At 37.1% G+C, this 72,089-nt stretch overlaps 1 protein-coding gene across 1 annotated transcript; it reads right to left on the bottom strand.

Annotated features, from left to right (window-relative positions):
- Window positions 1-35,609: 35,609 nt before the first annotated feature.
- On the bottom strand, window positions 35,610-71,203 carry TRAT1 (T cell receptor associated transmembrane adaptor 1). The gene is made up of 6 exons (XM_045185949.3): window positions 70,995-71,203; window positions 58,608-58,718; window positions 49,898-49,934; window positions 45,793-45,857; window positions 43,643-43,731; window positions 35,610-38,993 (listed from the first exon to the last, which is right to left on the bottom strand). Exons 1-6 carry the CDS (start codon window positions 70,999-71,001, stop codon window positions 38,736-38,738), a joined length of 567 nt encoding a protein of 188 aa, XP_045041884.2. The 5' UTR covers window positions 71,002-71,203; the 3' UTR covers window positions 35,610-38,735.
- Between the last annotated feature and the right edge of the window lie 886 nt (window positions 71,204-72,089).

Genomic DNA, 72,089 nt, shown 5'->3' with positions numbered 1-72,089 from the left:
ACACCAATTAATGGGGGAAAAGACAGAATGTTCTTTAAAAAAGGCTACAATAACAAACTCTGCTCTTGTTTATATTTTCTATCTAAAGTGTAACACATTTTCACATTACATGTTATTACAAATCCTTTAACTTACAACATCTCTTCAGATGTAGCCCACTGGACTACATAAAACATTACTGAAATATATCTTTATTTTTCATGGAAATCAGATACATTAATTTAATGATCTAAGGCAGGTTTAAACAAATTGTTGAATAAATTGTCATGATTGGTGATGTTTACTCAGTATAATTTCATTTCAACAACACATTTAGAAATGCTACCAAGAGCTAATATTCAGGGAATGTTTATTCTGACCAGTTGCCTCTTTAGAAAGGTATTAGTAGACATTCTGTTGGTACAATTTTAAATAACAATCTTATTATATTGCTAACAAAACAAAACAAAAAACTTTAAGCCTAAAAAATGATGGCAATTTGAATATCAACAGTTTGCTATCTAACCAATCCGAATGTCATTTTCTGCAGATATAATTCCAGCTGGTAAAGCTAAGGAGTAATAGGCACATTTATAGGATAATAACTTAAAGTAAAAAAAATGAGGCAGATGTTTCATTTATTATGCATTTTGTTTATAATAACATAATCTATATTACCAAAAATCCATATACAAATACCAATATAGAAAATTATTGGCGGAGAACCAAGATGGCGGCATAGGTAGACACACTACGCCTCCTGGCACAACCAGAACTGACAGAAAATCTAATGGCAAGGGGGTCCGACACCAAGGAAATACAAAATAAACATTCATCCAGACCGGTAAGAGGGGCGGAAATGGGCACCGGGGTGGAGAGGACTCACGTTGCCGTGGCGGGACTGAAACTGGCGGGAGTGTGGGACCAACGGGGCAGGCAGTCCAAGCACTAGCAGACTCTGCAACCCTACATTTGTGCAGATAAACCGAGAGGGCGGGACTCAGAGTGGCGGAGAGCTGGGCAGGCAGAGCAGTGGGTAGCACCCCGCAGCCCCACATTGGCACACAGATAAACTGGGCGAACGGCTGGGAGCGAAGCAGACTGCGCAACCCAGGGCTCCAGCTCGGGGAAATAAAGCCTCAAACCTCTGATTGAAAGCGCCCGTGGGGGTTGGGGCAGCAGCAAGAGAGACTCCCAGCCTCACGGGAGAGGTAGTGGAGAGACCCACAGGGGCCTGGAGTGTGCACAAGCCCACCCAATGGGGAACCAGCACCAAAGGGGCCCAGTTTGATTGTGGGTATCGGAATGAAAGACTGAAATCCGGAGGAGAGTGAGGCAGGCGCCTTTGCTCCCTCTCGGCCCCTCCCCCACGTACAGCATCACAGCGACCAGTGTTACCCCGCCCCGGTGAACAGCTAAGGCTCCGCCCCTTAAAGTAACAGACGCACCAAGACAAAAAAAAAAAAAAAAAAAAATGGCCCAAATGACAGAACACTTCAAAGCTCCAGAAAAAATACAACTAAGCGACGAAGAGATAGCCAACCTATCGAATGCACAGTTCAAAGCACTGGTTATCAAGATGCTCACAGAATTGGTTGAATCTGTTCGAAAAGTAGATGAAAAAATGAGGCCTATGCTAAGAGAAACAAAGGAAAATGTACAGGGAACAAATAGTGATGCGAAAGGAAACTGGGACTCAAATCAACAGTGTGGACCAGAAGGAAGGAAGAAACATATAACCAGAAAAGAATGAAGAAACAAGAACTTGGAAAAATGAGGAGAGGCATAGGAACCTCCAGGACATCTCGAAACATTCCAACATCCGAATTATAGGGGTGTCAGAAGGAGAAGAGGAAGAACAAAAAATTGAAAACTTATTGGAACAAATAATGAAGGAGAACTTCCCTAATATGGCAAAGGAAATAGAATTCTGGGAAGTCCAGGAAGCTCAGAGAGTCCCAAAGAAGCTGGACCCAAGGAGGAACACACCAAGGCACATCATAATTACATTACCCAAGATTAAACGCAAGGACCTACATCCAAGATTACTGTATCCAGCAAAGCTATCATTTAGAATGGAAGGGAAGATCAAGTGCTTCTCAGATAAGGTCAAGTTAAAGAAGTTCATCATCACCAAGCCCTTATTATATGAAATGTTAAAGGGAGTTACCTAAGAAAAAGAAGATCAAAAATAGGAACAGTAAAAATGACAGCAAACTCACAGTTATTAACGACCACACCTAAAACAAAAACAAGAGCAAACTAGGCAAACAACTAGAACAGGAACAGAACCATAGAGATGGAGATCACATGGAGGGGTGTCAATAGGGGAGTGGGAGGGGGAGAGGGGGGGAAAGGTACAGAGAATAAGTAGCATAGATGATAGGTGGAAAATAGACAGGGGGAGGGTAAAAATAGTGTAGGAAATGTAGAAGCCAAAGAACTTATAAGTATGACCCATGGACATGAACTATAGGGGGGAATGTGGGAGGGAGGGGGTGGGCAGGATGGAGTGGATTGGGGGGGGAAATGGGACAACTGTAATAGCATAATCAATAAATATATTAAAAAAAAGAAAATTATTGGCAAATAATCTAATTACACAAAATAGAATTAAAAAGGTATAAAATCACCATCTGAACAATTGGTCACTTTAATCATTTTTCAATACTTGTTTCTTTGGAGAAAGGTTATTTTGGTGGTTTATATTTTCATTAAGCAAAAATCATATGAAACATATAATGAAGATATGGCGATTTATTTGGTGATAATTAAGAAGGAACTGTTGAAAGCAGAGCAGTTTGACTTTGAAATGTTATTTCTGGTTTTTGAGTTTTTCCTCAAGTAATTTGCAAAGGTAGTTTGTGATTCAGCCATGAATTTTGAGGGTCTAAATGTTCACATCCTTTAAAAAATATATATCCTCCAATTTATTATGAGGTGGGTTAGGATAGGTGATCCAGTTTCAAGGTTAAGACCAGAAATAGGAGAAGGGTTTTTGTAGGCATGAGGCAGTGGGAAGGTTAGAGCAGACACTGATAATCAAGGTAATTGTGTAAGAAATGCAATTCTCATACAAAAATACTAAATTGCCTAAATTGCTGTTATTTCCCCCTGTTGTTTTCTCCCAGATTCCCTGTCTGTTTTGGAAAAAAAAGTAAAATCTGTGCATTAACAGTGAATGCCCAATATAATTAACATATTACAGATAGTTCAATGACCTCTGTGTAAAATAACTGGTGTCTATACAAATGAAAATAAGTAGCTCTCTACACTGCCCCTCATTCTGGTTAAAGTTAGGGAATGTATTATGTCTTCTACATAGGGCAAGACTGTCCATTAAAATGCACATACACTCTGCTTGTTCTGTATTTTGAAAATGATTTAGTATTTTCAATTCCATTCTTTTAGGCAGAAATGCATTTCAACAAAGCTAGTGTGGTCACAGCTAATATGCCTTATGTACTGACTGAAGAGCAGTTTAAAATGCTAAGGTCATGTCAAGTAAGAAAAACCGAATGTGTGACTTATTTTGGATCATAAAACATTAAAATGCAAGTACTATAGTAGAAAATCAATTATTTTCTCTGTGACATGTTAGGCTAACCTTTTGAATGAAGAAGTCATAAGAAGTAAACAGACTAATGGCCTTGTAGCTCAAAGAAAAGGAAGTTCCTAACCAAAACTAAATTATAGGAACTGGAGTACAGTTATTTTGCACAATTGCATTATTTCCAACTGAGTGGATACCAAGTTTTTAAATTTTGTTCCATTTTTTTAACCACTCCTAACAGGAACAGGAGGCAGTAGCAGCAACCACCATCCCAGGTAGAGCTGGATACCCCTTAAATTTATGAACTGAAATGAAGGGGAAAATCTACATCTATACCTATCTAAGCATAGCTCCCTCGAGTCTACTGCCCTATGAAATATCAAGGTGGAAAGCTAAGTCCCGCAGGCCCTGTGCTGCTGGGGTAGTGGAATGGAAGTGGGCAGAAGAAGTCATTCATTAATTTATAAAATGTCTTGTGATCCTAATATTGGCCAGACTCTATAAGATAGACACAAGGAGACACAGTAAATAAAATCAGGCATGGACCATGCCCTCTTGGAGTTTACAGGCCAGTAGGAGTTATTAACCAAATAAATCACATTATGAGTATAAAATTACAAATCTTGACGTGCTGTGAAAGAAAGCAAGACCAATTCAGTTTAGAATTTTACAAACAGTGATAATTCAATTACTACTTCAGTGGCCATGAAGGACATTGGCAAATTTGAGAATAAATTTAGAGATCTTGGGAAGGGCATATGCATTACCTTTACTTACTTTTTAAAAAAATATATTTTATTGATTATGCTATTATAGTTGTCCCATTCCCCCACTCATCCCCCTCCTCCCTGCACTCCCCCACCTGCAGTCCCTCCCCCTTTAGTTCATGTCCATGGGTGGTACATATAAGCTCTTTGGCTTCTACATTTCTTACACTATTCTTAACCTCCCCCTAACTTCTACCTACACTTTATGCTACTTAACCCCTGTACCTTTCCCCCCATTCTCCTCCTTCACCTTCCCAGCTTATAACCTCCATGTGATCTCTATTTCTGTGATTCTGTTCCTGTTCTAGTTGTTTGCTTAGTTTGTTTTGTTTTTGTTTTTTTTCAAGTTTAGTTGTTGATAGTCGTGAGTTTGTTGTCATTTTACTGTTCATATTTTTTACCTTCTTATCTTAGATAAGTCCCTTTAACATTTCATATAGTAATGGCTTGGTGATGATGAACTCCTGTAACTTGATCTTATCTGGGAAGCACTTTATCTGCCCTTCCAGTCTAAATGAGAGCTTTGCTGGATAGAGTAATCTTGGATTTAGGTCCTTGCCTTTCATGACTTCTTTTACTCCTTTCCAGCCCCTTCTTGCCTGTAAGGTTTCTTTTGAGAAATCAGCTGATGGTGTTATGGGCACTCCTTTGTAGGTAACTCTTTCCTTTTCTCTTGCTGCTTTTAAGATTCTCTCCTTCTATTTAATCTTAGGTAATGTAATTATGATGTGTCTTGGTGTGTGCTTCTTTGGGTTCAACTTCTTTGGGACTCTCTGAGCTTCCTGGACTTCCTGAAAGTCTATTTCCTTTGCCAGATTGGGGAAGTTCTCCTTCATTATGTTTTCAAATAAATTTTTAGTTTCTTGTTCTTCCTCTTCTCTTTCTGGTACCCTATGATTCAGATGTTGTAATGTTTAAAGTTGTCCTAGAGGTTCCTCAGCCTCTCCTCACTTTTTTTGAATTCTTGTTTCTTCATTCTGTTCTGGTTGAATGTTTCTTTCTTCCTTCTGGTCCAAACCATTGATTTGAGTGAGCATCATGATTACCAGTGTTTTGAATTCTGCATCTGATAGGTTGGCTATCTCTTCATTGCTGAGTTGTATTTTTTATGGAGCTTTGATCTGTTCTTTCATTTGTGCCTTTTTTTTTTTTTGGTCTCAGCAAGCCTGTTATGTAGTAAGGGTCGGAGCCTTAGGTATTGGCCACAGGGGGACAACCCACAATGGGTTGATGCTTTGTGGCACTGTATGTGGGGGAGGGGTCTGAGAGAGAACAATGTCAAGGCTCTAGGCCAGCTTTCAGTCACTTCCTCTGCTACACACAAGCAAATTGCGCCTTTCTGGTGCTGATTCCCAGGTGGGTGGGTTTGTGTACATTCTAGGACCCTGTGGGTCTGTCCTGTGAGGCCTGGAGTTTCTCCTGCCACCACAACCCCCAAAGATTTTTTCAATCAGAGGTTTTGAGGCTTTATTTCCCTGCACTGGAACCCAGGGTTGTGAGGTCTATCTTGATCCTCGGTTGTTCCTCTCGGTTTATGTGCACACAAATGTGGGACCACCTGGTCCACCAGTGGCTGCCTTGCCATGTGTCCTCTGCACCCCACCTGCCTGTCTCTGCCTCTCCTATCAGTCTGGATGAATGTTTCTTTAACTCTTTGGTTGTTGGAATTCCATACAGTTCACTTTTCTAGCTGTTCTGATTGGTTTTTGTTTTTAAATTTGTTATTGTCCTTCTTTTGGTTGTACAAGGAGGCACAGTGTATCTGCCTATGCCTCCATCTTGGCCAGAAGTCTCTATCTTTACTTTTGAGAAGACTGTGTGGTTGAATTGCTGCAAAAGCAGAAGGAGTTAGAATTATGTGGATTTGCTATTATCTGGAAGAAAATAAGATTTTAAAAAAATATTGTAATCTATTTTAATTAATTACAATTACTTACTAATGTTTGGCACAGCACAATTTCTCAAACATTGGAATCAGATTGGGTACTAGCCCTTAATTTCGTTTTCCATGTTGATTTTCACATAGTACTTGCTTTTTGTTAATTTTTTTTTTATTTTGGGATAATTGTAAATTCCCATGAAGTTGTAGAAAAATACAGAGAGATTCTGTTTCCTTTACCCAGTTTCCCCAGTGGTGACATCTTTCAAAACTATAGTACAATATCACAACCAGACATTGCTGTTGATACACAGTCAAGCTGCAGAATATTTTCACCACCTCAGGATCCTTCATGTTGTGTTTTGACAGCCCCCTCCCCCTGCACCCCTCTCCCCCTACTTAACCTCTGGCTACTGTTAACCTATTCTCCATTTCTAAAAATTTTGCCACTTCAAGAATATTGTATGAATAGAACCATATAATATGTAACCTTTTGAACTGACTTTTAAAACTCTGCACAATTCTCTAGAGATTCACCCAGGTCATTGTACCAATAGTTGGTTCCTTTTTATCACTAGGTATTCCTTGCATGGATGTACCACAGTTTGCTTATCCATTCATCCACTGATGGACAAGTGAATTGTTAATGGTTTTTGGTAATTATGAATAAGCTTCTAGCTCTAAATGTTCATTCACAGGTCTGGGATAAATGCCCAGAAGCAATTGCTGAGTTACATAGTAATTGCACGTTTAATTTTTAAAGGAATTGCTGTTTACAGAGTAGCAGTAACATTTACATCCCACCAACAATGTGTGAGCGATCCAGGTTTTCCCACATCCTCAGCAGCATTTGGTGTTGCTATTATTATTTTTTATTTTGGCCATTTTGATATGTATATAGTGATATTTTAATTTGCATTTCTGTAATAGCTTATGACTGAACATCTTTTCATGTACTTTTTTGCCATCTGCACATCCTGGTTAGTGAAATATCTGTAGCCCATTTTCCAACTGGATTTTTTTAAACAGTTGCAATTTGAGGATTATTTATAGATTCTTGGTGCTAGCCTTTTGTCAGGCATGTGTTTTGAAAATACTTTCTATCTTCCAATAGCTTAATTTTTCATTTTTTAACAGGGTCTTTCACAAAGTTTTTAATCAATTGAAATCTAGTTGATCAATTTTTTCTTCTATGAACAGTGATTTTGGTGTCATCGGAGAATTCTTTGACTAACTCTAGATTCCAAGACTTTCTCCTATGTTTTTTTCTAAGTGTTTTATAATTTTACATTTTAATTTGTCTATGATTTATTTTGAATTAATTTTTATATAAGATACAAGACTTAGGTCAAGTTTGTTTGTTTGTTTGTTTTTGAAAAACCTTTAGTTGAAAAGGTTTTCTTTTATTGAGGTGTTTTTGCAACTTTGCCAAAGGACTTTTGGGCATATTTGTGAATCTATTTTGGACTTCCCTGTTCTGTTCCATCGATATATATTCATCTTTCTTCTAATATCACACAGTCTTTTTTTCCCTTTACCTTTATTGTTGGCACTATTACAGATGTCCCCATTTCCCCCTCCTTTGCCACTTCCACCTGGACCCTGCCCCGCTTCCTTCTGGCCATCACCACACCATTGTCCATGTCCATGGGCTATGCATATATGTTCTTTGACTAATCCCTTCCTCTTCTTTCATTCAGTCCCCTGCCTCACATACTCCTCTGACAGCCGCTTGTCTGCTCCTTGTATCCATGCCCTTGTTAACTACCATCGCTGTATACATCTTGATATTGGGTAAAATGATCACACTCAGTTTATTCACTGTTTTTAAATTGTTTCAGCTATATCTAGTTACTTTTTTCTCCACATAAATTTTAGGATAAACTTGTCTATACCTAAAAAAATAATATTGCAGGACTCTTAATTTCCCTCCTGAATTTTGATGTAAAAACTGCAGTAAAATATTAGCAAATAAAAGTCAGCAATATATTAAAAGAATTGTAAGCCATGATCAAGTGTGGTTTATTCTAGTTTAGTCCAATATCCAAAGAATCAGTCAGTGTAACTCACTATATTAACAGACTAAAGAATAAAAAATTACATAATTAGATTAATAAATTCAGAGAAGATATTTGACAAAATTTAATACTCATTTATGGCATGAACATCTTTGGGTTTATCCTGTTTGGGTTTTAGTCAGATTCTTGAATATATAGGTTTCTGTCTTTGCCAAATTTAGAAAGTTTCTAGCCATTATTTTTTGTAGTACTTTTTCAGCTCTGGGCTTTCCCTGCTCTTCTTTGGATATTAATTACATTAATGTTGAATTTTTTGATGTTATGCTACAGATCCTCAACGCCCTGTTAATATTTTCAGTTTATTTTCTTTCTTTTTTTAAAATGTTACTGGATGATTTCTATTGTTCAATCTTCCTGTTTTCTCTCCTGTCCCCTTCCTCCTATCCTCTCCATTCTGCTATTGAGCTAATTTATCCACTGAAGTGTCATTTTAAAGTTTGTATTTTTCAGTTCTAACATTTCTTTTTGGTTTTTCTTTTATCATTTTATTGAATTTATTGGTTAATAATATATATCAGTTTCAGGTATACAGTTCTCTAACACATCATTTGTATATTGTGCTGTGTGTTCACCACCCCAGGTCAAATCTCCTTCCATCACCATTTATCTCCCCTTTACCTTCTTGAACCTCTCCCACCCCCTGCTCTGGGAATCACCATACCATTGTCTGTGTCTGTGAGTCTTTCTTTCCTTTGCTTCTGTTTCCTTGCTGAAACCTTCTGTTTTTGTTTTAAGTATATTTGTAATTGCTCATTGACACTTTTATCATGGCTCCTTCAAAATCTTTCTCAGACCATTATAACACCTCTGTCATCTCAGTGTTGGCATCTGTAGATGGTCTTGTTTCATTCACTCAAGATTGTCTTCATATGATGGTGGTTTGTGTGTTTTTTTAAAAAACCTGGATCTTTTGGTATCATGCTATGAGACTCTGGATCTTATTTCAATCTTCTGTCTTCACTAGTTTTCTCTCTCATTGTTCTAGTAATGGGGGATGGGGTGGGCATTGCCTGGTTATTACCAGGTGCAGGTAGGAATCTAAGTTTTTTACTCAGTCTCCATTGACATGTGCAGGTGGTTGGAGAGTCCTTGTTACTACTTGGTTGGGTGCGTTTTGGCTTCCCAAAGGGTCACTGCTGACACTAGGGTGAGAGTGGTCTCACTGTTGCTGTACCATGCTGAGTGTCCTGACTCTCTGCCAGGCCCCCTCTGACACTGCCTGTCCTGAGGGGAAGGTGTGCCTCATTGTGACTAGCTGAGAGGTGGAAGTTCCAGTTCCCAGTGTGATCTCCACTGATACTGTGGGATGGAGGGGAGGACATTATTACCATTTGGGGTGGTAGGGAAATAAAAATCCTGGTTACCTATTTGGTCTGGCGGGGGGGTTATGGTGCTTCCTACAGCCTCATGAATGTGGAAGTCTAGTCTCCTCACTCAGCCTGTGCTTGCATGTGTGGAAGTGGGGCCACCGTATTTTGACTGGAGTTGAGCAGTTATTGTCCAAAAGTTTTCTATCTCATTAGGCTATCCCTTTCCTGGTTCTTTGGCTAGAGAGCACTGGCTTTTTTTTTTTTTTGGTTTTTTGGGGGTTTTTTTTTGTCTGCACTTTTCGGCATTTTGGGTTGCTGTCTTCTTAAAGTATGAGACATACGTGGTAATAAGAAAACCCAAGAACTCTGTTGTGTCTTGGGACTCTAGGTTCCTAGCTGGTCTGTTTCTTCTCTCCACCTTTCAAGTATTTGCATGTTTGTCTTATATATAATTGCACTTAGTAGAGGAACAGGTAAAAGTATGTCTACTCCATTTCCCTAGAAGCAGAGCCAGTCAATAAAAATTTTTGATTACTTTTATTCAACAAATGCTCTCTTCTTGAGTTCAGTAAATGAGTCTAAATAACTTAGAAAGAAACATGGACCCACTCAAAATATACATCTAGATTGCAAACACTTTTCACCTTCATCACTGCTACCACTGTGGTCCAAACTACCGCTATCTCCCATTTGAATTATTGCAACAATGTCATGATCGCTTCCCGCTTTGGTCCCTATCTGTATTCAGTACAGCAGCCAGAGAGACTCTAGTAAGAAATTAGTCTGATTTTTTACTAAATATCTTTCAAGGGCCTCTCATCACCAAAGCCAAAATTCTACAAAGGCCTACAAGGCCCTACACATCTTGCACCCCTCTTACCTTTTGACCTCATTTTCCCCATTCTCCCCTCACTTGCTCTGATGCAGCCATATTGGCCTCCATGCTGTTCTTCTTGCATTGGGCATATTCCCACTTGCTCCTTCCTTTGTTCAGAACGTTTTTGACCCAGATATCCTCATGGTTAGCTCTCACCTCCTGCAGATCTTTCCTCTAATGTTACCTTTTCAGGCCTTCCATGACTACTATATTTAAAACTGCAACTCTCTATTGCCCCCTCCCATCACAGTCTCCCTTCTTGCTTTATTTTCCCCATAGCAATTTCCATTCCCTCTTCATACACAATTTGATAATTTGTTTTGTTTATTTTCTACCTCTCCCCGTTAAACTATAAGCATCATGATGGACGTGGTATCTTGTCTGCTATCTCACTGTTGTGTTATCAACATGAAAAACAGTGTCTGGCATATACTAAATGCTCAGTAAATATCTGTTAAATGCAAAAATGACTTACATATCCAGGTTTCATTGAGACACGTATCTTCATGATACAGTAATAGCTCTGGTTGTCTGATAGATAGCAGCTCTGTTGTCACAGATGAACTTTAGTAGATGTTCTTTCAGGGACACTTATACATGGATTCCTGTTCTAGTGTTATGCTACTGTATTTCTTACAAATGCTTTCTCCCTCTGCTTCTTTCTGCCTTTCCCATTCTAGACCCACTGCCAAATGCATATTTCTCTCAATAATCTCTAACCTAAAAAAAATAACAAGATCAGTCCAGTGAACTGTCATCATGCCTTGGCTTGGCAAAAATCCTACAACAGATCTATCATATGACAGGCCAACTGACATGAAGTACCATTGGGTCAGCCATAGGTCAGGTGGTACAGTGTATGACCACCAGTGCTAGACAAATTGCCTAGGGCACTGTTCTCACAAGCAGCAAGTAGACCAGGCGGAGGTCCAGAGAGGAGTAGATTCTTCTCTAATATAATAGGCAGCTCTGTAGATTTGTGAGAATGTTCATAGATTTAAAAATAAAATCTTCAAATCTTACTTTTGACTGTTCATTCTGTAAACAAGATACTCTGTCCACATTTTAGAAAAATGGAAACAAAATCACGACTCAGTTTTTATTCAGTTTTATTTAAAGGGATCCCTGACCTTTTTGACATTCTGCCCAGTAGAAGACTTAGCATTTTGAAGACATTAAGAATCTATGCGATAAATTGCAAAAATTGGATTTATCTCAAACTTTATTTTGAAATGAAGTGAAATTTCAGTACAGAACAGGCAGAAAGACTTTCTTCAGTATATATATTGTCAGGAAAGTGACAAACTCCTTTGCTTTACAGCTTATTCTGGAAGGGCCTTGTAAAACCCTTGAGAGTTCCTGAGCGGGGGAGGGGTCCGGTGTCTCTTATGTGGTGCATCTTGTGGCTCCACTGCAGTGCTTTTCTGAGCTCTCTTGGACGTGTTCAAAAACGAACGAGAAACGTCAGAACCAACTGCTTCATAGCATGACAGGTAGAGACAGCAGTTTAGAGTTAATGTAAATTTGGGTTTTGGGTTTTTGGTAGGGGTTTTTCTGAGGGAACCTTACTCAGGGAAAAACTGTTTCTCATACACAGGGCATAATTAGGCTTATTGCATAATCTCTCACTTTGAATGTAACATGATAAATACATTATAAAACAACAAAAAAGGGAGAAAAATAATATTAAGCATATTTTCTTCCAGAGGAAATGTCTGTCACATCTAACAACTAACTCTTCGGTATTATATTGTTTGGTGAGCTTCCCCTGCCCCTATGCCCAGAAATAAAATGATAAAGCTATTATCAATAAATCATGATAAAATTTTCAAAGCTCATAGGACCAGCAGAATGATTTAATATGAATATATTTAATTATGGAGAAATTGAACCAATTTTAAATTTCCACAGAGCCTTTGTTTTCCCTTTTTCTCAGAATTATTTCCTTTTCCTTATTGAACACAAATTATTGTTTATTAAGCAAACATTTATTTACTTTTCATTGAATACCTCCAGAAGTAGAGCCAGAGTTTGCCCTTTGTTGGTGACACAGAAGCAGGTGCTATTAAGCAAAACTTACACATAGATGGTTCCGCTTTTCTTCTGTTCTCCCACCTTGTGACATTTTCCTTTATAACCAAGTAAGTTTTTGATTCCCCTGATTAGAATGCGACACTATCCAAATTGAAAGGAGGTAGATTAAATAGTAGCATGTCTGAGCTCGATGAATTTTCTGCTGATGAGCAAAGAATGACAAGTGATTACCATCTTTTTTCATCTATAATTTGCACAATTATCCTTACTTGTTTAATTATCCTCAATAGAACATGAGGCCAATAAAATTGTCAAGGCAAAATGAACTTTGTATCATTTTAGTACAGCTTCTATTGATAAACAGCAGCTAAATAAAATGATCAGGACACCACATTGTCAACATTGAAAAAGTCCCTTTTATTATATTGCTTTGTTCAATGGTTAGTGCACTAACTGCCAGAGGCATGTGCTGAGGCAAAGGCAATCTGGGGCAACCCTTAAACATATGCTTGAAAGAAGCCATGCTCCATAGTTTTGCCTTTCCCCCTTCCCTCTTGCTCTAACAACACTGCAAGGCTATAAATTCCTGAAAAATGAAACACCAAGTTGCCCAGCAGACAGAATGAAAGACTACAGTTCTGCCAATTTCTGCTACTGAAGGACTCCAGGCTTCTTAGATGTAGATGGTATTCAGCTGCATCCAGAGCTTCTGGAGGGTAGAGAATGTGTGATTAGTCCCTCATAACTGTGCCTACCATATTGTAGGTAAACAAATTTTGGCAAAAGCACATACACGTATGAATGAATTCTAGTTCTCAATTTACATTATATACTCAGTCTTTTCTTCTGACATTTTTCCTCCATTAAAGAAAGGCTTTATATCAATTCTCTAGTATAAAATAGAAGTTCCAGAAAATAGGACATTGGTAAGAAAGTGTATGAGAAGTGTTTCACATTTGGGTTGATGTTTCTGAGTAGATCAGGTGATCTAAATATGGGTATTTGTAGGCAGCAACTGCTAACAACTACATGACCCTGAATAAAATATGAACCTCTCTCAATCTTAAGTTTCTTATTGCATGCTCCAAAGGAGGGATGGTTTTTAAATAAGATCATATAAAATCAATATAGTATAGAAGGTGTGCAATAGATTCACAACATTCCGAGACAAAGAAATGGTACATTGCTTTGTGAGTAAATCAAATTAATTCTGGCTTCATATCTTCACTGGTCAACGTTGTCTGAATTTCAATATGAGTGCTTTGGGGGCCCCTCTACCTCCTCAGAAAGAGTCAGTTATATTCATACAAATATATATATCTTATTGTTCCTCCACCTCTGATTTTCTTCTGTTCTCCCACCTTGTGACATTTTCAAAATTGTGTAACAGTGTGACATTTATGTGACAAAAAGTCACATAAATTACACACTGTTACACATAGTGTCTTTAAAAAGATTTTAACCTAGATATTAAGACTATTATAAGAAGGATAGAAATAAACTATAGTATAAATTCTAGTGACTTAATATGACCCAGCAATTCCACTGCTGGGATTATACTCTAAGAATCCTGAAACACCAATTCAAAAGAACCTATGCACCCTTATGTTCATAGCAGCACAATTTACAATAACCAAGTGCTAGAAGCAACCTAAGTGCCCATCAGTATATGAGTGGACCAAAAAACTGTACATTTACATGATGGAATACTACACAGCAGAAAGAAGGAGCCCCTACCCTTCACAACAGCATGGATGGAACTGGAGAGCATTATGCTAAGTGAAATAAGCCAGGCAGTGAAAGACAAATACCATATGATCTCATCTTTAAGTGGAACCTATGAACAAACAAACAAGCAAGCAAAATATAATCAGAAACACTGAAATTAAGAACAAACTGACAGTAACCAGAGAGGAGGTTGGAGGGAATAATGGGGGGGAAAAGGGAAGGGTTTTCAGGAACATGTATAAAGGACACATGGACAAAGCCAAAGGGGGGTACAATTGAGGGTGGGAGGTGGGGATGGCTGGGATGGGTGGGAGTGGTGGGGAGCTGGGGAATGGAGACAACTGTACTTGAACACCAATAAAAAAAAAAGTGAAAAAAATTTAACCTATCTCCTGAGACCCTTCCACATCAATGTCCTCATTTCTCTTTGTAGCCTTGTAGTATTCCATTTAATGGCTGTACTAGAATGTATTGATCCAGATCCCTATCATTTACACACTTTTGCTATTGCAAATAATGCAATAATATATTCTGTGTAGAGATTTCATTTCATACATTCTAATTTATCTACAGAATAAATTCTTAAAAATGAGAGTGCTGTGTCAAACTGCTATTGAAATTTGTAAATTTTATAAATGTTGCCAAATTACCCAATATTGCATCTTTACCAGCAATGTGAGAGTGCCTGTCTTCAGTAGGAAGACTGTTAACTATTGAGTCAGATTTTTTTTTAGCAGTTATAGAATCTTTTAGTTCTTCTGTTTTTTTCTTGAGTTAGTTCTGGTAATTTGCACCTCTAGGAATTTATGCATTTTGTCTAAATGTCTATACATTTTTGCATATATTTGTTCTTTCTGTGTTTTTTCAGATGTGACCCCGTTTTCATTCCTGATATTGTTTACTGATGGCTTCTGTCAATTCTTAATCCATTTGTCTAGTTAGGGCTTCTCAACCTTGACATTTTGGGTCAGATGATCCTTTGTTGGGGGAGAGGCTGTCCTGGCCACTGTGGGATGTTTAGCAGCGTCTTAGCCTCTGCTCACTACATGCCAGCATCACTCCCAGCCCAGTTTGTATTTCCAATCACAATATGTCTCCAGATATTGCCAATATCCCCTGGGAAAGGTTGGGGAGAGGGAACCAGAATTGCTCTCAGTTGAGGACAACTGATCTAGAAGTTTGTTCATATCAGGCCTTTTTTGAACAATGAACTTTGGTTTTGTTAATGCTATTTTTTTCTTTTTCTACTTAATTGCTGCTCTTATATTTCTTTCCTTTCTCTATTTAATCTTATTAATGTTTACTTTCCATCCTTTTATGATTGATATTTAATACTTTAGCTTTCACCCTTTCTTTTCTAACACAAGTATTTAAGGCTATATATTTGTTTCTAAGTATCACTTAACTACAATTCACAAGTGGGTAGAATTATAGTTTGGTTTTAACTTTCAGTTTTAACTTTAATTATTTCTTCTTTTATTCATGGGTTTTAATTTAAAAATATATTTTTATAACTTCTAAATTTATGAATTTTTAACTTTTTTTTTTGAGTTTTCTAACTTCCTTTAATTGTCATGGAATATATCTATGTAGTTGTGATCCTTGACATATATTGAGACTTATTTATGATTTAGAATACAATAATATTTATAAATGCTCCACATATTCTTAAAGCCTACCATGTTAATTATGATGTGTCTTGGTGTAGGCCTTTTTGGGTTCACCTTGTTTGGAACTCTGTGCTTTCTATACTTGCATGTCTCTTTCTTTCACCAGGGTAGGGAAGTTTTGGGTCATTATTTGTTCAAATAGGTTCTGGACCCCTTTTCACTCTCTTCTCCTTCTGGTATTCCCATGATACAGAAGTTGTTACGTTTCATGTTGTCCCAAGGTTTCTTAAACTCTCCTCATTTTTAAAATTCTTTTTTCTTTTTTTGCTCCTCTGCTTGGGTGCTTTATTCTACTTTGTCTTCCAAATTGCTGATTCGATCCTCTGCTTCATCTAACCTACAGTTTTTTTCTTCCAGTGTATTATTTATTTCAGATATTGCATTATTTACTTCTTATAGGTCCTTGTTTATTGTTTCTATGTTTTTTTCACACTGTTGAGTATCCTTATAATCATTACTATAAGTTCTATATCTGATAAATTGCTCACCCCCATTTTATTTAGTTCTTCTGGAGAGTTCTCTTTTTCTTTCATTTGGGGGTTGTTTCTTTGTATTCTCACATTGGCTGCCTCTCTGTGTTTGTTTCTATGCATTAGGTAGATCCAAAAAGAGTCTGGTGTAGATGGATATCAATCACTGCCTGTGACTGCCCCTGGACAACCTGTTTGGAGCTATCAGTGATCCACATCTTGTGGCTTCTTCTGCTGGACCTAGATGTCTGCAGAAAGAGCCAAGCTGAGCACCTAGGCTGACTTTTACCAGCACCAGGCCTGGGGTAGAGTGAGTTAAAGTTTCAGAGCTCCAAGAGAGCTGCTTTAGCTGTTAGACTTAATCACTGAAAGAGCCTCCAGCTGTACTCAGGCTACTCAGTAGCCTGGCTTAAGTTCCACAGTGTGGGGTATAAAGGGGTATAAGGGATTCTTGTGGGTGGGGCTATTACTTCACCTCAGGCTGATGCCATTTGGAGGAGAGTGCTCTACCCAAGAAAGATGTCTTCTGCAGTATGGGGAATGACTCAGCACAGGGATCCTGCTGGCTGAGCCTTCAGCTCTCTACCCAGAACCACCAACACCAGTCTCTCCTTATATGTCTCTAGTCTACTCTGCCCTCCCTCTGCTGGAACCCAGAGAAGTGGCTACAAATGAAATTTCCTGTATCGGCCCATTAAGAGGCTCTCTGCATCCTTTCCTGGTTCTGGTGTTCTAGGCTGGGGAGCCCAGGTTGAAGTTTAGACCCTTCACTTCTCAGGGGGAACTCCCTAGTTGCTGAAATATCCCTCCATATCTTTAGCTTCTGCCCACATGAGCCCAGTCAGCCCTCTCTTGCCTCCTACTTCCTACCAGTCTTGATGTGGTGATGTGTTTTCTTCTGTTAGTGCTTGGTTATAAGGCTTCTCTCCAGCTAGTGTTCAGGATTATCTGTCTATAATTTAGTTGTAATTCCAGTTTGGTACTAGGAGGAGGTTATTATAACTTTCACCTACTCCACTGCCATCTTGGTTCCTCAAGTCACTCCATGTATTCTTGAAAATAATGTCCCGTTACTGAAAACAGTTTCCTGTACAAGTCAATTTTCCCAGTTCTCAAACATTTTCATATTATGTTTTAGTCTGGTAAATGAATGAGGTTGTTGAGGTTAGTCTAGACTAATCTGTAAGGCCTAAGACCCCCATCCCACTGTCTATCCCTAAGAGAGAGGAAATTAGGATCTGGGCCAACTCAAAACCCTTCATGTATAACACTTTGCCAAAGCTGAGCAGCTTATAAGTTTCACATTGGGTTAATATTAGCAACATTTTCCAAATCTTCCAAATACTCCTTAAATTATTAATCTATGAATTACAGAAAAAGTTGTGTTTCAAATCTCTTATTTTCACACATTCTCTTTGTAGTTCAGCAAATTTTGGCTTTATATATGGTATTAAGTACATACAAATTGCAATTGCTACTTATCCCTAGTAAGTGTTAACTCAACTTATTCTAATTAATAAACTATAATTGCATTGCTTTCTGTTTTCATTTTTATTTTGCTTAAAATTAATATAGCTATGTCAGCTTTATCTTATGTTACTTGCTTATTGTATATTTTTATCTTTTTATTTTCAACTTTTGTGTCTTTATGTTTTAGATATATTACTTTTAGGCAGCATGTGTGTGGATTGTTCCTCCCTGTTCACGATATTTATGAAATACTATTCCTGAAGAGTTGGTAGACTCAATCTCTCTTGTTAAAACAAGAAAAGTTGTAGTCATAGGCTTTAACTTTTTTTCCATCATGCCTGTCAGAGAAGAGGAAAATGCCAGTGATTCTTTTCTGATATGACCTACAAATCTTACAAATATTTACTCATATATTGTTTAAAAACACTGAGATACAGAAATATTACCAGGCCAAGTACGATAACCAATCAGAATTGAACGTGTCTTTTGGTTATTGTTACAGGGCCTGGCAACAATCTCTAAACTCTTTAAAGTCTTACAAGAATCTTTTTTTTTCAAATGATACTTCCAAGGACAAATTTATATTAATAGAACAGTACAAGTTGGTAACAGTTATGAATATTCACACAAGTCCCCTTGTTGCAGAGGTAACAAGATTGATATTCTCAAGAATGTTCTCAATTTATTACCTTATCAAATCAGACTATCTGAATGTGTTTTATGGTGCAGAAAGCTCTATCTCTGTAACTTCAGGGGAGAGTGGATATCTCTTTTAAACTGTTTTTGTTAATTACAAAAACATATTTTTTTAAAAGGTGAGACTCTGTTCATTTTATTACTTATCATAAAAAGGAAAAAGCAGATCTAAGACCTCATTTTTATTTGCAGAAATGGAATAAGAAATGAATGAGATTTATTTATTAACAGTGAAAGAAGGTACAGGTAGCATTAATCTTCCACATTCTGATTTTGCAAATGAGAAATGTGCTATTTCTCATTGAATACAAAGAATTCAATAATGGTAGAATTGACAAAAAAGATGTCAACAGACACCAGCCAGCAAAGGTATTCCTTTCTTAAGGTAATCAAAAGTTTAAAACCTTATAGAGCAGGGGAAACCGAGGCACTTCTGTCCAGAGGAGCAAGTTTCTCTGTTGTCCTAAGTCCTTTACAAGAGTCCCTTATAACAGTCAGATACTGGCCATTGCACTTCCCCATTCCTTTGCTCTGACCTGTATCGGAGTTGAACTCCACAGGCTACTTGATATACATCTTTGCTGGAATCTTGTCTTCCAGGATGGCTAGGTTGAGTGAATTCGGTCATACTAATATCAACTTGGTAATTAAAAATGCAGTAAAAGTGATATTGTCTTTAACAATTTGATGGTATTTTAGACATCAGATTGTTGAAACAAGTTGTTTCTAAAATCAGGACTGACCGAGAGCCAGCACCAGCTGACAGACATATTAGGGTGCTCCAGTTGAGTTGCCAGCTGTCTGCAGTTGCCCATGTGACCTCCCTTGAGACCAGAGCTGCCCAAAAGAGTATCTACCAAAGTATGAGTATGAATTGTGAGCAGATAAACTGGTTTTCTTAGCCACTAAATCGTGGAAGGGCTTTTGTTGCATCAGTATAAACATTTACAATAAAATAGAATTCATTTATATATATATATATATATATATATATATAAATAATATGGTAGGAAGAGAAAAATAGAAGTACATAGTGTGGGAAGATTTCATCAAAAACAGATAAATGGGGTCAAGGGAGAGAAAAACTCAAGTGGGATGAGCTGGGGCCTTGGAAGGTGCTTCCTTTTTATGCAATGTTCCAACTGAAGACAAATAATATCAGGGGCTTAGCTTAAGGTGCTTCATGTTCATTCTTATGCAGAAAAATTCACTTATTTCTGGACAGGACTATAGGATTTCATCCAAATTCAACCATTTAGGAAGAATTTTTCTCTGTTCCCTATGCTAACTGTCCTGCCTCACCTGTCTCCTCACATCATTTTCCCTTTGGTCTTAGGACAGTGTGAAGCCTCCCTGACCAGTGTGCCAGCCTTTGGAGCCCGTGCCCTGGGGATGTGCTCTGGACCCCCAGCAGTGCCCACTGAGCATCTCCCCGGGGCAGCCTCCGGCCTGTTTCTTCTCCCCAGTGCCAATTCCATTGTTCACAGTACACGCAGCTTCCTTGCTCTTGTCATGACTCGTGGGGCTCTCGCCACAGAGGGAGGCAATGTCTTCTCCAAGGACCTTGAGGACAATTTCAATGAGAAATTGTCCAAGAGCAATCTGGAACCCCAAGGGCAAAACGGGCATCACATTAATCACAGGTAAATGGCGTATATGAATCCTGGATCTATCAAAATGGGAAGGGTTTCTGAGAAAAATTCAGAGTTGGCTAAAAAATATTTAAAGCAGTTTTCTCAAAGAAATAACTTTCAAGAGTACTTTGGGAACATATTTTAAAATACTATTAATCAGCAGCCTAAAGTTATAATTTTTGGCCTAGTTCAATAACTAATACTTTATATCAGTGGTTATATCTTTAGAACTAAGATAATTTTTCAAGAAACCCACATAAAATGTTTGGGGTGAAGATATATACTCTCTTATTGACTTGAATTTATTTATTTTATTTCTATAACTTTAAATTTTTTCCAGTTTTATTAAAGTAAAATTTATAAAGAAAGCATCCAATAGACAAAACTTGTGAAATTCACCTCCTAAGGGAAGAACTGTCAGAAACTTGGGAAGCAGAGATTTTGGTGGTATTTTTGTGAAGGAAGCAAGCAGCTGAGGAGAAGAATGTCCATTTTTCTACCTGGGTGGGTCTTCATGCATTGCCTGCCTCACACTTGCTTGAGGGTGAGGTTGGGGAAGAGCTGTGACCTTCTCGGGCCTGTCCTGGTTCTATGAGGTGCTCTGGACTCTCACACTAGTTTCCTCACCCAGAGCAGAGAAAAAATGCTAGCCGATTATTTTTTTCAGTGGGGCACACTGGCTAGAAGTCCCATGTGGGTGGAGCAATGGGGCTCACGTCTCCCAAGTCACTGAGGACCTGCCAGGAAAGAACCAGAGAAGCTGGTGGTGTCATTACTGCATAATGATGAAACTGGCACTTTTGATGAAGTGTTCTGTCATTTGAGCCATTTTTTTTTTTTTGGTCTTGGCGCATCTGTTACTTAAAGGGGCGGAGCCTTAGGTGTTCACCTGGGCGGGGTAACACTGGTGGCTGTGCTGTGACGCTGTATGTGTGGGAGGGGCTGAGAGGGAGCAATGGCGCCTGCTTCACTCTCCACCCGACTCCAGTCACTCCCTCCACTACCCACAATCACACTGGGCCCCTCTGGTGCTGGTTCCCAAGTGGGTGGGCTTGTGCACACTCTAGGCCCCTGTGGGTCTCTCCACCCACGTCTCCTGTGAGGCTGGGAGTCTCTCCTGCTGCCGCCCTAACCCCCACGGGCGTTTTCAATCAGAGTTTTGAGGCTTTATTTCCCTGAGCTAGAGCCCTGGGTTGTACGGTCTGCTTCGATCCCCGCTGTTTGTCTGGTTTATCTGTGCGCAAGTGTGTGGCCACGGAGTGCTACCCGCCTCTCTGCCTGCCCCGTTCTCCACCACTCTGATTCCGACCCTCTCGGTTTATCTGCGTGAATGTGGGGCCGCTGGGTCTGCTAGTGGTCAGACTGCCTGCCCTGTTGGTCCCACACTCCACCAGTCTTGGTCCTGCCACGGCCATGCAAGTCCTCTCTGCTCCCGTGCCCATCTCCGCCCCTCCTACCAGTCTGGCTGTATGTTTCTTTTTTATCTACTTGGTGTCGGACTTCCCTGCTGTTCGATTTTCTGTCAGTTCTGGTTGTGCGAGGAGTCGCAGTGTGTCTACCTACGCCACCATCTTGATTCCCGATCCATTACCTCTTTTTTCAAGTCCATTTGTAATTCTGAGCTACAGGAATTGGGCAGACAAAGAATGCTGGGGGCCAGACACAGGGACCGGTTGTGAGCTGACATGTGATTGGTGGAAGAGTGTTCCTGGAGGTTGTGCAACAGTCCGAAGTGGTGTCGCAGGAGAGCAGCGTTGGCTCTGGGCAGCTGCTCCAGGAGCCTCGGGACAGAAAAACACCTTTCACAGACCAGTCATGTCACTTCAGAAGCCGAAACAGAGAGACTTTGCATATTATGTACAAAGCCCAGTGAAAAGGCAAAGTAATGTAGAAATATGTCTCATGAAAATACTGTCTGAAATATTTCCCTGAGACTCCTGTAATGTGTCTTATTTGGGGTGGGCAAAACTGATAAATATCTAACTTAATATAAGTATATTTGAAAACTCTTAAACATTTTAGAATGTGCTCAACTAAAGCGCTTAAGAGCTTATCAATTAAATTAAACCACAATTAAATAATAGAGGCTCCTTCATTTTTAAGGCAGCAACGTGGGCAGGCCACGTCGTGGTAAGAGCCTGATTGTTACTTATGATCTGAGAGGCTAGCAGAGTTCCAGGCGTGAACGCACACAAACGTGTTTCCCTGAGTTCAGTTACCAGACCAGATAAACACTTCCCTGCTTGGGTAAGTGTTTGACAGGGCTAAGAGCACACCACTGGCAGAGCGGCCCCTCTCGCCCCTCTCAGACCAGTGGATTTCATCTCCTGTGAGAGTCATGTATGCAGAAGGTATAAGATGGTCATGGATTCCATATTAATAAGATTAGGAGAAAAACAAGAATCAATAACAGCAGTAGATATGCATTTGTGATTAAACTGGCCTCCCTGGGGTCGTGAGAAGACCCCCTCATTTTAGTGGCCAGGGCCATAACCTCTCAGCTAGTAATTTCCTAAGGATATGTTGGCTGTGTTTGGAAGCATGACCCAGCAGAGTCATCACCGCCTCCTTACCTCTGGGACACAGTGATTTTCTCCCCTCTTTATCTTTGTCAACAACACTAAGTTATTTATTGCAGATACCCCATGAAAATATACTTCCTTGAATATTTCAAAGGCAATCCTTACACAGATGAACAGTCATAGTACTGTGATGACACATGTGTATCGGAGACAGTACAGAGAAAACATTCAGTTGAAAAACTCAGTTTCAGTCCCCACTTCCTTCATAGCCCCTCCAATGGTGACCCCCAAAGACTGAGGGTCCAGCTCCCCACTAATATGCACACCCAGAGACAGGTGCTGGGATAGCTCCAGCTAAACTTATGAGCTCAGAAATCAGAGTCTGGGCTGTGGTGGGAATGAAGGTGAAGCCCCTTCTATCGTCTGGCTCTTCCTCTCTGTGTATGCACTAGCAAGCTCCCACCGGGTCTGGTGATAAGTTGTCTGAATCCTATTAGTTTCCCAAATAGAAACACACATTCTCATTATGCTTGTGCAGGTTAGTTAGACACAGTGCTGCTCACTCTTCTTTCCTAGCAAGAGGAGTTCTGAAACACACACACAACCATGCGCTGGTGCCCACAGGAAGAGAGAGCCCGGCCTTTTGACTTGAGGTATAGATGCTTCTTAGGACAAAATTACTCTCAAGGTAGATTCATTCTTCCTTTTGCTCCACTGAATGTGAATGTTCAGTTCTGTGGATTTGGAAGCAGCAAGTGTGGGAACTGTAACCCAATCCCCAAAGGGTAACAACATGTTACCCCTTGGCAACCCCTTGAGTGGAACAAATATATCCTCCCCAGAAAGAAACAACCAAAATTTAGGTAGATCACAGCTTCAGGTGTGTAAATATCCCATGTAGAGAGAAACAAAAGCAAGCTTCCAAAGTGGAGGCCAGGAAACTTGGTCACTGTAAATGGCTGAAGAACAGTGTTAATACCATAGAATTGGGCCTCTGAACATCTATGAAGCTTTAATTTTTTTGTCTAAGACTGAGGGAAAGTTGTCACATGGCCTTGCTAGCTTCAAAGGTACACCTTTTCCACGAGTCTCACTAAATAGCCCAAGACTTATCTTAATAGCAGCCTGGTCAGGAAATCCTCCGGTCAGCTATTATGATTAAAACCATCACTGATATCATCACATCAGTGACAGTTCACTCCTAATACTTGCTGAGCTGCTGTTTTTGGCGGGCACTGTTTTGAGGACTGGGGATAGAGCAGGGAAGCAAGTAGACAAAGTTCCAGTCCTTTTGTACCTTACATGTATGATACCCACCCATGGGAGTTAGGGTTTGTCACTGCTTCCTATTGAGTAGTCCCAATGTACGGCGCAGGGAGGAAGCACCCAGCTCTGGCTGACTTCCGGAGATCAGGGCGGGTTTAGGAGTGCCTTTCCCTGATGTGACCAAACTGCCTGCTCTCGGGGCACATGTCTCCTCTCCGATTCCTGGACCCTGTGCTGTGGAGTCCACTGGTGCAGCTGAGTGTGGTGACGTCAGAACATGACTCAAGAGGAATACACCAATGGTATTCACTGTTGGACCTCAGTTATAGATTGCTCAATGGCAGACTCAGTGTGGATCTGATAAAATATTTCTCTCTGGTTTTAGCCCAGCTCTCTAGTTAGTCTGACATAGCATTGAAGGCCAAGCTTGCAAAGTGTGACCCCATCAAGAACAGTCAGCTTTAGGAAAAGTTGTAATGTCTAGAACTGTACCTACGAGAGGCTGCCCCCTCTTGCCAAGTCTGTACTTCGAGCACAGAAATAGGCAGGAGTCTGCAGATGGCCCCCCTGTTCACTGGAAAGGCTGTTCCCTGTATTCACCTTCCAGAGGGAAACACCTAGCCTGTTGTTTGTACACCTACTGTACCTCACTGTGGTCCCAGTGTATGCAGCCAAGAGTCTAAGACAATTTTAATAACCTGTTTGTAGTCATTTCTACATTTCCATATTGTCGTCCAGGGCCTTCACAAGTACCAACAGGGACTGATGAAATTCTGTCTGCTCTATTATTCCCCTTATGGAAATGTAACTGGATGCTTGTGATTTCACAGTATCATTTCACAATTTATCTTTTTTTTGTATAAATTTATTGAATTTTCAGGATTCCAAACTAATTTTGGTTGCTGCATTTTGCTGCCCCAACTTTTTAAAAGTCAGACTCATAAGTTATAAGAGGCATGTGGTGGGAGCTGGTTACCATGTGACCATAATCGTGGGTGGTGGGTAAAGTCTCAAAACTACTGAGAAAGGAGGTCAGCTTGGGAAAGATGAAAGCAGGCCACAGTGGTGGCCTCATCCCTACACGGCTTTCCAGCTAACGGCGCTGAGATGGCCACTGATGATGACAGGGCGAGAAGGGCCTCCAGTGGCCTCCTTGTGTGTTTTTTGATTCATCATAAGGCAAATGCTTGCTAACTATGATAAACTCCTATGACTACTTTCAAACATTTAATGTGCATTTTCTTTTGGAACCTTTGCCTTCATTAGGATGATGGGGAGGATTTCCTTTAAAATAGGATGTTTGTTTTGTTAGACAATCTGTATGTGTGTGTATTTAAAATGTTTTATTATTATTAATATTATTGTTGTTGTTATTATTATTTTCCAGGGAGTGTTTAGGAGTGAAGAAGGGTGTGTGGTGTGTGTAATAGAGGAGAATGTATCTAATAAATGGGTCTTTTTACATCAAAGGGGATTTCTGAAGTTTTGACTTGGTGAAGTGTTTTTCAGTGTTTCAGATTCTTACCCTGTTATGCCTATTTTGATTCTTGGGCAGTCATGGTGAAGGAAGCCAGTCTTTTAGTTTCAGAGTTATATTGTGTGTGGGTGATTCTAGAACGTTCCATACCTTTAGGATAGATGCTACTATAAGCATGGATTTACTGTCCATGTTCACTTTATACCCAGAATTTAGTTTGTCCTTTAGGATTCTGCATGAGTCCATATTGGCTGATTTCTGAAGATGGCTTCTGTGAGTGGCCCTTTTGGATTGATAAAGAAAAGCATTTTCTATAGGGAAAAAATAGTTTAAGGCATTTAGTATCCACAGGCCCAGAACACAAGCTCCCCACTTCTCAGCCAGATCTGGGTGAGTGAGGGGTGAGTGCTGGAGTTCAGGACCTAGTGAAAAATTGGATTTTTCTTTTGGTGTCTCAATATATTTTCTAACCAACAATCCATTCTCTGTTCATATGCTGAAACAGTTTATGTAGTAATTCCTACTTCTTTATTCCCCGTGAAGTGACTAGAGACCTCTTTTTCTTTTAAAATCAGGCTCACAATCCCTTTCCTTTTCTGGTTATTTTCCCTTCCCATCATTCTTTCATTTCCTTTGCTGCATCTTCCTATCTTCTGCTCCCAGCATAGAGAGCTGTGGGGTTGGAGTCAGAACCCATGGATTTGAAACCTATTTTTCTATTCATTTGCTGTGTGGCCTTGGGCATGGTACACACTTCATGGAGGCTTTGCTTTTACGTGTGTGAAGTGGGGTGATATTAATCGGAGCTCCCCCTAAGGCTGCTAACAAAGACATGGTCAAAGCTAGCATGGACCTATATGACCTACCTCTTCACCTCTAGAAAAAAAATCCCTACGTCTAGTATCAGACTTGGAGGGATAAAGGACACTCAATAAATGTTAACACTGAGGGTTCAACTTGAGATAACACAGGCCAAATGCTGGGTCTTTTTCTGGACACCTACTGTTAGGATAAATGGATTCTTCTTTGCCTGAGGGTGAGACTTAATGCTTAAGCACTTGAAATATAAATCAAATCCACGGGAGATATTTGAGTTGTAAAGTTGAATAGACTCAGCTAAAGATGTAATTAATGGTGGCATGAGAGGAGTGTGGCTTTCAAAGAAGGAGGACATGAGGTACAGTGGACTCCAGATTCCTACACACAGACCCATCCTGACTGGGCTGACCAGTGCGGGCTTCAGGAGGAACTGGCCTTGCAGCTCTGGGGACCCAAGGATAGAAGGAGAGTTGGAGTCCTGGGGTACCTAAAGCAGGAGAGCAGTGCTGAAACATGGCTCTGTGTAAGGTCACATGGGTGGGTGTTCATGACCTATACAGAGAAAAATCCAGATGTAGATTTAGGCTGATGGTGATGGTGTGATCAAACCTAGCTTACCACAAGCATGGACACCACCCCAGTGTGCCGCTCTCCTGGGGCTTCCGGATAAAGAAGGCCGTGCCTGCTGAGTAAACATCACAGGCTCTGTTGAGGGAGAGACCCTGTAGAAAGCAGCTGCCCAAGCAGAAGAGCTTAAGAAGTAAATGGAAAAAAATGTTGAAGCCTGTTGCTTTGCTGGGAAGGCACAGATCTGTCAGTACATTGTACAATGTTGACTTTGGTTCTCCATCTGAGATTATTTCTCTAGTTTCTGCCTTGACAACAACTAGATCTGTACATCTTAGATGAGTTGCTTGACCCCTCTGAGTCTAACATTTATTTTTTTAAATGCTTACCCCTCTGTTACCCAGACTGACAAAGATAAAAGTAAATACATTAGTCAATATCGGCAGTTAATATTTTTCAAATAATGGGACTAAATCTGTCAAGAATTGCTATTCTCTCATACCCAAAGTTTCATTGGTTTCTGGGGGTTTCATCATCAGGCCTACTCTCGGGCCTATGGCAGCTTGCCCTGCTTCTTGTCCCACTGCCCTCTATCAGGGGGTCCTACCAAGCAGTGATCAGAGGGGAGGCTGCCTGGTCCCAGGAACTATAAACAAAGTGCAAAATAATATGTACATGGTGGGAAAATGCCCTGACATCATAGGGAGCTGTGGCCAAGTGATTTCTTTGGCATTTTCATGCTTCCTCCCCATGGAATTCCCAAAGACCTTGTGCTCTGGATTTTGTGTTTAGGAACAGGATGAAAATCCCCTTCCTTCCCTTCTGATTTACTAGTTAACATAACATGGGAGCTCTTGTGTTTCCCTTTCAACTACCATGGTTGCGGGGTTAGGGCTCCGTCAGAACAAGACTCACAGCAACTTCCATCTTTTAAGGCAAAAAAAAGGAAAAAGAGCTTCCATGATGGCAGTAAAACACAAGCAAATTTCCAGGATGACCATGAGTGAACCTGCAATTGGCAGAGGACAGCCGTTAAAAAACACTCAAAACGGCTGCTAGGGGGTCAGTAGCTCTTCTTAGAGCCCCCTGGCAGCAGGAGGATGTCCTAAGCCTAAAAGTGGTCATCTGCATTCTTCTGGCTATATTAACATAGTTTGTTAATATAAATATATTCAAGAATGTATTTGATTCTTTCACTTTATTGCAATCGACTTTTACAAAGATGTCAACACTGATAAACAAACGAAGAAAAAAAAGAAGTGTCTGGGGGAACTTCGTCCTCAGCTATGTACCTGGTGACTCCCTGTGTTTGGGGGGTGTGTGTATGGTGCATATATATATATGCACCAAATAACCCCAGTTCTCTTTGGCATTAAAAGAGAAAAATTTTCTGGTCTGATGAGATTGATCACTTAAAGCAAAGTCACGAACATGAAATAAAATGACCTATATCAAGAAGCAATCTCGCTAACCTCATCCCAAAATCTACTCACTGTCTTCCAAGGTTTAGTTCTTATTCAGGGCCTATGTGTCACGTAGGTTAGAAATCAATGCAGAGGGCTGCTTTACTCAGTGCATATAGATTCTATTTTATTTTAGATATATTATTTAAGTCCACTAGCACATCAATCATTGATTGCCTTATTGCAAATTCTGGTTGCCTTGCATTTTTAAAGGGCCCTATTATATAATTGGCTGAGACACAGCTTAAATACAAATCTCATAATCCTGCCATGTCATAACAGCAAGGCATTTTCCCATTAGTTAGAAGCCTGTAGAAGGAGCAGCGCTGCACAGTGATTCCTGCAGGTTTGTCCATCTGCGCTCTTTTCCCTTATTCAAAAACTCCTCCTGAGTTACACCCATCTTTTCCACCAAAACAATTTCAACAACTCACAGCAGTGCCACCAAAACATGCAGGAACAGACACTTCAAAGCAAAAGTCAACCTGAACACCAATGCCCCCAGATCCATGGTCCTACTCAGAACCCATCTCCTGTTAGGATTCCCAAGAGGCACTAGCCATCTCATTCTCAGGACCTGCACTGGCAGATGTAGCGTCTAGCCAGGAGGGCTTTATGCCAAAATTTACAACAAGGCATGTCATGTAGGATTCATCGTACTGACATTGAGGCCTGGGGTAATAACCGGGGAGGAATCAGGAGAGAAAATTCAGAAAGAATCATCCAATAGAGAAGGTTAGAATCTCTTATTTGGAATCTTATGAAAATTGCATATGTATACAAACTAGTAAAAATATATGTTATATAATTCTAAAATTATAGCCCAATATATTTCTGCTAAAACTTTTAATTCACATGCAATTAAAAATGAGACTACAAGAATAGCACCTATGTATAGGCTAATAATATAGATTTGCTGCCTTTAATTTTTAAATTTAGAGGGATAAGGTATAACTTTTGTATCTATAATAATCAGCTGTGTTAAGATGGAAAGTGTATAAACACATGCATTTCAAAAATCAAAGTTACTTTTTTAACTAAAAATAGTCTTGCAGGTGACTTAGTTATTCCTAGGATTGGTAGTGACTGGTTGATAATGCCATTTGCTGTGTCTGAATTTGTTATTATTATAGTTAGACTGTAAAGAAATGATAAAATTTGATTTAAATTAAGTATTTTAAAGTAAGTAAGTAAATACTTATTGCCAGATTATTATCTATGTTCTAAGAGGCTTGTTCTCAGGGGACCCTGAGGTAAATAAAGCACATGGGTGGGTGGACCCACCATTATAATGTATTTTCACTTCTTTCTATAACACGAAGTCGGTAGCACGCATTTCAGTACATATTTCTCTTAAAGGATTTGTGACACATAGACTATATAACAGCTTAAGCAAGAGAGGAAGACTGGGGCTTCAGAGCAGGCACATGGGTTGGTCCTCAGCATCTCGGGACATACTCTCGTCCCGAGGTATGTCTTTATAACATGGTTTCACGTCTTTGCAATTACATATTGTTTCAGTAAAATCAAAATCGGAACTGGCTATAAAAGACATTTTTAAAACTACTGTTTAGTGAGTACTTTCTTTGTGTCGGGCATTATGGTGAGTAAGAATTTCATTATCAAATTCGGTTGAGGCAATTAAATAAAGCCAAAGAGTCTAGGCCACAACACTGAAAATTTAAGAAATTTCAAGTTCCATTCCCAAATCTGCCAGTAAATAGGGTGTTTATAATATCTCTCAGCCACACCTTACCTTGAGAAACTGCTCCATAAAAATAGGAAGACAATTTATGTGAAATTACCTCAAAGATACTGATAGGATTCTGAGATAATATTTACCAAACTATCTGAATTCCAAAAGACATTTTATAATATGGCAACATGTAATCAAGAACATGTAGCATGAACATAGGTTTTCTAATAGTATCAGGCAGAGAGGCTGTGTTCTTTGATACAGTCTTAAGTGAGACAAATAAACAGCACAGTCGCTTCTCAGAGACTTTAAATGTGATAGGAAACGGAAAGTTAAAGGAAACCCTTTCATGATTCAGTACTTATCCTTTCACTGTATTTTTCTTCTTATGGAGCAATTGCATGATAGTACAGATGGTCCTAAATATTGTTTTATAATTGGATTTTTAAAGCAAAACATCTTAAATTCATTGATTTTAAACCTTGCTACTAAAAGCCAAAGGATTATTAAAAAGTGTTTCAGAACACAGCTGTAGGGCTCAGAGCATCTAAGCTCAGGGACGTCAGGGCTTCCTGTGCTGAAGTAGCTAGGAGGACGCAAACGTGGGTTTTGCCTTGGGATTTCAGTAGAAGTCATGAATGGTTCTGTTATCTTTTTAGATTCTAAAAAGCCTTCAATAGAATTTATTTTATTTTATTTTTGTTTTTTTACAATTTATTTTTTAATTTAACCTTTATTGTATTTTTTTCCATTACCACTTAGTCCCCGTATACCCCTCCCCCCAGCTATCACCACACCATTGTCCATGTCCATGCATCTTTTTTCCTTTTTTGCCCAATCCTTTCCCCTCCCACTAGCTGTCATCTGCTCTCCATCTATGAGTCTGTCTCTGTTTTGCGTGTTAGTTCAGTTTGTTCATTAGATTCCACATATGAGTGAAATCATATGGTATTTGTCTTTCTCTGACTGGCTTATTTCACTTAGCATAATGTTCTCCAGGTCCATACATATTGTTGCAAAGGGCAAAATTTTCTTCTTTTTTAGAGCTGAGTAGAACTCTATTGTGTAAATGTCCCATAGTTGTTTTATCCACTCATCTATTGATGCACACTTGGGCTGCTTCCGTATCTTGTAATGGTAAATAACACTGCAATGAACATAGGGGTGCTTATATTCTTTCAAATTAGTGTTTTGGGTTCCTTCAGATATATTCCCAGAAATGGGGTTGCTGGGCCGAAAGGCAGATCCATTTTTAATTTTTTTGAAGTAACTCCATACTGCTTTCCACAGTGGCTGTCCCAGTCTATGTTCCCACCAACAGTGCAAAAGCATTCCCCTTTCTCCACATCCTCCCTAGCACTTGCTTTATTGATGATAGCCATCCTGACAGGTGTGAGATGGTATCTCATTGTGGTTTTTATTTGCATTTCTCTGATGATTAGTGATGTTGAGCATCTTTACATGTGTCTATTAGCCATCTGTATGCTCTCTTTGGAGAAGTGTCTATTCACCACCTTTGGTCATTTTTTAATTGGGCTGTTTGGTTTGTGTGTATGTTGTGTTTTGTAAGTACTTTATAAATTTTGGATATTAACTGCTTAGCAGATGTATCAGTGAATATGTTTTCCCATCCTGTGGGTTCTCTTTTTACTTTGTGGATGATTTACATTGCTGTGCAAAAATTTTTAGTTTGATGTAGTCCCATTTCTTTATTTTTTCTTTTGTTTTCCTTGCCTGAGCAGATGTATCCAATACAAACTTTCTACGATGTCTGAGATTTTGCTGTCTATGTTTTCTTCTAGGATTTTTATAATTTTGGGTCTAATATTTAAGTATTTGATCCATTTAGAATTCATTCTTGTGTAAGAAGATGGTTAGTTTCATTTTTCTGGATGTATTTGTTCAATTTTCCCAACACCATTTATTGAACAAACTGCTTGCTTCCTCTGTCAAATATTAATTGACTACAAAGTTGTGGGTCTATTTCTGGGCTCTCTATTCTATTCCATTGATCTATGTCTTTTTTTATGCAAGTAACATGCTGTTTCGATTACCATGGCCTTACAGTATAGTTTGATGTTAGCTAGCATGATTCCTCCAGTTTTGTTTTTCTTTGTCAGGATCTCTGTTGCTATGTGGGTCCTTTTTTGGTTCCATATAAGTGTTTGAAATATTTGTTCTAGTTCTGTGAAATATGTCATTGACATGTTGATAGGAATTGCATTGAATTTTTTATTACTTTGGGTAGTAGGAACATTTTAATTATGTTAATTCTTCCTATTCATGAACATGGTATGTGCTTCCACTCTTTTGTATCTTCTTAAATTTTTTTCATCTGTTATAATTTTCTGGGTAAAAGAATTTTACATCCTTGGTTAAGTTTATTCCTAGATATTTTATTCTTTTTGAAGCAATTGTGAATGAGATTATTTTCTTAATTTCCCTTTCTGTTAGTTCATTACTGGCATGTAAGAATGCAACTGATTTCTGGATATAATTTTGTATCCTGCTACTTTGCTGAATTCATTTATCAGTTCTAGTAGGTTTTTTTGTGGAATCTTTAGGATTCTTAATATACAGTATCATGTCATCTTAAATAAAGGCAGTTTTACTTCTCCCTTTCCAATTTGGATGACTTTATTTCTTCTTCTTGTCTGATTGCTATGTTTAGGATTTCCAGTACTATGTTGAATAAGAGAGGTGAAAGCAGACATCCCTGTCTTGTTCCTGATCTTATGGGGAATGCTGGTAGTTTTTGCCCATTGAGTATGATGCTGGCAGTGGGTTTGTCATATATGGCCTTTATTATGTTTAAGTATGTTTCCTCTTTTCCCATTTTTCTGAGAGTTTTTGTCATAAATGGGTGCTGGATTTTAAGCTTTACCTGCATTTATTGATATGATCATGTGTTTTTTTATCCTTCATTTTGTCTATGTGGTGAATCACATTTACTGATTTGTGAAATTTGTACCAACATTGCATTCCTGGAACAAATCCCACTTGATCATGGTGTATGATCTTTTTGATGCATTGCTGTATTCTGTTTGCTAATATTTTGTTGAGGAGTTTAGCATCTATGTTCATCAGGGATACTGACCTATAATTTTCTTTCTTTGTAGTGGCTTTGTATGGTTTTGGAATTAGGGTAATGCTGGCCTTGTCAAATGAGTTTGGGAGCCTTCCCTCCTCTTGGATTTTCTAAAATAGTTTGAGGAGAAATGCTAGTTCTTGGAATGTTTAGTAAAATTCATTTGTAAAGCCGTCTAGTCCAGGGCTTTTGTTTGTTGGGAGTTTTTTGGTGACTGCTTCAATTTCACTAGGTGTAACTATCTATTCAGATTCTCTGATTATTCCTGATTTAGTTTTGGAAGATTGTGTGTTTCTAGGAATTTATCAGTTTCATCCAGGTTGTCCAGTTTGTTACCATATAGTTGTTCATAATATTTTCTTACAATCCTTTGTATTTCTCTAGTCAGTTGTTATTTTACCTCTTTCATTTCTCATTTTATTCATTAGTGTCCTTTGCCTTTTTTTCTTGATGAGTCTTGTTACATATGTGTCAACCTGTTTATCTTTTCAAAGAACCAGCTCTTGGGTTCATTGTTCTTTTTTATTGTTTTTTTACTCTATTTCACTTTTTTCTGCTCTGATCTGTGTTACTTCTTTTCATCTACTCACTTTGGGCTTTGTTTGTTGTTCTTTTTCAATTTCCTTTAAGTGTAAAATTAAATTGTTTATTTCAGCTTTTCCTTGTTTTTTCTTTTTTTTCGAGATAGGTCTATAATGATATAAATTTCCCTCTTAGGATTGCTTTCCTAGTTTCCCACACATTTTGGATTTTTGTATCCTCTTTTCATTTGTTTCAAGGTATCTTTTGATTTCTTCCATGATTTCATTCATTGACCCATTCATTGTTTAATAGCATGTTATTTAGCTTCATGTCTTTGTGTGCTTTTCAACGTTCTTCTTCTGATTGATTTTGAGTTTCATAACATTGTAGTCATAGAAGATGCCTGATATGATTTCAATCTTCTTAAATTTATAGAGACTTCTTTTGTGTCCCACCATGTAGTCTATCCTTAAAAGCGTTTAATGTGCATTTGAAAAGTATGTATATTCTGCTCCTTTGGGGTGAAATGCTCTGAAGATATCAATTAAATCCATTTGATCTAGTGTGTCATTTAAGGCCGCTGTCTCCTTGTTGATTATCTGCCTGGAAGATCGATCCATTGAAGTCAATGGGGTGTGAAAAAGCCTGACTATGACTGTATTTCTGTCAGTCTCTCCCTTTATGTCCATCAAGATTAGCTTTACATTATTTAGGTGCTCCTATGTTTGGTGCATAAATGTTTACTAGGGTTATATCCTCTTATTGGATTGTTCCCTTTATAATTATGTAGTGTTCTTTTTCTCTTAGTATAACCTTGGTTTTAAAGTCTATTTCATCAGATATAAGTACTGCTACCCCAGTACTGATTCGATCCTCTGCTTCATCTAACCTTCTGTTTATTCCTTCCAGTGTATTATTTATTTCAGATAGTATATTATTTATTTCTGACTGGTCCTTTTTTATGGTTTCTATGTCTTTTTTCATGTTGTTGAGTAATCTTATAATCGTTACCCTGAACTCTCTATCTGATAAATTGCTGGCCTCCATTTCATATAGTTCTTCTGAAGAATTCTCTTGTTCTTTGATCTGGGGCTTGTTTTTTGTAACATCCCATTTTGGCTGCTTCTTTGTATTTTCCACCTTAGTTGTTAAACAAATTGGCTGTTAAGCTGATTAGCTGTTAAACGAATCAGGCTGTGATTAGCAGCACAGTTTAAGCTTCATAGCGTGGGGCAGATTAATCCCTGTGGGCAGAGCTATTGCTTCCCCTCAGGCTGAGGGCACTTCGAGAGGAGAGCTCTGCCTGAGAAAGATAGCTTCTGCAGGATGGGGAATGACTCAGCACAGGGATCCCGGTGGCTGTTCCTTCAGTTGTCTCCCCAGAGCTACCAACCCCAGACTGTCCTCAAGCATCTCTAGTCCACTGTGACCTCCCTCTCCTGGAACCGTGTAAGTGGCTGCAAACAAAATTTTGTGCTTTGGCCCTTTAATAGGCTCTCTGAATCTCCAGCCATCTCTCTCTGGCAGAGAGAAACCCAGATGCTTTTCACAGGTAGATGTTATCTGGGTTTCATTCTGGTTCTGGTGCTATAGGCTGGGGAGTCCAGGTTGGGGTCCAGACCCTACACTTCTCAGTGAGAACCCCCTGGCTTCTGAAATATCCTCTGAAACTTCGGCTGCTGCCTGTGGATGCCCAGCCAGCCCTTTCTCAGCATCTCTACATCCCCTACCATTCCTGTTCTGATAACGTGGCTTTTTTGTCTGTCTCTGGTTATAAGGCTTCTGTCCAGCCAGGGTTCAGTTGGTTGTTCAGGATGATTTCTCTGTAATTTAGTTGTAATTCTAGATTCTGGAAAGAGGTTAGTGTAGCTTCCACTTACTCCTCAACTGTCTTGGAAAATTCCAACAACAATTTTAAAAAGGGAAATTTAGAAACTAAATGATTATTTTAGACAAGAAGAAAAGTCTCATATTAATGACCTCAGCTTCCATCTTAAGAAGCTAAAAGAAAAAAAAATGAAACACAACAAGCAGAAGAAAAATATGATGTTGATCAGAGGACAATTCAATAAAGCAAAATATAAAAACAATAGAAAAATCACATAAACAATAACTGGTTCTTTGAGTAAATTAATACAATTGATAAAACCAGATAGATCAGGAAACATAGAAGCAAATTGCTAGTATCAGAGAGTTGAAGTCACTATAGATTCTACAGATATTGAAAGGATAAAATGAAAATATTTTGAACAACTTTATACCAATAAATTTATCAACTTAGGTGAGAGAGACAAATTATTTGAAAGGCACAAAGTACTAAAGTTTACTCTAAAGGAAATAGATAACTTGAATAGTCTTATATCTATTATATAATTAAATTTGTAGTTAAAAACCTTCCCAATTATCACTCAGCAGATATACTTAATTCATAAAACTCAAATTGTAATTGAGTGGAATTTAAAAGACATAAACCAGAAGCAAAGAGTTTAAGTATCTTTGGGGGCTAGGTAAATAATGTAAGTGAATGAGGTAAAATATTTATAGGAAAAAATAACTGCCAAAAATACAGTCAAACTTTATTTTCACTGAACCATGGTATATATAGAAATGTAAAGTAATATAAACATATGACAGCAAAGATTTTATTTTAATTTGAAAGTAAAACTTAAAGTCAATAAGTAATTATTAATTCTATTTCTTGTGGTATTTTTGGTTCTTCCCTAGAATCAGAAACATGATTCCTTTTCTTCTGCCCTTAGATATTACTATATTTTACATTTCCTATGACATTGTGGACAACTTCAAATATTTTACTTTAAATTATTAGCACTTAATTTTATACAGATTCATAACGGAAATAATTATTGACCGAAGTAGGCATTTCCAAAAGTGGATATAATTCTTACACAATGCGCCCTTCCTTCCTCTCTTTAAATAGGCGACTCCTTCTCATTCCTCAGTTCTCAAAGTTAAATTTTCCTCTTCAGAGGTGCCTTTTTTCCATTATTATTTTTCATTCTTCTATTTTTAATAGTATTTTTACTACTAGTAGCTACATTTTTTTTTTGTTAACCTGATACTCATCTTTTCTACTAGCCTTTAAGTTCCAAGGGGGCAGGGTCTCTATCTGTTTCCCTCATCATTGTATACCAGTATCTAACTTCATGCCTAAGTTACAGTGAGAGGTCAGTAAAAAATTGAAGAAAGAATGGATGAAATCCACTAAGCTCTGGCCAGAGGGCCCAGTTATCTTGGTCAGTGATGATTTGAGGCCCAATTAAGCTCCTATTCCAAATGGATAGAGATAACAGAAAAAAATTTAAATAACTTTTTGGAGGGATATTTGGGAACATTTATCAGAATTTAAGTTGAATACATACTTTGACCAAACTGTTGACCTTTCAGTAATGTATTCTATAGAGATTCACAATATGCACACCTTTTAAAGCAGCAATTCCTTTCCTATGCAAGAAGTCAGGCAACCAAACATGTGAAGAGATGCATTCTCATTACAATGTCATTTGTAAAAGCAAAAAACAGAAGTTGGAAATTAGCTAAATGTACTTCAAAATTATTAAGTAAATTCTGATATATTCATCAATGAGATGCTATGCAAGCATTAAAATTAAAATATATGACTGTATTATGTTATAGTTAAAAATCACCATGAAAATAAATTTATAATATATTGTTAAGTGAAAAAAATTAAATAACATGTACAGTAATTACTTCCCTTTTTGTTTAAAAAAAATTGATAAATGCACATGGGCATGCCCAGAAAAATATTTTGAAGGATATATAGGAAGTTGCTCCTAGTGATTATTTCTGGCTAGTGGAATTTCTATATTTTTTAAGATAATTGTTTATTGTTAAAAGAAACATGCACTAATTTTATAATAATTTTTAAAACTAATAAATATATTTCTATTTGGAAAAAAAGTACTTCTTAAGAAGATTACCCCACTTCTGTTAGGAATATACTTGAATGTCTCCCAGCCTTTTAATCAGAAATTTCTTCTCCCTTATGACCCAGTGATCCCACTTCTGGGAATATATCTGAAGAAACGCAAAACACTGGTTTGATAGCGTATATACACCCTATGCTCATTGCAGCATTATTTACAATAGTCAAGATTTGGAAGCAGTCCCAAATTAAATTTGACTTGACTTCACATGTTTGGTTGCCTGACTTCTTGCATAGGAAAGGAATTGCTGCTTTAATTTGGAAGTATCCATAAGCAGATGAGCAAATAAAAAAGATGTAATACACTTACACTAAAATACCACTCAGCTGTAAAAAAAGAAGGAAATCTTACCTTTTGTGACAACATGGATGGACCTAGAGAACATTATGCTAAGTTAAATAAGCCAGTCAGAGAAAGACAAATAGTATATGATTTCACTTATATGTGGAATCTAATGAACAAAATAGAAACAGACTCATAGAGACAGAAAACAGACTGAGAGCTGTTTGAGGGGTGGGGGTTTGGGGGTAAGGTGAAAAAAGTGAAGGGATTAAAAGAACCCTCATAGACACAGACAATAGCATGGCGTTCACCAGAGGGAAAGGTTGGTAGGGGGAGGTAAAAGAGGGTAAAGAGGAGATAAATGGAGATGAAAGGAGACTTGACTTGGTATGATAAACACAATACAATATACAGATGATGCATTATAGAATTGTACACCTGAAACCCATATAATTTTACTAACCAATGTCACCCCAATTACTGCAATAAAAATTTAAAAATAAAAAATAAATTTCTTCCCATTTTAGGATGTTCCACCTTGGTTAGAAAAGTGAAATTGTTTTTAAAAATTGACTTTTATTCTTCTTCCAATATGTTCCAGAACACACTTAATGCTTGAAATATATTTTTTTTTAATTTCATTGAGTATTATTGGTGAAGCTGCAACATCACCAAGCTCAATTTCCAAACTTGATTTTATTTTATGTTGTACTATTAGACATTTTAAAAGTGAATGCAAATAATTAATTCAAATAACTAGTTTTCATGACATTACATTCAGTGTCCAAGAACGTAAGCCCTGGTATGCCACCACCCCACCAACCAATGATCAGATTGCCACTCTGTCAAATCACGTTGTGTCACACATAGAGCTCTTGTTTCCCTTCATAATCTTCTTCAATACAGGCCGAGTCATAGTCCAGCTAGTGTACAGGTTCTCTGTTTGCACGAATCAGTCCAAACAGTCTAGCAGGGTCATCGTGAATGTTTTCCTCTACTGCCTGGTTGTCGGGTGGGAAGCTCTCCACCAGATTGGTCTTTGAAAGGCTGGTGTTTGTTCCATGTAGCAGCTCATCTTCATTCTTCTCTGACAAATAATTATTTTTTTTCCCAGGCTTTCTGTGCTTCCTCTCACAGTTGTGATTCAGTTGGGCATAAAACATCTGTGTTTCATCGATTGCCTACAAAGAAAGGCATATTAATTTTTCATTGTTAGTCCATTCTTGCACTTTGATGACTTCTGGGAATCTCTAAGTCCTATGAAAGGCAAGAAGCTTGTTTTCTGGACTTCAGCTACCTGGTTATGACAAATTTGTCAGGGTGATGGTAAAAAATAAGAGTCAACTCAAGATTTTTTAGTGAAAAACAGTGCTTACATAAAGTTTTTGTTTGTGTAGTTGTATTTCTTTCTTATACTTAAAATACATATGTACATTTAGATGGACTCTTACCTGCCTCTCCTCTGCCTTTACCTTAAGGAGTGCTTGCCCTATGTTGCTCTTACCAAGTAACTTAATAATTGGTCATTTAATGGTATCCACAAAAGTCCCCAATTATCCTACATTTTTCAGATTCAGAAATATAAAAATAACAGTGTTGATTTATATGACTAGTATTTGGCAATAAATATATCTCCCATATTTTCTTTTATTATTATCTCCTTTATTATTTTCTTCCTCCTGATTACCCCTCATGTCCCCTTTAAGCTTATTTTGGGTTGGCCTTGGAGATATTTATTTACATCTAAGAGGGTTTGGTAGTTCTCTCTGGTCTAGAGCTGGGTTAGCACTAGAACAGGAAGAACTAGAGACTAGGGGAACTTGGGGAAGCAATAGGCTGAAAAGCAAGACCTTGAATTTGGTGATGGAAATCTGAGGATTGAACTCCGTCTCTGTAATGTGCTAATCATGGCATCTTGGGCTGTTTTAAAAAACTATTCTGAGTCTCAATTTTCTTACTTATAAAAAAAAATGAAAGTACCTAAATTACAGTGTTCTGAGTAAAGAAAGATCATATACATGGAAGTTATAACCATTGTCCAAAGGTAAGGTGTGGGATTATACTTAGAATTTACAGGCTAAAACTTTAGGAAAGCTATTGAGTAAACCAAAAATTTCTGAATTAAGGATTTACTTTTATGATTAGGCCAAATTATATCAATTTGTGAGGGCAAGGGTAAAGAAGCAACATTGGATTAACTAACCCCCTAAAAAATGTATTATATTTTCTACCAGGCAGAAAAGATGGTCCTACTTACAACTTCTCTGGTAATTTTGTCTTATTATTTCTAAAATAATCATTTCTGGAAAATTGCAATAGCTGCCTAACAGGCATCTTTGCTCTGGTCTCTTTCCTCTGCCAGTGAGCGTGTATATTATATTCAAATTATCTTCCTACGGCACAACTTTCACACTTTTACCATCCTGTCTCCAAAATTTTAGCCTATATACTAAAGTTTGAATTTTATATCCTGACATTCAAAGTTTTCTGTGCTTGTTAGTACTCCACCTTTAAATCTGGATCCCTACTACTCCCCTGCATGAACTCTGTGTCTCAGGCAAACTGAACAATTCATTGCTCCCCTGTACACACCTTGTACATTTAGCTCCTTTGTCTTTGCCCAGACAGAAAGAGAAGGAGATGTCACTGATGTTCATAAATAACCAGAAGACACTCAGTATTACAAAGGAATAGATAGATATCTATTGTGTCTGGCCAGCACTTTGTTCTATTCTCTTTTTTTAAATAAATAAATTCTTCATTTTCCTTTGGTAAAGTCCTCTCCCTTACCTGTTCTTAGATAAAAGTACTGTACCCCAGAGCCAGCACAGGACTAAGCATATGATGTAGGCTGGGACCAATCACACCATCCATCCCCCTGGCAATAGGAGTTGGCCCTAGAATAGACGACATGTGGTTTCAGGAGAACCAATTATATGTCATGTTTGGGATGGATGCACAGGTGCAGGAATAGAACATGTTGTTTCCTGGAGCTGAGAGGAAGAAAACTTGGGACTTGCAGCAGCTTACCAAACCTCAGTGGAAGAGTCTGTGGTAATAGAAGAGAATGAAGTCAGTAACGGAGGGAAGCAGGGAGGGAAGAGAAACAAAGAGAGCCCTCGTAGTCAGTCATCTCAAAAACAAAACACACCCTTACAGGTCACTGTCATCTGACCAGTTATGTTCTTTTTATGCTAAAGTGGTTTGAATTGAGTTTCTGCACTTACAGCCTTAAGCATTCCAATAATGTATGTCTGATCAACAATCGGACAACTTTATCAAGTGCTGCAGAGTTCAAAAACTGTGACCCTGGGAAAGAATTAAAAATTGTACCTGGCACAGTCACTGTGATTTCCCAAGTGTTACTTTAGTTGAGTGCATGGGTGAAAAATATAGAGCCAGGGGTAAAAGAATGGATGTCCATGGAAAGAAATGAAAATAGTAGAGGAAAGTAAAAATCAGTTTAGGAGTTACAGGGATAAACGACTTGAAGTCAAGTTTTGCTTTGTTTTAAATATTGGGGTGATTTGTGCATATTGATAGGTTTGTTAAAAAATTGATTTTAGAGAGAGAGAGAAACAATGACATGAGAGAGAAACATCGATCGGCTTCCTCCAGTATGCCCCCAACCAGGGATCAAACCCTCCAACCTAGGTATGTGCCCTTACCAGGAATCAAACCTGCAACCATTTGGTGTACAGAATGACGCTCCAACCAACTGAGCCGCCCAGTCAGGGCAAAATAGTTTTTAAAAGTGAAAAATGGAGACAAATAATTTAATGTTTAAGATCTTGAAAGACATAGGAGAAATGGTCAAGAGCATAAGGAGTAGTACTGGCTTTGGAAAGGAGAGAGGGTGCTTCTGACATAGGAGGGAAAGGAGAGGTTGAGGAGCGATTTTGACATGAAGAAAAGAGAAGAGGAGCAAGCTCACACTTGTGTCTCTCAGATATTTTAGGACATGAGAATTCTTGAGGACTCATTTTATTAGGTTTGCTGATAAACTCTGCCTAGTTAAAGAAGAGTGAAATACTGAAATGACAAGTTCTGAACCATATAAGTTATTTTCAAAGGGCAAGAGACTTATTTCCATTTTTCCAACAAACACTTCATTCATCAAGTTTTATGCATAATATCGCAGATTCCTTATGCTTTCGTAATGGACTATAGTAACAAAGTAAGCATGATAGAAGCAAACTGGGCAGTGTTTTTGAAGATAATGATCATTCTAACAAAATGGAATTGAGCAAATATAAACAAATTACTTTTAATTTGTGAAACGAAATTTGTGACAAGGGTGTAATAGGATAAAAACTAATCTCCTTAGAGTATCTTTAATTATGTAGTTTATAAAATAGCAGGTGTTTAAGGACATTTTAAGGCTCAGCACACTTGCCACTTTAGTAAAAACCTGACGCAACTCCAATAAAGCTGGCCTGCTCAATCCGTATGTATTAAAAGTAACTTCTATTCCAAATTCTCAGGTTTTTTATAGCTAGGGTGCTATGAATCTCTCTACATTTTAGATGGTGTGGTTATATTTTCACCTTATTTTAGAGGTTTTCCTTTTATTATCATGGATTTAGCTGGTCATATTATAACATGTTTTTTCATACCTTCTATCTAAAATGACATTTTACAATTAATTGAACATAGATGACAGATTTGCCCATTAGAGAGCAACTTTACACTTGCTCAAACCTCACCACATCTTGCTTTCTTAATAAAAAATTCAAGAATTTTGATTGTGTAGGGAATTTGTATAAAGAAAAATAGAAAAAAATCTACCTTATTGAGAAGTTTCAAGATGTGACCCATCTCTGGAAGGGGAATATTTTCTGTGAGACAGGATTAAGTTTAGATTCTGTCTCCCCACCTAGTCCCTGAGTGCTCTGGGGCAAGTTTTTCATCCTTTTCAGTCTTTTCAAGAGTGTTGAATGGGAATTCTAATGCTGCCTCCCTCACAGAAATCTGAGAAGATAACACATATAAAGACATAATACAAGGCCTGACACATAACAATGGCATTGGAAATACTGGCCCCACGGCTATTGCTAGACAGTAGCAAGAGTGCACATCATGGAAGGAACACAATCTGAGAGAAGAATTAATAAGAACTATTTTAACTAAATGTATATACTTTAACAGCAGGTAGGCTCAGAATTGTGAATGGCTTTCGATGAAGTCAGTCTAAGAAGGTTGAGCTGATTGTGGTAGAAAGAGAAGAAACCATTAATTTCTTCCAACGTTTTTATACATTTTTGTTCAAACTATCGCCCTGCCTATCGCCACTTACTGTGTGTAAATCTCTTGCCGCAAGACCAAAGACACAGGACTTGTATGAAAATTTATACCCCTTTGCCTTGTAAAATAGAAGTGTGGTCTTTTATATCCAGCTAATTTACCTTTTAACTAAAGTTTTCTCTCTCTCTCTCTCTCTCTCCCCTCTTCCCCATAAATTACTAACATCTAGGTCTTTGAGCATTATAATGTGTCAACTTTTATATTTACCTCTGTGACACAATTTTTTCAATCTGAAAGTAAAAAGCTTAATTGATTACTTAAGAAGAAAATCAACTGTTCCATTTAAATCTATTGCCTTTGTAATTGCACACAATTTTGACTCTTTGAATGTGGGTCTGAGTGGTGTTTACTTGCCTTTGAGTTTCCCTTTAGAGCTCAGGTCCCCAAACTTGACACATTCAGACTGCAAAATTTCTAACAGCTTCTTTAGTTGTGCATCAGAATGCATTGCTTTTCTGCTCTTAAAACCTGCAGCTGCGCTGTGCTCAAACTAAACTTGACCCCAGACACAGAAAACAGAACTCACCTGTGCAGGTGGGGTGGCTTCCTGCAGTTTATTCACAGATCTCTCTGGTCGGGCTTTCATTTGTTCATAGCAGTTTTCATCTGTTGGTTCTTAGGAGTTGAAAAGATTGTGATTCACGATGGAAAAACAGAATATGCTGGCACAAGTAAAACTACATGACCCAAAACGACATTTAGCTATAAATGTAAAACCCACAAGAATCATTTAACTTGTCTTTGTTCATGAAGATACAAAGAGGTAAGAAAGCACTAACTGTTCTCTGCAGGTCAGATGGTGAAGTCTTTGGCCCACAGTGGTGACAACAAGTCAAGAGGAGGTCACTTGGGATAAGGACTAGATCACAGTCATTTGTAGGCCAGGACAACCTCAAACTACCATTTAGATGTTATAGAGATCCCATGAGTTAAATTTTTGCCTGTGTTCTCTTCTCTTTAAGTATGATTGGCATAATGCACAGTGTACCTGCATTGATGATTACAATCTGGCAATGTTTTTCCATGAGTTTTCCTGAAGCATTCTGAACCTTAAATCCTAGTTTTGAAAAACAGGGTTTAGATTATAATGTTTTTTCTGTAAATCAGTGACAGGACACTTCAGCCAGTCTGTTCTGAAGCTGTCTAATGCCGACTCTAAGAACAAGATCTCTTGGAGATCTTGTGCAGTGTCCACTAGCCAGCGGACAGGCACTCATTTCAGCCTGTGAGGATACTTGTATTGAATCATTCGTGCCTTTCTTACCCCAGAGCCCTCTATTTAAAAGGGAGAGGAAAGAGAGAGTCTGTGACTGGTGGGATGGCCAGTCACCTGGCAGAAATGTGGACCGCCCCAATTTGGTCACATTAAAAAAGTTATATTTACTATAATACAAGGTATCTCATCATTATTCAACCCTTTCTGAAAGCAACACAAAAGAAAGAGTCCACAGGATGGTATTTCTCGAAGCACAGTCCATGGAATACGTGCATTAGAATCACCTGGGAGGTTTGTTAAATAGCAGATCCCTAAGTCTATCCTGCACCTGCTAAATCAGAACCTGTGGGAGTGACTCATGTGCTCACTTAGACATGGAGAAAATTATAGGTACGGTGGGCTTCAAGCCACCAGAGTACATAAGAAATGAAGTCCTCAAATATTATAGGTGAGCACCATGAGTCTGCAAGGTGAAACAGGAGGGAAAATTCATTTCAATAGTTCCTTCGTGAAAAGCAGTTCCTGATTCTTCAAAGTGCAGGGATTAGAGGGTACTTGACAATGGAACAAGGACTACAATTATGTAAATTCTAGAATCCTATAAAACTCTCACATTCCTAGCTCTAGGAGAATTCCACATTGTTTTGGTATATAAAGAGTCAGATCCATTTAGTCGATTCCTGGAAATCTGTGTTTGAGACAGAGAGCCACAGGAGCTCGGCCCCAGTTCCCCTGCTGGGAATTAAGTGAAGTGTGTGGAAGGCAAGGTCGAGCTTAAACGCTGGCACCACCCTCCTGGCCTCTCTCACCAGAGCTCTGGGATCAGATCACAGTTGTCTGTTTTGAGGAATTTGGGGTGTTTTCTTTTTGGGTGGTTAGGATGTTTCAAGTAATAACACGTTGGGAATTGATGAGTACCTGTCACCTAAGAACAAACATATATAACCCACTCAGTGATGATTTAAGTCTCTCTCCCCACATGCTGTTGAAACAGCCCTAGGTTCTATACTTACAGAGAAGAGTTAAAACAAGGAAAACCAGAAAATGTATTCATTACTTCAGATATTTCACTGTAGATTTGCTTTTGTATATGGTACATAAAGCACTGTTTCCCTGGGTGGGTTATTTTCTGTTCTAGAAATAGTATTTCAGAGAATTCTGTGTGTCAAAATTCATGTAATAGAGCCTTCCTGCATTCTCATTACTACTAGAGTGAGATGGAGGGCATATGGAGAAAGGACATTAATTTACACTTAATGTTGTGATGCATTTATAATGTGTGGTTTTAGAAATGCATTCAAAATAATATGTTAAACATATTTGAATGTATGGCTATTATTGCAACATTTAAATGTGATTGTGACAAAAAGTAAGCTATCTCACAGTCTTTGTGGAATTGAGTGGGAGGGGCGTGTATTTAATTTAATGGGTAAGTTAATTTCTGAATAAATGAAACTTACCTGGGACCACCACATTATCCAAGTTACCATATATTGGTGTATCTTCAATATAATACTCATCTTCCCTATAATAAGGAAAAAGAAAGTATTAGAATCTACTTTACATATAGTTCTTAACTAATTTCTCAGTTAAATTCAATATTGGGTAAACTTGTTCTTCCTCACTCTTGGCCAATTAGGGTGGATACATTCATGTGCGATCGAGTGAACCAAGTCTGAAAGCCTGCCTGCACCGGTGTGTGTAGAAATTTGAAGTTATTTTTTGGAACTTCTTTCCTGAAATAATGATAGCAAGTACTTACTTAGTACTTAACTGTTTGTCAGATGCTACTTGAAGTGAATTTTATATATTCATTTATTCAATTCTTACAACAATCTGACCAAATAAGCACTATAGCACCCCTCTTTTAAAGGAATCTAAGGCACGGAGAGGTCGTATATTTTCTGAAGGTCGTGAGAGCAGTAAAGGGCAGAACTGGGATTAGAACCTGGGTTATCTGTACTTGTAATGATACATTGTTCTGCCTGTTTACGTGCCCAGACTTTCACTCTGAACAATCCCCAAAAACTATGTTTACTAAGTAAATATTAATTGACAGGGATGTTTAAAAAATAAAAGGCCAAGGAAATATTGGCAGATGCAGTAAAGTGATTGACTGCCTATTACACCCAGATGCTGTGCTGTTACATACATTATGTCAAAGATCCAGCAAAATTCTACTAAAATCCTATAATCACTCCCCACTTTCCATATGAGAAGTCTGAGATTCAGATAGATTAACGTATTTTGCCCAACCTTATGTGTAATATCAGCAATAACTACCAATTATTAAAGCTTTTCTTTATACCCGTGCTCATTCAACCCTCAGATGCATTTTGTTTTATCCCCACCGTGCATAAAAGGCATCTGCGGTTCACAGAGGTAAAGTCTCCAAAGACACGTAGACAGTAGCTGGCAGAGCTAGGACTGTGATGCAAGTCTGGTCTTGAAGCCCTGAATCTTACTTGCTCTTGACGTTTGATTAAGTTTCCTTACAGTCCTGTGTGAGTAATCCTATAAGGATTACAGCAGCCATCCCCAGCACTGTCACATGACCCTGGTGACCAGCTTTCACAACAGTGGTCTGGGGACAGACACCCATCAGGCAGTGAGAGGGACGTTTCATAACCCTGCTTTAACTTTGATATTACACATCACCAAGAGCTGGAGGGAACTGCGACAAAAGAAAACAAAACTCTTATCCCAAGGCATAACACCTATATTACTACAGTGCTTCTGAAAGAAGACAGTAAATGTAAACAGCATGTAGATGTCCTTAAAACATTACAGATCAAATGATACCTGGGTAAAATGGTTTGAAAAGTCCAGAAGCTGGCATGTATTTTGCTTATCTTATAACAAAGGAACTCATACATACACTTCTTTTATCCATATTTCAATATAGCTTAATATTAGGATACAACGGGGCCCCGCTCATGGTTTTTCTCTGGCTATGCAGAGAGTATAATAGCAACACGTAAAGAATTTTTAATAAGACAATCCATCTATTTTCCTAGCCCACACAGATAGCAGATACAATCTGAAAATGATAAATCACGTTAAAAAAATGAACGTCATTTCATTCCTTATGAATGAAAATAAGATGTGATTTATAATGCAGTGCCCTGTGTCTATGGGCAGGTCCCAAATGATTAATCATGTCAAATAAAATATTATTCAGAAGCAGTTACCTAACTAACAAATTTGTGTGTGTGTGTGTGTGTGTGTGTATAACACTTATCAATGCCAAATAGCTTCAGCCTATTGTAAATATTTAATAAACTTCAAGCACATATATTTTACATGGTAGATTAATTGCTATTAAAAGTAAATTCATAAATAAGCTTAGATCCCAGAGGCCAGTGCATTTCTGAGTTTTGGCCTAGATCAAATTCTCCATTGCTCAGAAAAATGTCTGAAATAGTCCTCTAACCAATAAGCACATTAAATGACACTCCACAATCTAAAATAATATTGTCTTTTATTAGGGTCCATATTTTCAACTTTTACATATATTTTCTCTAGTTTATATTTTAAAGTTATTTATATTTTACTATTATTTTATTGTGAAGTCCTTTTTAGAAAAACGTCTTAATACTTTATTATCTAAATAAATTAAATAATTAAATTCAATTCTTAAAAAGTGATTACTTCTGCCTGGGTGACTTTGGGCATAAATTCTCTGAGTTACGTTTCTTATTTATTAATCAAGGATATTAAACTATTTAACTTCTATTATCCTTTTCAGTTCCCAAATTGTATGATATAAATGCAGCATTCTAATATCCAAATAAAAATGAAAGATATTTCTACAAAACTAAATAAAAGTATTTTAAGAGACTGGGAAGTTGTCATATTGAGGAAAGAGCAAGTAGGGTCTATCAGAAGTTGGTTTGGGTGTTAACTTGATTTGCTTACTAGGCATTTCTGTGAATCACCAGATATGTGTTTGGGCTCCATGAATGTATAAATGTTATTTAAAGCTATGGGTAATTTTGGCTTTGAAAGTACAAAGAAATAGACAAGTGGTGAAGTATATATATAAATGCGTGAATTAACATGCCAACCACTTTTTATAGATAAAATCTGCATTGTATAATCAATTTTTGCCTAACTGGAGATTCATTGCAATAGATTGATTATTAAACCCTTGAGGGAATCTGCATCTTTCCATCTTTGTATCTCTACTGTTCAGTGAAGTTCTTACTTGTTGAATGCATTATATTAAATGTTATAAAAGAAACAACTCTTTTCTGCATTTTCCTTACAGCTAAGAGCCTGTTTGCTTTGAAAATTTTATGAATTTTCCCTTCTGACTCTTACTGTCTTCGTCCCCAAACTACCAACCCGGTCTTTAACAAAATGATCAAGTCACGAGACTCTCTATCATATTACATCTTAATTGCCCTTCAGATGACAAGTATCAAATCAATCATTAGATTAACTTATACATAATTAGGTAGGATTTTCTTTGTTACAAAGTTAGCAAATTACTCTTGATTTGAGTAATTACTTAATGACTTGAAAATTATGTTACAGAATCCAAGGTTAAGAGTACTCATGAAAATAAGTTGTGAGTGTGTGAATCTGCCTGTAGCCCAGACTGAATCTGCCAGACATTCCCATATGGAGAAGAAAAAAACAACCGATCCTTTAGAGGCTTCTAGTCTCATCCTACTGACTGACAAAAAGAAAATTAAATAAATTAACCTACATCATAAATTAAAAAAAAAATCTTATCCCACTGACTGAGAAAGCTCTGTGTTTTTAAAAGACCTTTAAGTCTATCAGTTTGCCATTTCAGAAAGATCCTGGAGTCCTCAGTGCAATTCTCTGTATTTAGATTTTTTTATGCAAAAGAGAAATCTCCATTCTAATGAAACATTTGGGTCAGAATATACTGTCTAAGAATATAAAACTCACTATTATGATTTACACCATAAACCTTTTGTAAAAAAAAAAAAAAGCAGCAGCAGCAGCATTACACTATACAATTTCTCTGTAACTAGTTCAATAAGTACTAAAGAGAATAAGTTATACCTATAACTGCATATTACTTCAGAGTTGATTTATCACATTTCTCTAGTGGTTGACATTATCCTTAGAAACAGCATACCACAAAGCATTCTAATCAATGCATGCATGTAAACATATCTTAAATTTTATTAGGTATTGCCAGATTTCTGTTCACCCTCCATTCTTAAGGACCACATAATTTTATTTATTTATATATATATATATATGAATGTATTTTTCAATATAATCTGAATCATAATCTAGGATATTTTCTCTTGAAATTGATGATAATTCTAGAGATAACAGTCTGGAGTCCCATTCTGTTCTTCACCCAGCTCTCTCACTGACTCAGGAGAAATAAGTAACTGGGGCAGAAAATGATGCTATAGTTTTTAATTTTCAGATGGGAGTAAAAGTAATTACAACTTACTTTTCATTTTATTTTTAATCCAAATACAATATCCCTGAGCCAAACCTATCAGCAACATAGCATTTGTTACTTTCTCTAATTAATTGGGAATCACAATACATAACTCATTTTCTACATACCTGGGAATGTAGTCTTCAGAGTACCTGTATATTTTACCTGAAAGATATTCAAAATAGACAAATTAAAAGAAATTTTGACATATATTTGTTAAATCTCCTAGAAAGGGTTGTGAGGGGAACTTAGCCTCAATGTCAGTTAACATCTTGAATCAAACCATTTGGTCACCACTCTTTGAACTAGGGATAATGATCATCTCTAATTTGGGCGAATCATAGTCCATATACTCTCTTGGTAATTTGGGAGTGAAACACAGGGCAGCAGAAAAAAGGAAATAATAAAAATTAGAGCAGAATTGAATGAAACAGAGAACAAAAATACTATACAAAAAATTAATACAACAAAGAGCTGGCTCTTTGAAGAGATTAAAAACAGACAAACCCCTGTTTAGAATCACTAAGGAAAAAAAGAGAAAATACTCATATATACAAAATCAGAAATGAAAAATGATATTATAGATAATACAAAGGATCATACTAAAATACTGTGAAAGACTGTATACCACTAAATTAAAAAACCTAGAAGAAATGGAGAAATTTCTAGAAGTATATAACCTTCCTAGAATGAATGATGAAGAATTGGAAAATCTAAATAGACCAATCAACAATGAGGAAATTGAAACAACCATCAAAAACCTCCCAAAAAGTAAAAGTCCAAGACCGGATGGCTTCACTAGCAAATTCTACCAAACATTCAGAGAAGATTTGATACCCATCCTTCTCAAAGTCTTCCAAAAAGTTGAAGAAAAGGCAACACTTTCTGGCCCATTTTATGAGGCCAACATAACCCTGATACCAAAACCTGGTAAGGATAACACACACATACACACTCACACATACTACAGACCAATCTCTCTGGTTAATATAGCAAAAATCCTAAACAAAATACTAACAAACCCTTTACAATACATTAAAAAAATAAATACATCACGACCAACTGGGGTTCATTCCAGGAGCACAAGGAGGGTTCAACATATGTAAATCAATCAATGTAACACACCACATTAAAAGAAAGGATAAAATCATATGATCTTATCAATAGATACAGGAAAAAAATTTGATAAGATACAACATTTATGATTCATTTATGATTAAAACACTCAATAAAATGTGTACAGAAAAAAGTACCTCAACATAATAAAGGCCATATAAGATAAACCCTCAGCTAATACCATTTTCAATGGCAAAAAACTGAAAGCTTTTTCTCTAAAATCAATATAGGAATGTCCACTCTCACTGCTCTTATTTAACACAGTTCTGGAAGTCCCAGCCAGAGCAGTCAAGCAAGAGAAAGAAATAAGAGGCATCCCAATTAGGGAAGAAGTAGCAAAAGTGTCACTTTTTTGCAGATGACACATTCCTAAACACTCCACCAAAAATCTATTTGTTTATTGTTACTAGAAATCAAATCAATGTATAAAAATCTACTCCTTTCCTATATATTAACAATTAAACTTCAAAAAAAGAAATGAAAAAAAAAACAATTTCTTTTGCAATTGCAACCAAAAGAATAGAATACATAGGAATGAACTTGAAACTAATATGATCTTATTAACCACTGTCACCTCCATAAATTTCATGTTTAAAAAACAGCAAAATGGCTTTTGAAAGAAACAGTCTGGGGCGCTGCAGTGACAAGACTGATGAGTGGATGTAGGGCTGTGAAACCATAAACAAATCACGTGCCAATCAAAGAAAGTAACCCAGGTGGTGGTTCAAAGGCGAATGACAGGAAATATTTTTATTTTAAATTAAATATATGTATTCGAAGTTGAAAAAATAGTTTCCAGACATTTTTAAGTGAAAGACAGTAGATTTATAAGGAATGATTGAGGGACATTAAGGCAAATTCAGAGTACAGCTTTAATAAGACCAATATTACAAAGAAGTGTATCTTATCTGTTCATCAATAAATTTTCTTTGATGTTGAACTGGAAGGATGTATATAATATTATACTTATTTTATTTTGATTAGATATGATTTAACCTGCCATTAAATTAAAGCCAAAATTTTGCAGAAGTTACTTTTATAAAAATGAAGCCCAGTATTATCTAAGTCTCTGACAATGACTCAGACACAATAGGGACCAAATAGAGGTCTTTCAGCCTTAACATATGAAAAACACTGTACCGGTAAGGAACTAGCACAAACATTTCCAAATAATTGAGTGAATTGTCAAACAACTACAAAGATTATTTTTAGGTAGATTTACCTGCAACAAAATTAAGTTATTCTCCAGAGAGGTCATTAATTGTTAGAGAAGCATTATTGGAACAACATCAAAATCATCACATTGGAGGATAAAATGGACAGGTCACATGTCAATGTGTTTGGAATAATTCTGTGAAGGACCAAATGTGGGAAGTTTTTGCAAAACATATACACAGAGCAACTGTGGGACCACAAATGATGAATGTAATCCACTGGGGGTATATCTAAAATACTCTTCTGCTAGCCAACAGGAAATGCCCTAGCAAGAGCTGCATAATAAAAATGCAGTTGTTTTCAACTACCTTCAGATTAGTCCTGTGAATAGGAAAGCACGTAGATGTAGGGAGAAGCAGAGAGATGTCTGCTGTTGCACAAAACCACACGCTAATGGAAGATTGAGAAACATAAACAATTTCAATGAGCATAAGAATAAAAATTAGTTAATACAGACCAAAAAAATTGTAAACTGGAAAATACAAAATATGTGGGGGCTTTTTGATATGACAGAAATGTTCATACTCAGGTAATCAATAATTATTCAGGTTTGTCTAGAATTAAAGTGCATATCATATACAAGAATAGCCTGATGTATCATGGAAAAAATTCAGGGTGAGAAACAAGAAGACTTTGGATTTAAGTATTAGCTCTTTGATGTATTTGCCATGTGACAACATGCAAATCACTTCAAAACTCTGGTCTTGGTTTACCCATAAGCAAGGATAATAATGTCTCCATCAGGCAAGTAAATGTAGAAAATACATAAAATAATTTTTGTAAAAACCTCATAGAAAATGACAAAGTTTATTTTTAATACTATACATTCTAAATGCATACCACATAACAAACCACAATTTAACTGTGCTGATTTCAATTGGGAAGTTTCTTCATTAAATGGATTAGCTGAAAACAATGTATATAAGTACAATGATATTTTGATGATAAAATATTTATAAGCAAAGCTTGATTTAGAATGAAATAAGCAAATCTCACCTTTGGCAGAGGCATTGTCACCAACTGAATATTGAATTGAAAGAACAGATAAAAAATAAAGAAGTGAAAACAAAAATAAAGAGTGACATTACTTAGAATAAGAAAAAATAAGTGTGGAGTAAAAATATTCCCCCAAACAAAGATTTTTAAAGAACAATGTGTGCTTTCGATGGCGGTGGTTGGAGTGGAATGATGGTGCCTGGAAAGTACCCTGGTGTTATGGGCGAAAGGACAGCTCTATAGAATGAAAATGTGGTTGGACATATTATCACCAGAGAACAGCAAAAGAGAGTTTTAGACCAAAAAGCCTTGTGAGGAAAAAAAGTGGAAGCCATTACGTAAAGTATGCAATATACTAATGTAATGCTTAGGTAAAAAGAAGTGAACTAACACAATGTGAAGAAAAAAATAACTAACAGGTAAAAAAATTATATTGCAAGATGAACCATTTTGAAGAAGCACCCTGAAGAGGGGAACTCTAAAGAAAAGTTCAAGGACACCGTCCTGTTCCAGGCCACTCTGAGGGCTTACATGTGTCATCTGGAGTTGGACACTCGGGACACGTGTAGGTTCAGTTTTACAATGCTCACTATACAAAGTGTAATAGAATATGATCTCCTGAAAAAGGGAAGTAGTAATCAAATGTCTAAAGGTTCCAGCCAAGGAGACAGGTCAGCAAGCCCAGGCTCCTGAAAAGGGCTTGCTCTGACGTGAGGGCTTACAAGTTTATTTACAAATAACTGGAATGATTTAAAAGCTACCTAATCATTTCAATGATTATCAGTAAAACGAAAACGCAGTTCTTATTTAGCTGTAAAGCAGTATATTTGTAAGACTCTGCTTGAGAAGAGCTGGGTGAGTTTTCATAACCCTCTCCTGTGATTCAGATACAAACGCTTTGTTTGTGTCTGGTTCATGGTTGAGAGGGTGTGAGCAAACAGTTGCTTTTGTGTTTCCCCGTTATAGTGTTCACCCTTCCATGCACAATACAAAACAACAAGAAACAACAGCACATGGCTGAAACCCCATAATAAAAAATGATTTGATACATTTTCAATGTGAAAAATGTGCCATAATTTTCTAGTGAATAGGAGATGTACTGATAAGACTTTGATGTATGAGCAAATCATACACTTGTTTTATCCTTCTCAAAACAGAGACGAAAGGCTGGATAAAGAAAAAAAATATATATATATATATTGCTTTAAAGAAGAAAAAAATGAATGCAATCCTATCAGAAAAAAGGAAATAAACATAACCTTCCTAAAGAACAGATTTGGACCAAGAATCACATAAAAATGAAAGATTTATTTTGGGGGGAAGGAAGAACTGCGTTTCAAAGCTTCTACTGAGCACTACTACAGAAACCATCAAGGAGAGGCTTATCTTGCCTATCTGATTGAATGTGAAGATATTACATTGTTGCTGGGATAGAGGTTGTCTTTTGTAAGCTACTTAATACATAAGCAGAGCTTACCCACCGACTGTTTGCCAAGGTGGAGTCACATCTTGCAAGTTTCTTAACCACAAAGAATAGCACAAAGATGCAAAAATAAAAAGTTATGTGAGGCAAGATACAGGGGTATTTCATTCCCAGGCCAAGAGGCAGAAAAGCTGGCTAATCGGGTAGAATCTCTTCTAGTTTATCTGCCTAGCAGAAACAAAGCAAGGAGGAATCTTCAAGAAAGAGGGAAGAAGTCTGTTTGCAGAGCTAATCCCAAATCCACCTGGGATCTCTGGGTGAGAAAGAAAGATAGTGCTATCTGCTCATATGTAATAGAAAGGCAGGCAGTTATTACTAATACTCGGGAAAAGATGTGGGGAGAAGTTGGGGAGGTGGGAAGGGACAGTGGGCAGAAAAAGTGGAGGGGACAGGATTGAAGGGCGTTCTTTCAGGGTGAATAAACATTGCTCCAAGGCTAATCTTAGGTTTGCTCACTCAGAGAGTGCAAGACCCAGGGTTGTGTGCACCACCTAAGGAGGATACATTGCGTCTCAAATAAAACAATTTGCAACAGGTCAAGGTTTAGAACCAATTCCATGAAAGCATACAGAAAACTCTCTAAAATGAACCTGTATGCTACTAAAATGAACACAACAGGTATTACTAAAACTTGGGTGATTGTACAGTTGTGTTAATAAAACAAAGATGGGGACAAGACACGAGATGGGAGCTGGAGAGGGCCTGGAGGGCGTAGGAATGATGGGAGCAGAAAAGAAGCCAGAGGAACTAATGTTCACTCAAATAACGGACATTAAAATTAAATGGGATAATGTTTCCATAGCGAGGTCTTAACAAATGGTTGTGGAACGAGGGTAGGAAGCACCAGGGCTACCCGGAATGGTGATGTGGGCCATACACTGTCCAGGACCAACCACTGTTCTGAGGTACAGTAGTCCCTCCTTATCTGTGGTTTCTGTTACCTACAGTCAACTGTGGTTCAAAAATATTAAATAGAAAACTCCAGAATAAACAATTCATACATTTTAAATTGCATGGTATTCTAAGTAGCATGATTGAACCTCAGGCTGTCCCGCTATGTCCCACTATGTGAATCAGTGAATCATCGCTTTGTCCAGCCCATCCACATTGTGGACACTCCCTACCCGTTGGTCACTTAGTAGCCCTCTCAGTTAGCAGATCAACTGTCACGGTGTCACAGAGCTTGTGTTTAAGTAGCCCTTATTTTATTGTAAGTTTTCTAATTTATTATTAGCTACTGTTGTTAATATAAAAACTAAACTTTATCATAGGTACATACATAGGAGAAAACACATAGTGTATATAGGGTTGGGTACTAGCCACAGTTTCAGGTATCCACTGGGGGTCTGGAACATGCCCCCCATTACTAAAGGGGATACTGTGTTCATATAGTTATGTATACAAACACTATAGTCTAGATGGTCTTTGCAACATTTTATAGGTAAGGAACCTGAAACTCAGGGAATTTATACTACTTGTATAAGATCTCCCAGGTAAATATTAAAAGCAGAGTCTTAATTAATGTCAGGTTGACTTCAAAAGCCATGATGTTAAAAACAATTGAAAGAACTGAAATTGATTTTTAAAAATACATCAATGAATGTAATTTATTATTCTCTGTTTTTAAAAAAGGTTTAGTCAAGGGACATGCATAAAAAATTGGGACAACTGTAGCTGAACACCAAAAAAAATTTATTTTCCTCTATACTGCTTACAGGCAATAGGTTCATTTATGGTAGGCCAGAGGCAGTAAGGGTTTGTACAATTGAAAAAAAAATCTTTAAAAAAAAGTCTTAAAAAAAATTAAAAGCCTGCTACTGTCTTTTAGCGGAGTGATCAACTGACCATTCATTATAAGCAAACAATTCCCCACAGCAGTTTGTATGGTGGAAAAATGATGTGGAAATGTGTAAATAAATTTCAATGTACAAACTATCAAAAATGAGAATTGGAAAACCCACTTGTTTCTCGACCCCGCATAAATCTCCACAGGATTATCAGTAGAATCAACGGAAGAATGGATATTGTCCAGATGCTGATCGTTGTCCTGGTTTCTACCTTAAATTACTTCACTTCTGTGGTCCAACTCACCTTTCTAACTCAGGTGAAAATATTGTCTGCCTTCATAAAATATTTTAATTAAAAATTAAAATATATTCATTTTAAGTGATTATATAAAGAAAGGTACTGCTCTTAGCTCATTCTTTCCTACAAACTAAGGAAGCTTTTCAAAGAAGATATCTGATGATGGGTCATTTGCACATCCGATATAAACTTTGAAAAATATTTTATTATAAAAGTAATCAGTAAAATCATTACTAATGAAAAAGCGTTGCTTGCCTGAACTTTTCTCTGAGGCATAGAAATGATATAATAGAGATCCTAGAAGAGTGCTGGGTTCCTGCCCGAGGACATTTGGTCAACAACGCAAAAGCCGCATGCACTGGTGGAAACCGTTTTGGACAGAGAATTAGAAAAACTGAGCACTTATCCATGATTTTGCTATTAAATAGATGTGTGACCTCAGCTCTGCCACTGTTCTAGTGCCTCTCACTTGTTTTCAAACCCACATAGCAATGGTGCCTCCCTCTTCATATTTTATGTCAGCATTGTCAGCATTGAAGAAGACACTCCTGAGAACCAAGGACTCACCCAGAATCTGACCATTGTTTTAAATTAGCTGTATGCAATTTTTCTTGGTTACATGTACCTAACTTAGTTTAGTTAACTTCATTTTATTTCTTTTCATCTGTAAAGAGAAAACATATTTATCTTTCGTATTTGTTTATTACCACCTAAATGTTCTGTCCCTATTATTTTTTATGATTCTAGAATATTAAGACCCCTCCCCCAAATTGTTGAACTTCCTTTTTTTTCTTTTCTTTTATTGCTGTTCTTTTCCAGTTGTCCCAATTTTCCCCCACTGTTCTCCCCTGCCCTGCCCTCCCCCTCAGTCAGTCCCTACACTGTTGTCCTTGTCCATGGGTCCTTTATACATGTTCCTAGACTTGATCCTTCCCCTTCTTTACCCCGTTACCCTCCTCCCCTCTCCTCTCTGGTCACGGTCAGTTTGTTCTTTATTTCCATGTCTTTGGTTCTATTTTGCTTGCTTGTTTGTTTTGTTGATTAGGTTCCACTTATAGGTGAGATCATATGGTATTTGTCCCTCAACGCCTGGCTTATTTCACTTAGCATAATGCTCTCCAGTTCCATCCATGCTGTCGTGAAGGGTAGGAGCTCCTTTTTCCTTTCTGCTGTGTAGTATTCCATTGTGTAAATGTACCAAAATTTTTTGATCCACTCATTTACTAATGAGCACTTTCATTTTTCTACCCCTTCATCCATCATCCATCATGCATCCATCCATCCATTCAATCCATTCATGCATTCATTGCACATATATTGAATGCCTACATTGTGCAAAGATTGTGCTTTTGCTGGGCATTGCACTATTTCAATAATGCAAAGGAGGGTAAAATTCATGGTTAAAACTGCTGCCCTGCTTGTTGAAAAGAAAAGCAGACAGTGGCAGGTCCTCTTGACCTTCCCTCCTCGCCCCTGGGAATATTTAAAAACAAGCCCATGGTTCAGTCTATTGCCTTTTCAGTTTCCTTTTTGTCTCAAAGAGCTGTCTGTATTTTAGAGGCCCTGACTGATGCTGAGAAGTTTGAGTAGGCTTGGGTGGAACCTTGAAGAGCTAGTCTTCAATTTTCTCATCACACATCAGAATAGGCTAATTTTATAGGTTGTTCCACTGGAAGAGGAAAAATATGTTTTATCAGGACAATGTCTTCCTACTCTATAACTTAAGGCAGAGATAAAGTTAAGACTGGGAATCTTTTACATTTCTAATATGATTATATTCTTAAATTAAAAGAACCCGTAGGGTGAAAAATGTATCAAATAGATTTTCTACAGATAAAAATATCCTGATGGATAACATTTTATAAAATTGTCTGCTGTTGTTTTCCAGTTGAATCAGTCTCAATTCAGCAGGCCCCCTATGGCTATTTCTCAAAACGTCTTACCTTGTCGCTGCTTTTCCAGACAGTGGGAAATGTTGAAGATCAGTGATATAAGCAAAGCTAAAACCAAGGAGACTAGAATTGCCCAGACATAAAACTGGCATCCAGAGTTTGCTGCAAAACAGAACAAACATACTTTTAATATAGGTACTGGACTTATGGGGGAATCACTTCATAAACCATATAGAGGTCTAATTGCTATGCTGTACATCTGAGGTTAATATAAAATAATACTGAATGTCAACTGTAAGTGAAAAATAAAAAGAAATAAAATAAAATGTGCTGTCAGATCAAATATGTATATAGTAGCTGCTTACCTATTTGTTTTGAACTAGATATTTACACAATTAAAACTATTGAATTTATTCACAAAAAAGGACAAATCCTCTGTCAAGAAATTAATTAACATTGAAAGCCAAAGACACCTTGCAGATTTCAAAATGGGTATTGGAAAAGGTCCCTGCATTCAACATGGGCAACAGGAAGCATTCTTAGTGTTAATGACAAAGAAAATATTTTTGGACTGGCTACTAAAATTTGACAACCAGTGACTGATCATAAAAACTTTGGTTGAAAATCAAGAATATCCAAGTTACTCAGAATAATACTTTGCTATACTTTTGCCCTTTGTTTCATCCTTAGACTACAATCATACTTGCTTTCATTATTTGTGCAAAACTACTTACTCCCTCCTGTTATTCCCAGTAGTATAAGATACTGTGCATTGGGATAAATCATTAATTCTGGAATCACAGACACCCAGTTTTGTCAACAGTGGCCATAAAGAGCTTTTCTCATGTTATTTAGATCCCCATGAATGGATAGTGGAGAATTCATCATGTTTCCCTTTCTCTTCTGCAAAGGCTCCTTTTTTCATTCCTGAGCCATAAAGGGGTTTCTATGGGATATAATTGCCTATTAGTTGCCATTGATTATTTATGGCAATCTTTACACATACATGAGTGACTACTAAAATAATTAGTTTGATTTTATATATATAACATATATTACACATAAATTACACAACTTACTATATATAAAATTATTTATATGTGTATATATAATATATAACATATACACATATTACATATTAGCATAATTATATATATTAACCTAATATATATGAGTCTAATATTATAATCAGCCTTTAGATTACAATATACATATATAAAATTAGGTTAATTATCTTAGTAGTCATATATCCATGTGAGTGCTGACCCCAGAAAAGTGACTTGTGATTCTATAATACTGCATATTTATGGGTTCAACCAGTGTTAATTAGACGTCTCTTCTGTGCCAGAAGCTATGCCCTATGTCAGGAACCAAAGATAAAGGAAACAGCATCTTGCTCTCAAGGAACTCTCTGTTTAGTTGGGGTGGGGAAGGGGCAAAAATGTGTAGACACATAACTAGAAATTCGGGAAATGCAGTCTGTAAATAGCTACAGCAGAGACAGTGTACCTTCCAGTCCCAACTCCCTGTGACTACCCAAAATACAAAACCATTTTAAGCTCTTTCAAAAAGTCCAGATACTGACATGAAACACAATAAATAGAACAAGCAAAACCTTAATAGGAGGAAAATTAATTTTGCTTCCCTAATCTGTCTTTAAATCATCTAATAAAGAATACATAAACCCAAATGTTCTTTGTGCTGCTCTATTTTACTTATAATCTTTACCTCAAATTTGACATTTGAATGGCTGATCATTTTCTTTTTTTAAGTATATTTTACTGATTATGCTATTTCAGTTTTCCCAATTTTCCCCCTTTATCCCCCCTCTGCCCTGCACACCCCAACCATCCAGCATTCCCCCCCTTAGTTCATGTTCATGGGTTGTACATATAAGTTCTTTGAAATCTCTGTTTGCTATACCATTCTTAACCTCTCCGTGTCTATTTTATGCCTACCAATTATGCTTCTTATTCCCTGTAACTTCCCCCCCTATTCTTCCCCTCCCCCTCCCCACAGAAATCCCTCCATGTGATGTCCATTTCTCTGATTCTGTTCCTGGTCTAGTTGTTTGTTTAGTTTTTGTTTTCATTGTTGTTTTGTCTTTAGGTTCAGTTGTTGATAGTTGTGAGTTTGTTGTCATTTTACTGTTCATAGTTTTTGATTTTCTTCAATTTCTTAGATAAGTCCCTTTACCATTTCATATAATAGGGGCTTGGTGATGATGAATGGCTATCATTTTCTTTGAATACCTGTTGTCCTTGCCATGGTTGGTGAATGGACTTTAGTGGTCCTGTGTATTTTGGTTGGCTTTATTTATTTATTGGTATTTATTTATTCATTTATTTATTTCATTTGTATTGCCTTCACTGGGGTGACACTGGCTGACAAATGTGTACAGGTTTCAGGCACAAAATTGTGCATCACATCATCTGTGCCTGTAGTGTGTTCCCAACTCCAAGTCAAGTCCCCGTCCATCACCCTTGTCCCTCCTGTGCCTTCCTCCACCTCAGCAATCACCACACTGTTGTCCACCTGCTCTCCAAGCATACAGATGATTAAATACGAAATGCATATCTATGTATTCATGATATAGATATACATATGCATATAATTTACATGTCATTCTTATATACATTGCTTTTGTTTGAACTGGTCTGTGGCTCTTCTAACACCAGAAAATCTGCCTACTAATGTTTGCTGCCTGCCCTCCAATTTTGTACTGTGTTAGTTAAATGACCAAGATACTGTACGTTGCACAAAAGATGGGATGATTTCTGCCTTCTACTCTGCAATGACGGACATAAAATATATGATTTATAAAAAAATTTCAAGAATTAATAAATAGGAAAAGTTAAATGATAATGGTAGGAAAATGTGTGAATTTCTTTCTTTAAATTTTTTTTATATTACATAAAGTAAAAGAAAATTGAGAAGACTTGAATATCTTTTATCTTCCTTAATAGCACTACCAATTAATTTGTTTAAAACACTAAGGTTTGGAGGGGACTAACTTATTCCCTAAGAACATAATCCTATAAATGTTTATGAGGATTCTATAACATAATATTTATTAACTTTTAAATATAATAATCCTAGGTATTATATGATACTCCACATATTCCTAGAATTATTTATTTACTATTTATGTTTAATTATATATTTTGAAAAAGCCACAAGTGACTTCTGAGTGTAAATTTAAAAAATTCCAGCCATACCAGAATATAAAATAACATGGAAGTTCCTTTATTAATACATAAATGGGACACTAATATTAAGCTAATTGGCTTTTTAAAAATATTACCACTGTATTTGGGAGATATTTACCATGCTAGTATGTTAATTTTAGCACTTGCATAGAATTCCACAGTATTTGCTATAATATAATTCATCTACTCATTTCTTTAAGAGGAACGTTCTGATGTTTTAAAGTGTTTTTCTCCTATAAACAAAATACCAAACACTCCATTGGACATTTTATGCATATGTGGGCTATTTGTAGAGGAGGTTCCTGAGAATAGAACTGCTGTGTCAAAGGGAATTTTTAAAGTACTCTTTCAGGGAGCAATTGATCCCCACCTCCCATTGGTAATAATTCCTCTCAGGCGGTTGCTTTAACATAATTGTGGGAGACGGGGCCAGCAAGCTGTCTCACTTGTCAGATGGGTCTCAGTTTCCCTCTTTGCTGTCACAATATAACAATTTTACAAAAAAAAATTAATTTCTGATTTCTATCATTAAATTAATGATATTTATTATTAAAGACTTTTCTTTTTGTGTATGTCATGGAACCATAGTCTAGGTACAGTTCTAAGTCTTTTCACATTCTAAAGCAATATGAGGGCACACACTATATTTTTCTATTAAAAAACAGAAAAAATATTTCAGGTTATTTAGGAAGCCAAAGTAGACTGTATTCATTCACTCTCTAAAGTCATTGTATTTGGGGACATTTAAATAAATGAACTTTAACTGTTACATCATCCATGTTGAATGATATATGACAATTAGTAAACTCAGATAAGCAAAAGCAAAAAGATAAGAATCAACCCCAATCTTATTATCCAGAGACAATCACTGTGCAGTTTGTTTAATTTATCTCCAAACTTATTATTCTCTGTGTAGAAATTATTGAAGATGTAGACATAGGAATCAATTATATGGACTATACCGTTATTTACTTTCCACAGTGTGCTGCTTTTCCTCTCTCAAAATATGCTTCCATTCCCTTTAGTGGCCCTGTATTCCACTGCATGGGTTTTCCATAATTTATTTAAACAATCCTTTATTGTAAAATATTTAAGTTGCCTCTAATTTTTGGTTATATAAACAATGTTGTGATGAATATCTTTAGCTAAAGCTATATACTCGTCTTAGGTTTTTTAGGTAAAAATTCTTGAAGATGAATTGCTGGGTCAAAGGATATACACATTTTAAAGGATTTTGATATCTTGATGTTCATGGTTTTAAAACACCATACTAAGCTAACTGTTCTCAGGTCAGTCTGCCCTCTTTCACATTAGTTCAATTGGCCCTGACATTGTATTTATCGCTCTTGTTTAATCCACACTACATCAGCTACCACTCAGGATCTAGCCCGCTCCTTCCACACACTGTCCTCACACATTCCACTCCTCCATGATTTCTGGAGAAAGTTGTCTCCTTGTCTTCTTTCTGAAGTCTATGACATCGGTCTTTCAAAAGAAGGTGCCTGTTCCTAGTTCTGCCCTAAATATACAGGACATCACACTTTCTTTCCTTACCGTGATCTATTTCTACAAGATGTTATTTTGGGTTTCTTTAGGCTGCAAGTCTTTTAGGACTTGCCTGCCATACCTGCCCAATACAGTAACACACCATGTTCCAGCCATTCTGAAGCACTTGCAATTTTCAATAGACATCATATTTACCATTTTGTTTCTTTATGTCTCTGTGCATTTGTTCCTTTGTCTGAAATACCTCTCACCTCATCTATTCCTAACCATCCTTCAAGTCTACCTTCTCTCTGATGCATTCACTCAGTGCTGCCCATCCCCCACCAAGGGACATCCTATATATCCCTCTATATTTCAACAAGTATTGACCTAATCATTTATATACAAAAACCTGTCCCCAGTAGTCTCTTAAGTTCCCAAGAGACAGAAAAATTGTCATATTTATCTTCAACTTCATGCCTCATTTCTTCATTGTACCTATTTTTATGGGAATTAAATGAATTAAAAATTATGTAATGAGGTTTGGAGAGTAGTGTTTCTCTCTAATATTTAATGCTCAATAATATTAGCTATTGTTTTTCTTTTTATTATTATCTTACTACTAGTAAGGCTCCTACCATCATTTCTGCAACCTATTCAGCCCAAAGTAGGTGCTCACTAAACATGTGTCAACTAAATAAATGAAAAGTGGAGAAAAGAAGAGTAATGTATTGATGGGCCGACAGAAATGTTCTGACCAAGTGTGAGGTCTACAAAGATCCACAACCCAAGAAAGATGTAATGAAGATTCTATTACATTTGTCTACAGTGCTATTGAGAAAGGACCTTCCTCCCAGAAGCTGGGGAATAGAACCTGTGAGAGAAGAGGAACGCATTAGTCCTCTGTGGCTCTGGTGAAAGTTCTCATCAACAAATCCTAATTCTCTCTTCCGTGAATCTGTGTTTACAAAAAACCTACTGAGAATTAGTTTGTTTCTTAGGAAGCATGATACAAGAAAGTTGGTGCTAGCAGCTTGCTATCTGGCTAGATTTATGGGACTAGTTACCACTATAAATAAGAGATTTTATTTTCTTTTTTAAAAATCACTGGGGAGTTGTAGTAGAGTGAGTACGATCTCTGGAAAAGAAATTTAGGAAATACCACTAGTTGAGATAAGCTGTATGAGCCCAATCACAACCCTAGGAAATATGTGTTTGTATAAAATTGGGATGTTAATAACCTGAGCAGGGAGAATCTCATCATAGACAATGTCATAATTTTAAGAAGCTTAAAACGGGATGTGCTTTCATTCTCTTCTTTTCAACGTTTACCTTAAGGACCTACTATGTTCATTTGTACTTGTTAAGTGTACATCCTCCAACTACGAGGACAGAAAAATGGGTTTTTCTTATATGCTGATAACATGGTTTTACCTTTATAAAACCAGTCATGAAATAGTTGTTCTTTCTAGCTACTATTAAGGAAAGAGTGGCTCTTTTTGGCAGATGTGCATCTTCTTTCAGCCTAGTAATTATAAATCACGGTATAGTGTAGTATAGCACAGTGGAGTATGACTTGCCTAAGGGTACATTTCACAACTAATTTATTACTATGGAGTTAACCAGAAAGTTGCATTGCTTAAGAGTAAACACTTAATAAATGTCTTAATAGTTTACCTTTGGCCAAATTGGATGATTGGTAACCTTGGTTTAGACATAGTCCAGTCTAGAAATTATGATATCAACTCTCTATGACATATGCTTTGTGACCTTGACCATTCACTCACACATATACTGAAAAGATGCAAAACTGATTATGGAAAGAAATTTTGACCCTGCCTATAACTTCTCCCTGTATCTACCTCTGAGTAGAGGTAGAATGGGCTTCAGTGACTTTTTGTACCGGGACATATCCCAGTTATATTCCTGAGATGTCATGAGAGAATATCAGACTTTCTTTCATCTCAGCTGATCATCAGCCTTAAAATGGTAGCAGAGATCCAAACTTAGGGTCGTAGTGAGAAAATAAAAATTAAAACTCTCTGCTGCTCTTTTTTTTTTTTCTTACATTTTCTATATTTTCTGCCTTTGTTATCAGGGCAAAATAAATCTCATTTTAAGGAAAAGAACCAACTATATGGAAACATGCTTTCTTTTTTTTTTTTAAAGATTTTATCTATTATTTTTAGAGATAGGGGAAAGGAGGGAGAAGGGGAGAGAAACATCAATGTGTGGTTGCCTGTCGAACGCCCCCTACTGGGACCTGGTCCGCAACCCAGGCATGTGCCCTGACTGGGAATTGAACTGGCGACCCTTTGTTTCTCAGGCCGGCACTCAATCCATTGAGCCACACCAGCCAGGGCGCAACTATGTGAAACTTGCCATTGAATTAATTAATTATAGGGATGCTAGGAACTGTAAGATATTGTTTGATACATCACTGCGCAATTTCAGGTATAAGAAACTGCGATCTCCTCAAAACCTGGAACGTTTTTATGCTTATAGTCCATGTGCATATTGTCACTGGTCATGTGTCTGTATTTCTGTATCATTTGACACAATCTACCATAACTATCAGGGATTATATGATACTCTTTTTTGTGAACTAATTGTATCCCTTGCTCCTTAGTTTCTCTTTGCCTTGATTTATTTGGTTATCTTTCATACTGTTCTCTATATTTCTAATACCTCTCTTTCTGGAGGAGGGGTAAAAGATTAGGTAAATACATAGGAAATAATAACAAACCTCTAGAATTTATCATTCCTGAGAGAACAATAAAATCATACTTCTTCCTACTTAGTGTTTTTTTTTTTCTGTTTTTCACATCTAGTATTTAGTATATACTCAATAAATAGTTGTGGTTTGGGTAAATAAAATATAGCACAGTATAAAAAATATATACTTCAAGGCAGTATGCAGAAAGCCCTAATCTTATTTTTAAAATACACTGATTTTTTTAGCTATACATTATCTATCATTTGCACAAAATTATATTTTGATTATAATTTTCTCTTTTACCTTTTTAATTAAAGGAAGCACTGAAAAAGTTGTATTAGTCCATCAATTGCTGCAAGAAGACAACTTCCCTCTCAGCTATAAACAAACAGCTAAATCAGTCTCACAAGCCTACATTTCATGTAAAAGCTTCAAGGAAAGACCTTATACTTTTCATGAAATGTCAACAACACTAAGGCAAAAACGTGGACCACACTGTACATTCCTCTAGGGCTGGGTTTTATCATTTACTGTAACGGTAAATTTGTTTCACATAACCAATTTAAACCACAGGCTAACTTCTAATGTGTAAATTTGGTTTAGCGTGGTCTCCAGTTTTCCTCTGATGTTAGGAGTCTATGTTCCAATTGAACTCTTTTTCCCCCAAGGTTTTTTTTTCTTTATAATGTGATTTGAGTTTTACATAGGAGGATTTTTATTTAGGAGCTTTGCATTTTGTAACAGTCTTGATATCTTTCATAATCTTTGGTTGCCAACCATAAATACCCCCATTTTGAAAAACAAAGCAAAACACACAGAGATGAAAATATATTGAGTAGCCACATGGTGAAGATTTTCAACTTGAACGGGAGATCTGTGTAAATGTTCACACAGACACACACCACTTCGTCTTTCCCTTACCCAGTTATTTTCCATGTGCAATATGAATATTTCTAGATCCATGTGGGTATCAATTCAGTAGAGACAGTGCCTGTTATAATACTGAATGTGCAAAGTGCTCAAAAATTCCTGCCCAACAAATGCAATCTTTAGTGTCTTTATTCATTAATTTTAGTTACTTTCATTTTATAGCTTTTATCAATTTAAAAAGAACTCCCACATAATTGTGAATTTAGCTATTCACACTGTTAAAAAGCCAAAGGCCTCAAGAAGTCATTAGTGAGGTAATGGCAACCAGGAAAGCCATGATTTAAGTTTCTATTAGCTTCCAACTGCCAGAGGCTAATGGATATAGGTTTAATTATAAGAACTCTGACTCCCTGAAAACCAATAGTACTTGGTAGGCACTGTATTTAAAATTCACAATTACGTGTGTTCTGGAAGGAAACTCAACTTAGCAAATGTGATGTCTTTCTGCTTGCAGATTTAATTCTTACAGGAGCCTTTACTTAAACAAGTAACAATAGAAAAGTAATAAATGTAATGCCTTAATTGCTTCTTCTTCAGGGGTTCTGTAACTGAGACAAGTGTGTGAGTTTGTAGCATACAGGATATGGCTTCGCTTGATGGTTTCTCTTCTTGCCTCCTGAACTCTGTCAGAGAAGCCACTATCTCTTCCTTGCACTCCATGAATGTGTATGTGTATTTATTTCAGGCACCCCAGAAAATTCAAAGAAAAAGTTCAGATATAACAGTCCCGATAGGTTCTTCTCATGAGTTTTCTTACTGTGCTGATGGATTGGTGCCTAACTAGGCACGTCCGTGACTCTCTGAATGGGGCACGTTGTCACACAGCCTCCACCTCTGTCCTCCCCCGTGGCCTGTCACTAGAAGGCATTACAGTAGCTGGAGCACTGGGAGGGGTTCTCAGATCCAGTCCCAGGCTTTCAGGTAAATAAGATAATGTTTTTAATGGAAAAATAAAAACTTGTCAACCTTAAATGTCTATTATAAACAAAGGGCTATTTGAGGAGTGAGTGGTGTATGTGCAAGAGAGGCCACACAGGAGAGAGGGACAATAGCTGTATAGCCCATCGCAGTGTCTGTTGCAAACGGCGTGGAGAAAGGGAATGAGTGTAGTCACAGACTCGCTGTGGGACGTTCTGCTAACTGCCGAACCTCACTCCTGAAACCACTTCTAAAATGGGAGTTCGGATCCCCCTTTCCGTGATGTCAACATCCCTCCTTTTAGCACATCATGAATGCCCTTAACCGATACTTGCCAAATTTAATCGAGGAAAGCATACGGATATGAGTGAAGTGGAGGGTAGATCTTAAGACAATACGTTGGGATTCCTGTAGTCACTGTTATAATTAAACTTTAACTGTAGTTGGTAAACTTTAGAAATCCTATTGGGATGAAAGTAATGGCAAAAATCCCTGCTTTAGATGAATCTGTCTTCGTCTGTATTTAGCTGTCCCTTTTATGTACGTACCTCTTATTTCCTTTTGGATAAGTACCTTGGTGAGGCCCCCAGGTGACGGCATGGGTGTGTGGAAACTTTCATCTAACAAATTTCTTTCACTACTATGCTTTTTTAATGTCTTAAGAAGGTCTGTTATTTTTTTCTCTCTTCTTTTTAATTCAGGAATGCTGACAAAATTAAATGAAATTTAAAATGCCTGGAAAAGTGATCTACAATATTTATTATTAACTAGCAATTTGTGGACATTTATTTCTCTGCTGTGACCTTTAATTGACAATTTTTCCTGAGTTAACTTTCCTTAAAACCACTGCCAAACTATCTAAATTAAATAATCAAACATGATCTGTAACCTACCTTTATTTTAGAGAACATCTGAATTTAAAAGATGACTCATAAATCAGTCCTACCTACCTGACTTCTAAAAGAAAGGCTTTCATTTTTCTCAAAAAGGTGATTGAGGCCCAAGGGAAACGCAAACTGAATAAAGACAATGAAAATTCTGTTTTAGAAAAACAGCAATGTAACTACATTGGGAGTCATTGTTTAAATGAAATTAATGGTAGCCCAAAGGAGTTGTTTTCTCCACTTGGCTCAGCTAATATTGATTTTGTGTGACTGCAGAAACACAGTAGGAATTATGATACCAGCACATTTATTGATGCAGTGACTAGGAGGCACATAGGTAAAAGAAAAGGAAAGAATTGGGTTTTTCTTTTCATACATTGTTTTAATTAACTAGGAATTTCACTTTTTTGTTGTGTTCAAACATTTTCTTTTTTACTTCACCTATCTCAATGTAAAAAATATTATCATCTGATTGTCGTCTTATTTCACATTAAGGTTTTTGTTTTGTTTTAAGATCTTTGATGCTTCATGATGAATACTTTATATTTTTGTCTTTTTTGTGGAATTATAGAAGGTCTTAATTGACAATGGAGGGGTTCCCATATTACACCTGAAGGGAAAATCTAAATTACAAAATACTATGGGGGAGATTTTACCATATCCCTTATAAAATTATAATTAATTAATACCGGAAAGAGTTGAATGTCATATTCACCGACTTTGGCCTTCCTGAGTTCCCCATCACCATTAGCTCATGGCCATTGTTCCTAGTGCTACTGTGTTCATTTCTTGCAGGACACTAGCAACACTGGAAAAATTGTTTTTGTTCTTTGCTAATCTATGGACCCTGGAAAAGGAGGAGAGGCATGAAAACTGTATGTCAGCTTATGCTCCCATGTGATAAACCTAATCAATTGATTTTAAAATCCAGCAAACAAAACACTAGATGCAAATTCACAGAAATTATAAGATATATCTTAATAAATAGCTCATACTCATAAACATTAAAAGTACTCTAAGCACTCTAAGCAGAACAATTAAGCAAAAGATGTAATCAGACAATTTACAAGTGATAGAATTATAAACAGTTTAAAAACCCATGCAAAAATGTTCAACCTCATTATAATCAAAGTAATGCTTAATAAACAATGGGTTAGCCTGTTGTGCTTTTATTAGAAAAGATTTCTTTTTTAAAAATTAGATCAGCCTGTTAAGGAGAAATACTGCTAGGAAGAGAGTGAATTAGCATCACTCTTGGAAAAGCAATTTGGTAATGAAACTTAAAATGTTCACAACCTCTTACTCAGTAATTCCAATTCTAGAAATCTTTCCTAAAAAATAATCCTTAGAAGATGAGCTGTACAGATGCTCATCTTTCTGTCATTTAAAATATAAAAAAGAAAAACTGGATACTATATAAATGCTCAACAATAAACAAGTAACTAAGTAAACTATATTTAACCCAATAGAAGTTATTTTGTAAAATCATGTAAAATAATTAGGCAGGAGTTATTATAGAAAGGGAAATAGTTATGTTATAATGTTGGTGAAAAAAGGTGGATTATGATTTTATGTACATTATTATTTCAGTTTTGAAAACAAACCATGTAGAATCTATTGAAACAAAAATTGGGAGGAAACACAATGTACTATCTTGAATTTTATTACGAGATGGGAACTCTGTAATTTTTCCTTTTTCATACATATTTCTCAGTTGTCACCCTTAATAAATATGCATTTTCTCTTACCACAAAAAAACATTTATTAAAGAAATAAAAAGTATGTAAAAGAATGAGAGGGGAATGAACCATGAACGTGGCAGAGACACAGCCAATCAATGTGGAGTCAACTGTCACAGTCCATTGCACAGGCGATGGAACCCCCACTGGCCTCGGGGGATGATCCAGTTCCCAGACGCTAAGGAATTAGAATGTGGTTACTCCCAACCTGCTCTGTAACTGAACAAAACTAAAGAGGAATGTGTATGGTCAATGAAAGTTTCTTTAAAAATAACAATTCCTTTACATGTCATAGTGATTAAAGAAAAAACACTGAATAGCTTCAACTAGCTTTAGTAAAACACTTCCCAATTTTTTCTTTTAAAATAGTCATTTATACTGATTAATAGATTTCAAAATGTGTTCTAATTACACTAAAGGTTATCTCACATTTTAAAAATAATATATAAACTAATTGACTTTCCAAATCTTAAGTGTCTTTGCTGGGGACTTGAAAAGTTATTAAGTGAAATTTTAGGCATAGGAACGAAACAAAAAAAATTAAAAATTCTACTTACCCGGCATACTTCTTTTCTCAAGAACTCCTTATGTAGCCATAAGGCAAATGCCTGTTTTAAAAATGTTCCCACAAACTTTTGTTTCTAAGTAATTTTGCTTTGTTAGAAGAAGAATGGCAGTAAAACTTGTCTTTATCTCTAACTCAGTTTTTTCTCTCTTCTGTTTCTTAAAATCTTTTGTGTGTACTTTGTTCAGTTACAAACAGGAAATGTGGTGATGGAGGTTTCTAGACTTTTGATCTGAAACTAGTAGGCTTTTAATTTGTGTGTAACGTGAGAAAATCCCACAATACTCTGTACCCTGCTCTTTGGCTTTTTATCAATACCTAAACCTAATTTAAAAACTAAACAATAAAATCAAGTTATAAATTAGGAGTAATCTCCAATCTTTCTGGAAAGAATCCAGCAATATCCTCACTCATGAGTTTGCATGGAAATAAAATAAACTGTACTAAACTGGGAAGGAAACAATGAGAAGCCCCAGGTGTGCTCAGCTTCAGTTGTGTTTCTCTGAGGCATGACAGAAGAAAGGGAATTAGCACTTTCTGAAACTTTGTATGTCGGGCGCCTTCTTGACATTGTTCTACTAGGAGAATGGGTGCCTGCCCCTCTTCCCGCCCACCCTCACCTCAGCCCACGTGGGTGCCTCTGATCAATCCAGGTCCATTTGGCAGCAAGCTCCAGCTCTCGATCCCCACCTCAGAGTCTCAATAATGAGAAGTTTTAAATGTCAGTGAGCATAAGTATCTTATGTGGTACTAATTCAACATGCATATCCCCGAGGTCCTCTAAATCAGAATATTTGGAGTGGAGCCCAGGAACCTGCATTTTCCCAGGCACCCCCTGGTTATTTTAATACAGGTGCTCTGGACAATGCTCTGAAAAACTCCTATGTATACCAATGGTAGCATTTTATTTCTAACATTAGTCAGATAAAGATTGTCTCTCTATCGACACATGTGCTTTGTATGTATTTCTGTGCATGTATTTATCTGCTACATGTTGTCTGCCGATATGCGTATTTGCTTAGCAGTCCACTCATTTTCTTTAATTACAGAAGAATGGCAAACTTGAACCCAGTTGATTATAGAAGGA

The sequence above is a fragment of the Desmodus rotundus genome, chromosome 2 (genome assembly GCF_022682495.2).
Source record: "Desmodus rotundus isolate HL8 chromosome 2, HLdesRot8A.1, whole genome shotgun sequence".
NCBI lineage: Eukaryota > Metazoa > Chordata > Mammalia > Chiroptera > Phyllostomidae > Desmodus > Desmodus rotundus.
The sequence above is the reverse complement of the archived record's forward strand: the minus strand, read 5'-3'. Positions and strand labels throughout refer to the sequence as shown.

Coding starts and splice junctions, on each gene's coding strand:
- TRAT1 (XM_045185949.3), bottom strand. Junction 45,858..49,897: donor TCTGAAGACTACATTCCCAG/GTATGTAGAAAA, acceptor TCCTTATTATAG/GGAAGATGAGTATTATATTG. Junction 43,732..45,792: donor GGATAATGTGGTGGTCCCAG/GTAAGTTTCATT, acceptor TCAACTCCTAAG/AACCAACAGATGAAAACTGC.